Source organism: Artibeus jamaicensis, unplaced genomic scaffold, assembly GCF_021234435.1.
Source record: "Artibeus jamaicensis isolate MK-2021 breed Jamaican fruit bat unplaced genomic scaffold, CSHL_Jam_final contig_332, whole genome shotgun sequence".
Classification (NCBI taxonomy): domain Eukaryota; kingdom Metazoa; phylum Chordata; class Mammalia; order Chiroptera; family Phyllostomidae; genus Artibeus; species Artibeus jamaicensis.
Window position 1 is genome coordinate 20,979,179 of NW_026521788.1, and position 72,089 is coordinate 21,051,267.

General features: G+C 41.0%; 1 protein-coding gene, 1 non-coding gene and 1 pseudogene across 2 annotated transcripts; 2 read left to right on the plus strand and 1 right to left on the minus strand.

The window, feature by feature from the left end:
- The first annotated feature begins 3,272 nt into the window (after positions 1-3,272).
- KIFBP (kinesin family binding protein) lies at positions 3,273-38,169 on the plus strand. The gene is made up of 7 exons (XM_037130688.2): positions 3,273-3,745; positions 12,571-12,669; positions 15,832-15,911; positions 16,221-16,404; positions 19,223-19,307; positions 32,634-32,749; positions 36,738-38,169. Exons 1-7 carry the CDS (start codon positions 3,320-3,322, stop codon positions 37,611-37,613), a joined length of 1,866 nt encoding a protein of 621 aa, XP_036986583.2. The 5' UTR covers positions 3,273-3,319; the 3' UTR covers positions 37,614-38,169.
- A 1,070-nt stretch (positions 38,170-39,239) lies between these two features.
- Positions 39,240-39,369, minus strand: LOC119065233 (small nucleolar RNA SNORA33). The gene has a single exon (XR_005085563.1). It is a non-coding gene; the product is annotated as a small nucleolar RNA SNORA33 (small nucleolar RNA).
- A 20,988-nt stretch (positions 39,370-60,357) lies between these two features.
- Positions 60,358-63,706, plus strand: LOC119038167 (60S ribosomal protein L10a-like; annotated as a pseudogene).
- Positions 63,707-72,089: the final 8,383 nt, after the last annotated feature.

Genomic DNA, 72,089 nt, shown 5'->3' on the forward strand with positions numbered 1-72,089 from the left:
GGTTTTACTTTGCTTTCTCAGGAAGGCAATCATACCATCTGTAAATAATAATACTTTTCCCATCTTCCCAATAATTATACCACTTACTTTGTTCAAAAGAATTTTCAATTGCATTTTCTGGAACTTTCAGATCAATACTATATACTACAGATGAGAGTCACCCTGCTCTTATTAATGAATTTTCTATTAAGCTGGCTGTGTAAAAGACAAAGAAATTAGTGCTTTTGTTACTGTGTTATTTTTACTGGAATGAACGTAAGTGATAGACATTAGCTGTGTTCTGACCAAACAAGTTAACTCTCTTTTATTACAATATGCCTTACACAGGGTTGTCAAAAAACTCCATTTACTTTTTTTTTGTAAAATAAAACACATTTTTCAATTTCACCAATAACTTTATTGATTTGGATAGTCTGAGTATGTCAGCTATCTCCCACTATTGGCTTTTAGCAGATTGAGGCCAGGGGAGCTGCTAAACATTTTTCCATGCATAAGATAACCCCACAGCAAAGAATGATTTGGTCACAACATCAACAGTAACCAAGAAACTTCGCAAACCACTTTTGACACGTTCTCTCAGTTACAGCACCTTCTCCATATACTACACAGATCTTTTTTTGCATTTCAGTTGCATTTTTAACCTTTATTTTTTAAATTTATTTTTAGAGAGGGGAAGGAAGGGAGAAATAGAGGGAAACAAACATCAATGCGTGGTTGCCTCTCATGTGCCCCTCACTGGGGACCTGGTCTGCAACCCGGGAATGTGACCTAGACTGGGTATTGAACAGGCAATCCTTCAGTTTACAAGCTGGTGCTCAATCCATTGAGACACATCAGCTAGGGCCCTTTCTTGAAATAATACAGTATAATATGCCAAAAATGTGCATATTCTTCCACTTTCAATATTAAAATGGCTGCACAAAAATTGAGCGATTTTTAAAAAATGCACACTGATATGACAGCTGTCACAATACAATCTCACAAAATTGTTTCAAATGAAGGTGAAGCTAAAGACAACTAAGCATTACTAGAGCCATCGTACAGAAAAAAAACAAAAGAACTTTTTGGCTAACTCAATACATTTGTCTCTTCTAATTGTTACCTTCCATGAGCTAGGTCTCAGGTCACTGTACTCTATACCACTCATTGGACAGGCTCCACACAAGTTTCCTTACATCTCACAGGGAATGCTCAGCCCTCAAAATACTGGTATAAAAAGAAGGCCAAGAGAAGAAATATGTTCCCCAGACGTCAGCTAGAACTCTTTCATATCAAGTTTCCTAGTCTGATGTCTGTTTATTATGTGTGTCTGGGTAAGGATTTTTCAAAAATGTTTTAGTTTTCATCTGGTTGTTCTTCCAGCTGGATCTTTAGAGGTCAGCACCATGTGTCACGGTGGTTTATTTATTGACCTCCTACTATGAAAAAATAAAGCGTGATGATTAAAAAGTGTGTGCTCTGGAGCAAAACTGACTACTTATCATATGTGACTTTTGATAAATTATTTATCTCTCTGGAATTATTTACCACAATTCCTAGTCTACAGAAAGAGAATAATAATAGTATCTCACAAAGTTGTTCTAAGGATTAGATTATTTTAATATACAGAATGTAATATAGCTCATAGTAATTAGCTGCCATAATTAATTGTCAATCACTTTTCTATTCATGAACAGGTATATACTGAGCATCTATTATGTTTATTACAGTAGTTCCCTTTGCCAGTCTCCTTGTTTCTTCCCTTGTCCCCCTTCAGTTTTCTGAATAATCCTGTAAGTCAGATCTTATCATTTCTTCCTTAGGAACCATCTATGGCCTGGAGACCAAGTTTTGGAAGTGATCAACACATGTAACGGAATCCTAGAAATGCATAAGGTCTCTGGGACAAAAATTAGGATGGAATCCTGAAGAACCTTAACATTTTTAAGAGAAAGACATTTAATTTCTTTTTTTTAAGATTTTTATTTATTTATCTTTGGAGGGGAAGGGAAGGAGAGAGGGAGAGAAACATCAATGTATGGTTGCCTTTCATGCATCCCCCACTGGGAACCCCAGGCATGTGCCCTGACCAGGAATCCAACCGTGATCCTTTGGTTCACAGGCCCACACTCAATCCACTGAGCTACACCAGCCAGGATCATTTAATTTCTTTTATGCCCTAGAATAATTCTGTAGAGGTAAGTAATACATGATCACTTATGTTTTACTATGAGTCACCCGAAGCTTAGAAAAGTTAACTTGTTGATAAAGCAGATTTGAGTTTCCAAAATCATTGCTCTCTTGTGTATCTCAAAGCATTTTACATAGCTAGTGATTAATAGTTAAAACCTTCTCCGACCCCCTCCATCGCGCCCCGAACTTGACTTGCTTATTTATGAAGGTATGTAATGGAAAAAGTCAAACCCATGTGGCTTGTCACAGCTCTGGGATTTATTCAACTCTTGCGTGTCTTTGGGAAGTTGTGTACAACTCTATAACCCGTATTTCAGAGTTGAAGTGAAAATATTTGCTTATCACGGAATGCTTTTTACATTCGTACCTTTCATTCAACGGGCTGAAGAGAACAATTCGGCTCTCGACCAAGTTGCTCACAGGAAAAGGTCTAGGTGGCAAACAAAATTTCTTCTCCACCCAACAAACATTTCTGGCTGATACCTACATAAACAGTCACCGTTTCTCAGGTGACAGACTAAGGAGATTGTTTTCTAACAATTCGCTCTGGACAGCCTTTCTAAACGAATTAAGTTTGAGAAACATAGTTTCACTGCGTATTAATACTATAAGATCTATAAGATCCTTTTACATTTTTTCATGATGGGCTTACTTATACACTAATATCAAAAGAATTATGCCTCTCAGCTTATAAAAGAGCTGTATAATAACAGGAACTATAGCTCTTTTTGCTCACTTGTATCAAAAACAGGAACTATAGCTCTTTTTGCTCAGCTTATATCAAAAACAAGGTTAGATATGTTTGCAAGCAATATTTCCATATGTTATATTAAGCCAGCCAATAGTTTTGTATAGACAGAACTTCGCCGGTTCTAGAGGGAGGAATTAGCCAAAGCAGAGGGCGGGGCTGCAGGTGTGGCCACCTCCGACAACCTCGTTTCTATGACAGCGGTTGCTAAGGTAATCATGCGTCTTTCCATTGGTCACTTACGAGCATATTGCGGTTCCCTTGAGGACTTCATTGGTTACCGTTCTGCAGTGCCCGGGCCCATCGGGGCCGTAAGTGAAAGTGAAGTGTCGCAAAGCAGAAGGAAGGCGGGAGTCCCAATTGGAAACATTAAAGGAAACCTGAAGTGCGGAGTCCGCTATGGCGAGTGGTGTGTGGGCTGAGATTCGTGAGAAATTCCAGGCCGCGCTGGCCCTGTCGCGGGTAGAATTGCATAAAAACCCCGAGAAGGAACCTTACAAGTCCAAATACGGCGCCCGAGTTTTGCTGGAAGAGGTCAAAGCGCTGCTGGGCCCCGCGCCGGAGGACGAGGATGAGCTGCCTCAGGCCGAGGAGGGCTTGGGCGCGGAGGCCCACGCCCTGGGGCTGCCGGCGGAGGCGGTGGAGGTCGAGGGCCCGGTCGCCCAGCAGGCAGTGAGGCTGGCGGTCATTGAGTTCCATCTCGGGGCGAACCTCATCGACACGGAGGAGCTGTCGGCGGGTGAGGAGCATCTGGCGAAATGCCTGAGGCTGCTGCGCAAGTACCGGTTGTCGCAAGACTGCGTTTCTCTGTACATCCAGGCGCAGGTGAGAGTGAGCCCGGCCCGCTGCCGCCCTCGGCCAGAGGCGAGGGGCTGGAGAGGGGCCCCGACTCTTGCCTGGGCCAAAGGCAAGTGTTATGGGGTGCAATGTGTCCCACGTTTTGGACGCTTTGGGATTAGCGTCTTCCAGCTCCCTCTCCACCCTCACTTGCAGCCTCGCGTAGCCGTGTTCAAAGCCATTATTTTCCCGAGACTCCTACGATCTCATAAGCCTTTTCCAACTTCTTCTCCGCCAGTCCTAATCCTGTTCATTCTAAGGAAAAGTCAGTGTAATTTTAATCTTAATTTAAGGTCTCAAGGGAATTACAAAGAATGGCCGCAGTGCATTCTTAATTTAAAACAAAATATCTGAAATCTTAAGTTTCTATTCTTGCCGTATTCATTCGTTCGTTCCCCAGCGAAGTCCTGCCCATTCTTTAAAACTCATCTCAAGACTCACCTCATACTTTTAGTAACTTGATTTTGATCGTTTTATTCCTAATTGATGCCTCCCTCCCTTCGGAACCTTATTTCTTATATCACTTTGTTCCCCATTTATATGGTACCTGGTTTACTAAAAAATCTGACATTCTCGTCAGATTTGAACATAACACTTCAAAATACAACTCTTTGTGTATACCAGGTACTTAACATTTACCAAAACTGATGTTATGGTAAGTAGGCCTCAAAAAACTCAAAATTGAATAGGAAATTGTATAGGTCATATTTTGTGATCACGGCTCAATAAAGTTAAAAGCTGTGTAATAACAGGAACTATAGCTCTTTTTTGTTCACTGTTTGTAACCTTAGTATTTGGCTCCTTGTAGGCCATTCTAAAAATTTGTTGAATGGATGAATGATCTAATGAAATCAATAAGATACTGAATTCAAACAAAACCTCAATTATTTGAAATTTTCTTAAGCCACGTGGCTGCTTAAGATCTTAGAATATTTAAAAAATTACTTGAATATTTTGTCCTGGCTTGTGTGGCTCAGTGGATAGAGTGCCGGCCTGCGAACCGAAGGGTCGCTGGTTTGATTTCCAGTCAGGACACATTCCTGGGTTGCTGGCCAGGTCTGTGCCCTGGAAGCTACGGATGGATTTATCTCTCACACATAGATGTTTCTCTCCCCCCTTCTCCTTCCCTTCCCATCTCTCTAAAGGTGGAGAAATAAAGTGTTTAAAAGAAAATTAAAAATTACTTCAATATCTCAAAAATAGAAGCTTTCCTTAATGTGGTATAGAATCTCCACTGCTTATTGTATTTTATTAATTTTCATATTTTAATATCTGAAATCATTGTGACTTTATAGCTGATTGATTTTATGTTATTTACTTGGAAGTGTTTTCTTTTTGATACATAAAATAATTGTGTGTCTTACAATTTTTGACATTTTACCTTCAATGAAATACATATTTCAAACAGCCAACCTTTTCTGATTAGAGGTATCCTTAACTAAATCAGAAACACAAACCTTAATTAGATGTTCTGTCTACTATAATAATACAGAAATCAAATGAGTGTTATTTTGGAAAAATAAAATAATTTATAAAAATAAAAATCATTTGCATGTGTGATCCTTCCTAAAAAAGCTGAAGTCATCAATTTAGAAATAACTAGGATTATCATTTTGATGAAGCAGGAGGATATAAGATAAATATATCAATAGTATTCCTTTATATAAGCAATAACTTGTTGAAAATATTATTTTTAGAAATTGCTTTCATAATAGTATTAGGGGTGATAGAATTGATAATCTTTTTTAAAAATTTATTTTTAGAGAGAGGGGAAGGGAGTGAGAAAGAGGAGAGAGAAACATCGATGTGAGGCTGCCTGTCCTGTGACCTCTGCAGGGGACCTGACCTGAAACCCAGGCATGTGCCCTGACTGGGAATTGAACTGGCAACTCTTGGGTTTGCAGGCTGGCACTCAGTCCACTAAGTCACACCAGCTGATCTTAAAAGGAGAGATGAGCCCTGGCTGTTGTAGCTCAGTGGATTGAGCACAGGCCTGCAAACAAGAGGATCACAGTTCGATTCCCAGTCAGGGCATATGTCTGGGTTGCAGGCCGGTTCCCTGCAGGCCAGTTCCCAGGGGACACAAGAAAGGCAACCATACATTGATGTTTCTCTCCCTCTTTCCTTCCCCTCTAAAAGATAAATAAAATCTTAAAAAAAAAAAAAAAAAAGGAGAGATGTACTATGTTCCAGGGTGGTAAAATTAAACATAATAGCATCGCCATCCTGGCATTTATTTGTAGGTCTGGTGCAGTTCCTGCTGAAATCACAATAGGTTTTTTCTTGGAACTTGACAAAATAATTGTTTATCTGAAAGAATAAAGAAAAGTGAATATAAAAATATGAAAAGTAACGCACTAAAACTAGCCTACCAGGTACTAAAACAATATAGCAGTAGTAATTTAGTTCGATTCTGTTTGTGCTAGTCTGTTTCTTAACTCTGCTGTTTAACTGATGTGTTTATTCCAGTGGCATTAACACACCAGAACATTTTATTACATTTAATATTTGCTATGCATGATGAGAGATTTGACCTCACTAATAATAAAGCAAACTAAAAGAGTGAGATAGAAAAATTATATCAGATTGGGAAAGATTATGAAAGGTATTGATTATATTCATAGTTGGAGAGACTGAAAAAGTGAATACTAGCCATTTACATTACTGCTAGGGGAAATATAAATTTATCCAACTTCTCTGAAGATCAGAGGTATCAGAACTCTTAGTTTTATTTATTTATTTTTTGTAATTTTCTCCATTATTGTTTAGTCCCCTTATACCCTACTCCACTCCCCCTCGGGTATTAGAACTCTTGAGTTAAAACTTTGACTGAAAAATTCCACATCAGTATTATAAAATAATTTAGGATTTATATGCAAAGGTATGTTAACATGGATGTTCATCATGGCATTGTTAATTTAAAAACTGTTAGTAGAAATATGGTTAAGTAAATGCTGATACATTCATATAGAACACTGATTTCAGTTGGTGTGCTGCAAGAATTTTCAAAACATGCAGTACCTGACTAGTCAAGGCACTGACCTCTTTTCTTTTAGATTGTCAAATAAAAAAATGACAACAGCCAACAGAGTAGCCATCCAGTATGAATAAAAATTTATTTATTTTTGTTAGATCAGGAAAAAATTGAATATATATTTTTAGTGTGCTGCAGAATTTTAATAATTAGTTTATATATGCCATGAGATGAAAAAGGTTGAGAATCATTGATATGGAAGAACAGTATGCAGTCATTAAAAATAATGATTTATATTTGTTAACCAAAAATATCAACCTTGAGAGGGAGAGGGATGACAGGCATTTTTGGAATTATGTAGAATGATTCTGTTTTGGTAAAAGACTATGTATGTATGTAAGAAAAAGTTTGAAAGTATCACTTTGTGTGAATTTATGATATTTTGACTGCTGTGGCACAATCTGGTATCTTCTTCCTGGCAAATTATAGGTGTATGGAATCTGGACCCACATTAGATTATCAAGAGAGACTGTCCCCTCCTATCTTTACCAGGTTCTTGGAGCCTTAGGAATGATTTTTCTTCTAATTTTTGCTGACAGCAGTATACACTTGCATTATCATCTTGAGTAGAAACTCATAGCTATGCACATCACTTTAGTAAAATTCCCTAACACATTAGCATATTGGTCGATTATCTCTCTACCCTAGGATACACACATATGTCTAGGGAGTACCTTTTGTGTGCGTTTATGGTTTTATTGAGGTACAATTTAACATGATAAAACTGCACATATCTAAAGTATACAGTTTGATGAGTTTTGACATACACATGAAACAATCACTACAGTCAAGGTAGTGAAAATATCCATCACTGCTAAAAGTTTTCTTGTGTTCCTTTATAACCCCTCCCTCCCTCCTTTACTCTTCTCTCTCCCTTCTTGCCCTCCTCCCCCACATTTTCTAGAATTTAACAATGAAATCATATAGTGCATACTCTTCATTGGGCTCACTTCTTTGATTCAGCATCATTTTTTTTGTTGTGTCTGAGATGATCATGTTTTTTTATTTTTTAGTCTTAATACAGTGAATTTCATTGACTTTCCGATGTTAAACCAACCTTTTCTTCCTGAGATAAACACCTGGAGTATTTAACCAAGTAAAACTTGGGTAAATTGTTACCACTGCTACTGTTGAACTCAATTTGCTAAAATTTGATAACATTTTTTTGTATCTATGTTCCTGAAGGATATCAGTCTGTAGTTTACTTATGTCTTTGATTTAGAATGAGATGGGAACTGTTCTTTCCTCTTTACTTTTCTAGAACAATTTGTGTGGAGTTAGTATTATTATTTCTTCCTTACATATTTAGTAGAATTCACCAGTAGTAGTACTTTGTTAGCTGTCTTTATTTTATATTTAACCTTTTCCAAACCTGGTGTGGTATCTTGAGGGCAAGAACACGATGATGTTCTGTGAATGGTACAATATTTTCTGGTGTATTATTGTAGGATTTATATTATATTTACTTATATATTTTCAAAGATTATATTTATTTTTAGACAGAGGGGAAGGGAGGGAGAAAGAGAGGAAGAGAAACATCGATGTGTGGTTGTCTCTTACACACCCCTCATTGGGGACCTGGCCCGTAACCCAGGCATGTGTCCTGACCAGGAATCAAGCCAGTGACTCTTTAGCTCACAGGTCAGCACTCAATCCACTGAGCCACACCAGCTAGGGCAGTTTATATTATATTTAAAAAACAACTCATGTAGAATGTCAGTAGCACTTATCTCTGTGGCATAAACACTTCAAACACAAAAACTGTAATTTTGAAAAATCAATTCTAGATCCCTTGCATGGTAGTTACCTTCAGGACTTCAATGGGTTATGATTCAAAAGAAAAACTTCAGTTATTTGTAGGTTTCTACTTGGTTTAAGATTTATCACACACCAGAGTTGTTGCTTTCTGTGGCACAGCCTACCCTGGATCTAGCAGATTAAGTGCATCACCAGCCCGTCAAAATAGTGCAGTTATGGCTAACTGGTTCCTGGTACTGGATAAATCTCTAGACTGCTTAGGCTAGGTACAGTATGCTGGGGGTGGGCTTACTGGTGTCATGGCCAAATGGAATATCTCAAGGGAAAATAAATTGAGCTAGGGACTGAGAAAAGGTAATTGTGGATCCATGACTAAGATCAGGAAATGATTGTTAAGGGAGATTATGTTTGAGGCTGGGTGAGCAGAATAATTTGTAAGTTAGTAGTGCGCCCTCAGTCTTCCCCAGTGTCCTGCAAAGGACCTCATAAGGAATATAGAGGAGAAAACTGCCCAGTCTCTCAGTACATTATCACTATGGTCTGTAGTCCTTGGCACAAGGATCTATCGGGCCACTTAAAATAATTACAGAACAGATATCTTACATGAAGCCAGACCAGCGGTCTTTGTTATGGGGAATGTTTATCTTTAAACTGTACGTTTGCTAAACATTTTGTGTGCCACATACCCCTTTTGCAATCTAGTGGAGCATATATTTCATAAAGCAGTAATTATTTTAAATATATAAAATAAAGTATAAAAGATTATAAAGGGAATCAGTAATATAGAACTTATAAGAATATTTTTAAAAGATTTTATTTATTTACTTTTAGAGAGGGGAGAGGGAGGGAGAGAAACATCAATGTGTGGCTGCCTCTTGCACACCCGCATTGGGGAACCTAGCCCGCAACCCAGGCACGTGCCCTGACTGGGAATTGAACCGTCTTCCCTTTAGTTCACGGACTGGCACTCAATCCACTGAACCACACCAGCTAGGGCAGAAGTTAGAAAAATATTTTTAAAACAAATGTATGATACAGTAATAGGTGAGCTTTATTAACACTGAACAACAATATCTAATGATGTATCTAATGTCTATAATATTTTTAAGATTATTAAAATGTATTTATTTTTAGAGAGGGGGAAGGAGAGAGAAAAAGAGGGAAACATTGCTGTGAGAGAGAAACATCAATCGGCTGCCTCTCACATTCACTCAGCCGGGGACCTGGTCTGCAACCCAGGCCTGCTCCCTCACTGAAAATGGAACTGGGGACCTCCCAGTTTGCAGGCTGGCACTCAACCCACTGAACCATACTAGCCAGGGCAAATGTCTCTAATTTCAAAGTAATGATGAATGTAAATATTTCGTGATATCAGCTGATTGTGATATGGAGATTTTTTTCACTTTGATGGGTCACAAAATCTCAGGAACTAAATACTGTTGCATTTTGTTTCCTGCATTTATAATGAAAAGATGCTAAATTTTAGTAGAACTTAATGAAAATAAATTATAATGCTTTTCCCATCCATATTCATAGACTCTGAATTTTATTCCTGGGTACCTTATGCATCTAGACCCCAGAGTAAGAATCTGCATTAAAGCCCTGGCTGGTGTAGCTCAGTGGATTGAGTGCAGGCTTAGAGGATCGTGGTTCGATTGCCAGTCAGGGCACCTGCCTGGGTTGCAGGCCAGTTCCTAGCAGGGGACGTATGAGAGGCAACCATACATTGGTATTTCTCTCCTTTCTCCTTCTCTTCCTTTCTAAAGATAAATAAATAAAATCTAAACAACAAAAAAAGAATTTGCATTAAAAACTCTTCCTATCCTGTTCCCTTCCCTAAGGAAGTAAAAAAAAAAAAAAAAGATGGTAGAAATCCAGCCTGTGAAGTTTCCTCGAGCCTAAAGGACTCCCCTAAGGAGTGGGAGACAGTCTAACTTTGTTTTCTAAAGTGGGCGGGGCGTGCAGTCTTGAGTTCTGACCCTCTTAACAGGCCTGAGTTACTCTGTACAGGGCCTGATAAAGGGTCATACGGCAGGGGACAGACGGGCTTGTTTTTAAAAGGTTATTTAGCACTGAATCTTAGAGCTTTGTGGCAGCAGAAGGAAGTTGGTGCTGTGGAAATCAAAGGAAGTGATCAATACAAGAAAAGACAATACAAATGAAGAATTTTTTAGTTGACTGGATATAATTACAAAACTATAATTTTAAGAACTCCAGAAAATAATTGTATGTTTCATTGTTTGAAATGGTAAACATTAGGAATCTGACTTCACTGATGAGTAAAGGTATATAGCATCTTCAGAGTTTTCATAACATAACTTGAATAATTGAAATTTGAGATTTCATGTCCATTTATTCAGGCTATGAACCAAACAATAACTGTTGAGTATGTTTCCTTTTTAAGAGGTCTCTGGAAATTGTAGATATTTGAAAACATGTTTCTGGCTCATCGTTATCTCTATATTATCTATTGCTATTAAAATGTTACCCCAAATTTAGCATCTTGAAAAAACAAACTTTTATTAGGAATCTAGGCATGGCTTAGCTGGTGGCCTCTGGCTTAAAGTGTGTCATCAGGCTGTTGTCCTGTTGGGGCTGCACTTGAAGGCTCAAATCAGGGAGGATCTCGCAAGCTCTCCACGGGATTGCTGGCAGGATTCAATTCCTCACAGGCCGTTGGTTTGAGGGCCTCAGTTGACCTCCCTCAGTCCCTGCCACATGAGTCAGTGTACCGGGTGACTCACAGCATGGCAGATGGCTTCCCTCAGACAGAACGGGACAAGGAGCACCCAGAATGGAACCACAGTGTTCTGTAAACTAGTTTTGGAAGAGACACTCTATCATTTCTGCCATACTTTATTTGTTAAAAGTAAGCCATACCCTGATCCGGGTGGCTCAGTTGGTTGGGTGTCGTTCCGCAAAGTGAAAGGACACTGGATGCATTCCTGGCCAGGGCACGTGTGTGGGTTGCAGGTTCAGTCCCCAGTTGCAGCCGATCAGTGTTTCTCTCTCACAGCGATGTTTCTCTCCCTCTCTTTCTCTCTCCCTTCTCCTCCCTCTAAACAATAAATAAAATCTTTTTTAAAAGATTTTAAAAATAAACATTCAAAAAATAAAAATGAACTTAAAAATAATCTTTTAAAAAGATTTTATTTATTTAATAAAGATTTTGTTTATTTATTTTAGAGAGAAGGGAGGGGAGAAAGAGAGGGAGAGAAACATTGGCTTGTACAAACAGGCATGTGCCCTGACTGGAAACTGAACCTGAGACCCTTTGGTTTGCAGGCTGATGCTCAAGCCACTGAGCAACACCAGCCAGGGTGATTTTATTTGTTTGTTTGTTTGTTTGTTTGTTTGTTTATTATAGAGAGAGGAGAAGGGAGGGAGAAACAGAGGGAGAGAAACATCAGTGTGTGGTTGTCTCTCACATGGCCCCCACTGGGGACCTGGCCTGCAACCCAGGCATGTGCCCTGACTGGGAATCAAACCGGCAACCCTTTGGTTCACAGCCTGCACTCAGTCCACTGAGCTACACCAGCTAGGGCAGATTTTATTTATTTTTTAGAGGGAGGAGAAAGTAGGAGGAAAGGAGGGAGAGAAACATTTATCCGTTGCCTCTTACCATGCTCCCAACCTGGGATCTGGACCACAACCCAGGCATGTGCCCTGACCAGGAATTGAACCAGCAAACCAGTGACCTTTCAGTTTGTAAGTCAGCCCAACCTGATCCACAGCAGTTAGGGAAATAAAGTCTTTAAAAAGAAAAACAAAAAGCAAATCACTAAATCCAGTCCATACCTAAGGGGAAGAGATTATGCAAGGTCAAGAATACCAGGGGGCATCAATCATTAGGTATCCGTCTGTAGCCGCTTACCACTACATAAGGACAATATCGTTATGTGAATAACTCACTGTTAGTCAGAGTAGTACTAGTTGATAGGTAAATGTTGACTTTGAAACTATGAAAGTTACTATAATTAGAAGTTTATATTGTCATTGTTTCTTTTTTTTTATTTTGCAGAATAATCTGGGAATCTTGTGGTCTGAAAGAGAAGAAATTGAAACAGCACAAGCTTACCTAGAATCATCAGAAGCACTATATAATCAGTATATGAAAGAGGTATGTTGCATGTCAGATAAATTTTAAGATTTGATTGAAACTAGTCAAGAATCAATATTAAGAATTCCTCACTCACAATATTATATATAACTCCTCATTGTACATAGGGACCTCTCTATAGAGCTGTTTAGGTGGCCACCTAAAAGCTGTACGTACTTGCAGGTACTGATATAAGTGATTTACAAATTTTAACTCATTTAATCCTCATGACAGTTTATGAGGTGGGTACTTTTATTGTCCTTATGTTAGAGATGAGGAAGCAGAGCACAAGAGATTAAGTGACTTGCCTCCACACACTAGTGAATGATGAAGCTGTTGATTCCAGCCCACAGGATCTGACTCCAGAACTCATACTTTTAACCATTACAAGTGCAAGGTGCTCCTTTAAGAACACTGTAGTGTCAATTGATGATAGCAGATAGAAGGAATGTACAGTAAACAGAATGCACAGACTGAGCATTCCTATTTGCTTTGTCAGTTTAATTCATTAGACTTATTGTTTTTGCTATGTGCCAGGTACTATGCAAATATGCTGCAGAATCAGATATGAATAAAGTATGGTCTCTTTATTCCAGCTGCCCCTGGAGGATAAAAGTTGAAGGAAATCAACATGTTAATTATAACCACTAGAAATTTTCTTTTCTTTATTTTTTAAGATTATTTATTTTTAGATAGAGGGGGAGGGAGGGAGAAAGAGAAGGAGAGAAACATCAATGTGTGGTTGCCTCTCACACACCCCATACTGGGGACCTGGCCTGCAACCCAGATATGTGCCCTGACTGGGAATTGAACTGGCAACCCTTTAGTTCACAGGCTGGTGCTCAATCCACTGAGCCACACCAGCCAGGGCACCACAAGAAATTTTAGAATGTACATTTAGAATATGTGTTAATGGGCCCTTAACACTTTTTTCTGAGGAATGTATCCCCAAGTTGGAGAAGTTTAAGTCACGGCTTTTCTACCTTGGTGTTACTACTTTTCTCCTAAAGTACTAAGGAGAGCAGAGCACCACAAAGCCAAATTGACATGTTGGTCTTCTTTTGTGATTCTAAGCTCTCATTCTTAATACATGAACTTACTAAATAAAAATCTGTAGATACCAAATAACTATAATATTTCATTAAAGAATAGTATTAATAAGGAAACATGAAACTCTGTACTTGTATACCTCTGTTTTAGTTAAGAGACTGATTTAACTGTTAATGTCACACACAGAATATGGTAGTCATAACAGTGAAGTGTGCACATAAAATAAAACATAGATTAATTCCCCTCATCAAGACAGGGGTAAGCATACTAAATAAATAAGTCTCAAAATTGTAGAGGCAGTCTCTGAAGAACTGCTTATCTATGGTGTTTGCCTTGGGCCTTGTTTCCTGTCTTTGTCATTTTTACTTTCTGGGAATTCTAGGAGCCCAAGTCATGATGCTTTTAGTGTTTGTATCCAGGATATAAGACCACTTTTTTTTTTTTTATGGGAAGCATTGTTGCTATTTGGTAGTTGGTGAATTCAGTTTAAAGCAGGGTTAGGTTTGTAGATGGGACTTCTCTCAAAGAAGTAGAATGAGGCACAGATTAAGTACTGTTCTTTTGGAAGATTTGAGATACACATATTAACTCATTGAATCCTCAAAGTATCCCTATGAGATAGATACTCTTATTATTCTTATTTTATAGAGTAGGAAACAGAAGCATGAGGCAATAAACAATGGATTCACTAGTTTTAATGTCCCTCTATTGAAAGAGGGTAATATATATGCTTGTTCCTTGAAAAAAAATTAGAAAATTTATTTAAAACTGATTTTTCATTAGTGGTCAGGTTAGAACAATGTTACTCTAAGGATGTGTACATTTTTCCTGTTTGTCATGCTTATATAGGTTTTTGAAATTATTTTATATTATTTTTATTTTTTAATATATTTTATGGATTTATGCCATTATAGTCATCCCATTTCCCCCCTTCATTCCCCTCCACCCTGCACACCACCCCTACATTCCCCCCTTTAGTTCATGTCCTGGTGTCACAAGTTCTTTAGCTTCTACATTTCCCACACTACTATTGCCCTCCCCCTATTTTCTACCTACTGTATATGCTACTTATTCTCTTTACCTTCTCCTCCCTTCTCTTCCTCCCACTCCCCTGTTGCTAACCCTCCATGTGATTTCCATTTCTATGGCCCCACTCCTGATCTAGCTGTCCACGTAGTTTGCTTTTGTTTTAGGTGTGGTTATTAATAACTGAGTTTGCTAAGTGAGTTTGCTGTCCTTTCGCTGTTCATATTTTTTATCTTCTTTTTCTTAGATAAGTCCCTTTAACATTTCATATAATAAGGGTTTGATGATGATGAACTCCTTGAACTTGAACTTATCTGAGGAGCACTTTATCTGCCCCTCCATTCTAAATGAAAGCTTTGCTAGATAGAGCAATCTTGGATGTAGGTCTTTGGATTTCATGACTTGGAATACTTCTTTCCAGCCCCTTCTTGCCTGTAAGGTCTCTTTTGAGAAATCAGCTGACAGTCTGATGGGAACTCCTTTGTAGGTGACTGTCCCCTTATCTCTTGCTGCTTTTAGGATCCTCTCCTTCATTTTAATCTTGGCTAATGTAATTATGATGTGCCTTGGTGTGTTCCTTCTTGGGTCCACCTTCTTTGGGACTCTCTGAGCTTCCTGGATTTCCTGGAAGTCTATCTCCTTTGCCAGATTGGGGAAGTTTTCCTTTATTATTTGTTCAAATAAGTTTTCCACTTGTTGCTGTTCCTCTTCCCTTTCTGGTACCCCTATAATTCGGATGTTGGAATGTTGAAAGATGTCTTGAAGGTTCCTAAGCCTCCAAGTTTTTAAAAGAACTTTTTTTTTTTACCGTACAGACTCAAGACTTCAAATACTTAAAAAGGCAAAGTTTTCTCTTGTTTTTAGTGTGTTTTAAATTCACTTGAAATAGCAATTAAAATCTTGTCACATGTGAGTTTGTAGGAAATCTCCTTTTATTGCTTTGACTCTTTCATATATTATGGTTAGGAAAATTACTTCTAAGGTAACGTGAAATGAAGTGGTAGAAAGTATATTGGACCATTACAAATTTTGATTTCTCTCATTTCTCCAGAAGAGGGCGCTTGGTGTTTAGAGTAAAATTTTAGAGTTTTGTTTTTCTAATTGTAGATTGGGATTCCTCCACTTGATCCTACTGAGCATTTTCTCCCTGAAGAAGAGAAACTTACTGAACAAGAGAGATCAAAAAGGTGAGTAGGTATAGGAGTCAGCTGTCACAGGTATTTCTACATAGTATAGATGATTGTTCAAAAAATGTTTTCTCTCTCACTGTACTCTCAAAGGTTCTAGAATGTAGATTCTGATACAGATTAAAACCTCCATTTGCCATTTACTAATATGTGACCCACTTCAAATCTAAGGCTCAGTTTCCTTATCTGTGAAATAGATAGAGTAACCATACCCAATTCAAAAGTTAGTGAGAGCATCAAGGTAAATATATATGAATATTCTGTATAAATTGTAAACCATTAAGCAAATAAGGGTTTTTTCCTTCATAGATTTGAGAAGGTTTATACTCATAACCTGTATTACCTGGCTCAAGTCTACCAGCATATGGAAATGTTTGAGAAGGCTGCACATTACTGCCACAGCACTCTAAAACGCCAGCTGGAGCACAGTGCCTACCACCCAATAGAGTGGGCTATCAATGCCGCTACCTTGTCGCAATTTTACATAAATAAGGTAAGCTTCTTGAAATTGTTATCTAACCAAGTTACTGATAGAATATGTGAAATAATAGGCCAAATAGTGCCTTGAAAAATACCATCTTTTAAAAATAGGTAGCTTATATTTTATGATGTGAACTAGACAGAAAAGTGCATCCCAATTTGCCAGTGCACTAAAATTCTGTAGCTTTTGTTGCATTAATCTATTGAATCTTAAAATACTGAGTTTTATCATTGTCTTACATGTTTCTGGTCTCTAAAATTACATGTTACCTAAGGCCAATTCTTTTTTGATGTAAGCATGCTATCTTAATTCATTTTAGTGTGATGGTACCTTAAAGTGAAGATTTATCTTATAGATACAACTTTATCTTTAGGCAGTGGTAATCTGGTACTTACAAGAATTTGCCGGAGGAAGTGGACTGTTAAATGTGGGCTTTGATAAAAGCATGTGATGCATTTCAGTTATTCTTTAGAATTAATTCCTTTATAATAATATTCTTTATGTTGGAAATATCTGCTTAGTTTCAGAGTTCTAGGTTTTTATTATTGATATATACTTTTCTGGAGTATTACATAGGGACAAATTTGAGCTTTTTAGTTGTTTATCAGAATTATTCAGAATCATGTTGTGTACTTCTAATTGATCTGTTTCTCTAGTCCTAAGAATTGTTTTTTAAAAAAGCATTTATTTTCAGATAGGGGAATGGAGGGAGAAAGGGGGAGTGAAATATTAATGTGTGGTTGCCTCTTACACACCCCCTACTGGGAAGCTGGTTGGCAACCCAGACATGTGCCCTGACTAAGAATTGAACCTGTGACCATTTGGTTCTTAGGCTGGCACTCAATCCACTGAGCCAGGGCCTAGTCCTAAGAGTTTTTAATGCTGAAACACTTTTAAGCCACCTTTCCCAGCTAGATTTTCTTAATCATGTATCTCAGCAATAAAAATTACTTTTATTTGTATTTCTGATTCACAAGTCTAATTCACAAGTTTTAGTAATTTTTTGCTTATCAGAGTTCCTTCTTAGATATCTCTGCCTACCTGCTACTGTAGCCTTAGTGGGCCTTTAACCTTTCTAAAATTTTTGTTAGTGCTGGTTCTGTAAATGCGCCCTATGTTTAAGTATTGTCCCACAGAATTTCATTCAGAAAAGCTATTAGCAGGAGAGAAAGGGCTGTGGTGACTGCAGCATCGCTTCTAGGACTTTGGTCTAAGATCAGCATGTAAGTAGTGCTACTGCATATATCAGAGCATTCAGTTAAGTCGATTCATGCACCCATTTCATCGTGGCTGTCATCAAAAAGTGTTATCTTGTGCCTCTGCTTGTGGCAGCATTTTTATAGTTTCTGGAGGCCTCTTATTTGTTTTGTTTAGCAACTTTAAAATTATGTGTTCACTGTGATTTTAGTTAATACTTAAAATAACATTGATGTTACTAATACTGAGGTATCTTGATATTAATTTAAAGTATAATTTAACATTTAAAGTTGTTAAGCATTCTTTATGTGGAGCATGCATTAATTTTTATCAGTACCTCCCCTACTCTGTGCTTTTTTTTTTAATCAAAATATTTTGTAAGTTTTTGTTACAACTAGCTAAGTTGTATTGCAAAAAGAGAGATTTGAACCATGTTTTTAAAAAAGCAGTTGTCATTTATATCACCCTCATCTTCATCTGGTTCCAGTGATGAGGTTTCGCTGCTCACCGAGTTTCTCCCTGGCAAGTGCTGAAGTCCCACATTTACCAGCCACCTAGAGGGCACAAGGGCGCTGTTCTAGTAGTGGTTGCTCACAGGGAGCCAGTCTGGAAAAAGTGGAAGTGGTAATGATGGGCAACGAATTGTGGAGGGACAATTAAAGCCGTTTATGTAAACTGTAACGTCTAGTTTTTTGAGGTTTAACGCCAACACTTTGATCTGTAGATGTTGCTGGGCTAATACTACGTGTGGTTGGTCCCCAGCTATTCTCAAGATGGCTTCTAAATTTGCCATAATGAAGAGCTACATTTAATGCTGAGATTTTGAAGTCCTAGTTAAGCATCAAAAAATTTCTTAGCAAAATCTGGTATGAAGTAGACATTGTATTTAATGAGGGTGGCTTCCAACTAAAAGTTGGACTTTAACTTTGTACTTCCGCTGGGTGGTCCTGTGACTTACATGGTAAATGCAAAGTGTTTATATTAACAAGGAGATCTTCTCCAAGTGTTTGAGAAATTTACTGTGCCCAGATTTGAATTATGAAGTCCTCCAAGCGCATTGGTAAAGCAGTTTTGTAAAGTTTATCTGTGGAAATTCTTTGACTTCAGAACTTAGTGGGAAGCCTCATTATAAATTCCAAAGATTTTAGAAGACAGGAATCTCTTCCTTTCAAAATTGATTCTTTTTGCCTTTGAATGGTAGGGTATAAAAGGGACTTCTAAACCTAAAAAATTTAAATATTTAAGTCCTTTGACACAATGTAAATGGTCAAATTTATCATGCATGGGACTTTGGCTGTTGGGACTGAACCGAAAGACTATCTGAGGCACTTTGAGTCTGTGATGATATGATGATGATAGTCTTTCGGTTCAGTAGAGCCACTTGAATCAGCAGCTGTCTTCTAGCCAGTTTGGATTATTAAGAGTTTGGGGGCATTGTACTTTTTGATGTAACTTTTTAACCCGGTAATACTGTAATATGTCATATACCTTCTTAATGTTCAGCAACTTCCAGTCTCCTTAGTGGTTTTTATCTGATTTTAATAGCTTTTCTCATATCAAAAGACAATATGCAATATCAATTGCAAGAAAGGCTGCGGGCACTTGCATTTACTCTTGTTCATTTCCTTACCAGCTGTGTTTCATGGAGGCCAGGCATTGTTTATCAGCTGCTAATGTCATTTTTGGTCAAACTGGAAAGAACCCAGCCACAGAAGACAGTAAGTTTATGTGTATATGTTTATTATGTATAACTTTAAAAAAATTTTTTTATTTATCTTTAGAAGGGAAGGGATGAGGGAGAGAAATATCAATGTATGGTTGCTTCTCAGGTGTGCCCTGCTGGGAACTAGTCCCTGCTGGGAACCGGCCTGCAACCCAGGCATGTGCCCTCACTGGGAATCGAACCATGATCCTCTGGTTTGCAGGCCCGTGCTCAATCCACTGAGCTACACCAGCCAGGGCTACTATGTTCTTTATTTATTAAAAACTTGTGTATTCTTTTTTTAAATTATATTTTATTGATTATGCTATTACAGCTGTCCTGATTTTCTCTCTTACTTCTCCTCCACCCAGCACACCCCACTTCCTCAGGCAATGCCCCTACCATTGTTCATGTCCATGGGTCTTGAATATAAGTTCTTTGGCTTCTCTACTTCCTATGCTACTCTTTATATCCCTGTGGCTATTCTCTCACTACCTATTTGTGCTTCTTAATCCCCTCACCTCTTCTGCCATCCTCTCCCTCCACCTCCCATCTGGCAACCAACTTCTTTCCTTTGCTGCTTTTAAGTGTCTCTGCCTCCAACCTTTGGCCTTTTAATGATGACGTGTCTTGGAGTGGGCCTCTTTGCATCTATCATCATTGGGACTCTCTGTACTTCCTGACTTGCATGTCTATTTCCTTCACCAAATTAGGGAGGTTTTTGTTCACTGTTTTTTCAGATAGATTTCTAGTTTCTTGTTCTTTCTCTTCTCCTTCTGGCACCGCTCTGGTGCAAATGTTGGATCTCTTGAATGTCCCAGAGGCTGCTTCCACTGTCCTCATTTTTTTGGATTCTTTTTTCTTCTTCGTGTTCTAATTGGTGGTTTTTCTCTTCCTTATGTTCCAGATCATTGATTTGATTCTTGACTTCATCCACTCCACTCTTGTTTCCCTGTAAATTGTCCTTTATTTCAATTAGTGTATCCTTGGTTTCTGACTGGGTCTTTTTTATGTTGTTGAGGTCCTCAGTAAGTTCCTTGAGCATCCTTATAAACAGTATTTTAAACTCTCCATCTGATAGATTGCTTACCTCCATTTCATGGAGCTCTTTTTCTGGAGACTTGATTGATCTGTTCTTTCATTTGGGCCATGTTTCTTTGTCTCCTCATTTTGGCAGCCTCCCTGTGTTTGTTTCTATATATTAGAGGCAGACCTGCTATGACTCCTTGTCTTGGTAGTGTGGCCTAATGTAGCAGGTGTCTTACAGGGTCCAGTGGCACAGCCTCCCCCATCACCCAAGCTGGGTATGTGAGGTGTGCACTTCATGTGGGCTGAGTATACCCTCCTCTTGTAGCTGAGCTTTGGTTGCTGTTGGCACATCAAAGGGAGAGATTTACCAAGGCTAGTTAGTTAGTTGCATGGACTGCCTGTGACCACTGACCACCAACTTCCACTGTCCATGGAATATCAGCTGTGCAGGGTCAGGGTGGTGGTGCTCCAGCTTGGTCTGTAGCTGTCTACAGGGTGTACTGGCCCTGGGGTTTTCTGGGTGGTGCTGGCCAAGGTCAGCCTCCACTTGTGTTTTGCCCAGGACCACCCTGCCTGAGCTGTAAAGCAATCTGAGATGGCTGCTACTTGTACTGGGCTTGGAGATTCCCAGGTGAAGTCCACCTGTGAATCTAGGCTGGCTGCTGCCACTAGTGCCAGGCCTGGGGCTCAATGAGGCCAGCTGTTGCCTGTTTGATGGGATTTAGGAAGCTGTTCAGTATAAGTCCAAGACCAGCCATTCATATGGAAAACCAGCTTGGGGTGGGCCATAAGTTGGGTTGGGCAGAGCCTACAGGGATCTCCAAGGCAGGTCAAACAGTGTTAGCCAAGATTTTGGAGCCAGATATGGCACTAGCTTACTGTCTCTGTGAGGGGAGAGTTTGGAAAAGGGACAATGGCTTCTGCTTACCTTGATCCCAGATACTTCAGTTCTTCCCTTTATGCCACTGGTGCTTTTCAAGCTGCTATCCTGGTGTTGGAGTTCAGATGTAGTAAGTCTGAGTATATGAGTCCGTATGTGGGTTCTTTAAGAGGAACTGCTTGGGATTCCAGTATTTTCTTCCACTGACTCAGTTCCTACTGGTTTTTGCAGGCAAAAGTTGTGGGGAGTTATGTTTCTGGTACTGGAACCCTGGCCTAGGGAGACTGGTGTGCAGTTGGGACTCCTCCTTCCCAAAATATATCTCCCAAACTTTTATCTACCACATATTGGTGAGGGGCTGGCCTGTTTCGCTCCTGCAAGCCTCCTACCAGTCTGGATTGATGTGGTTTCTTTTTCCCTTTTTAATATATCTTATTGATTATGCTGTTACAGTTGTCCCATTTCACCCCATTTATTATCCTCTGCCCTGCACCCCTCTCCCACCGGCATTCCCCCTCTTAGTTCATGTCCATGGGTCGTACGTAGAAGTTCTTTGGCTTCTACATTTCTTATACTATTCTTAACCTCCCTCTCTATTTTATACCTATCATAAGTAGAAAGCTACTTATTCCCTGTACCTTTTCCCCCATTGCCCTCCCTAGCTCCTCCCCATTGATAACCTCCATGTGATCTCTTTTTCTGTGATTCTGTTCCTGTTCTACTTGTTTACTTAGTTTGTTTCTTTGGGTTTTTTTTTAGGTTCAGTTGTTGATAGTTGTGAGTTTGTTGTCATTTTACTGTTCACATTTTTAAACTTCTTCTTCTTAGATAAATCCCTGTAACATTTCATATAATAAGGGCTTGATGATGATGAACTCCTTCAGCTTCACCTTATCTGGGAAGCAATTTATCTGCCCTTCCATTCTATATGAAAGCTTTGCTGGATAGAGTAATTTGGGATAGAGGTCCTTGCCTTTCATGACTTCTTTCCAGCCCCTTCTTGCCTGTAAGGTTTCTGTGGAGAAATCAGCTGATAAGTCTTACAGGAACTTCTTCATGGGTAACTGTCTCCTTTTCTCTTGCTGCTTTTAAGACTCTCTCCTTATCTTTAATCCTGGTACATGTAATTATGATGTACCTTTGTGTGCTTCCTTGGGTCCAGCTTCTTTAGGAGTCTCTGAGCTTCCTGGACTTCCTGGAAGTCTATTTCCTTTGACAGATTGGGGAAGTTCTCTTTTGTGTTTTCAAATAAGTTCTCATTTCTTGCTCTTCCTCTTATTCTATGATTTGGATGTTGGAATGTTTCAAGTTGTCCTGGAAGTTCGCTAGCCTCTCCTCATTTTTTGAAATGACTTCCTTCTAATATATATAATATTCCATTGTATATATACAATTTCATCATCCATTTATCCATTGACTGCTACTTAGGTTACTCCATATCTCAGCTGTTGTTAAGTAATGCTGCAATGAACATGGGGGTACAGGTATCTTTTTAGGTTAGTGTTTTCCTTTTCTTTGGATATATACCCAGAAGTGGAACCGCTGGGTCATAAAGTAGCTCTATTTTCATTTTTTGAGAAACCTCCATACTGTTTTCCACAGTGGCTGCACCGATTTATAATTCCCACCAAAAATACACAAGGGTTCCCTTTTCTTCACATCCCCACCAATACTTACTTCTTGACTTTTTCATACTAGCTGATCTAAATACTGTGAGGTGATATCTCATTGTGGTTTTTGATTTGCTCAAATATAAATGTTAACTGATTTTTAAGACTAAATAAAACACGCTAACTAAAAAACTGGACATTTGAATACATCACTTCTGCAGTATTCCAACCAAAATTGTATACAGTAGTGCCCCCTTTTCTGTGGTTTTGCTTTCCATGGTTTCAGTTCCCCTAGGTCAATTATAGTATGGAAATGTTAAATGGAAAATTCCAGACATGATTCATAAATTTTAAATTGCATGCTATTCTGAGTAGTGTGATGATATCTCATGCTATCCTGCTCCCTTTGTCCACACCGTGTATATGCTACCTGCTGTTAGTCACTTAGTAGTCATCTGGAGCAACTGCTGTGGTAATCACAGTGCGTGCGTTCATGTGACACTTATTTTACTTAATAATGGTCCCAAAGCACAAGAGTAGTTTAAACTTTGTAATAGGTATGTATATATGAAAGGGAACCAAAAAAACTGGAGTTATCTTCTAGGGGGTTGGCCCCTTTTAAAACAGTTTTCTCCCTCTAGGTGGATGTTCTAGGAACCCATCTGTATCAGTGTACCAGCTGGCATTGTTGTGAGAAGCTATATTCGACTTAAGTGAATTTTTTTGAAGATTCTTTCAGCCTGTTCGCCCATTTCATGATGGGTCATTTGCAAGTGTACCTGCCCACACTACACTGAGTATTCAGCAGTTTTGACCAAAACCCAACATGACCCCCCATGCCATACCCTCCCTATTCACCTGATCTCACCCAGAGCAAATATATTTTTGTTTCCCCAGATGAAAAAAGTCCTCAAAGAGAAACATTTTGCTGATCTAGAAGTGGTGAAAGAGAAAATGTCAAAAGCACTAAAAGGTGTAAAAATCAATGAGTTCAAAAACTCTTTTGAGCAGTGCAAAAAACATCTCAATAAGTATACTGCACCAATAGAGAGTACTTTGAAGGTGACTAAAGTTTCAACTTGTAAGAATACATACACAGGACTTCCAGTCAAGATGGTAGCACAGGCACACATGGCTCACCTCTATACAACCACGTTAAAATTACAACTAAAATATAGAACAACTGTCACTCAGAACCATCAAAAATTGAGCTGAATAGACATCTGACAACTATAGAATTAAAGAAACCACATCCATCCCAACTGGTAGGAGGGGTAGAAACGTGGAATGGGCTGGTCTCTAACCACATGTGGTGAAGAAAAATTCAGGAGGGGTATCTTGGGACTGAGGAGTCCCAGACCCACACCCAGGTCCCCCAGTCCATTATTCCAGTGTCAGGATGATACCTTCCCACAACTTTTGCCTGCAAAAGCCACTGGAAATTGAGTTGGGACAAGAAACTTCTAGAGCCCCAAGCAGTTCCACACATGGACTCATCGACTCAGACTCACTCACTCCCTGAGCTCCAACACCAGGTGTTCAACAGCTTGAAAGGCACTAGTGGTACATAGGAAGAAACTGAAATGTGTGGCATCAAGGTGAGCAGAAGCCATTGTCCCTTTTCCAAACTCTCCCCTCACAGAGACAGTAAGCTAGTGCCATATCTGGCTCCAAAATCTTGGCTAACACTGTTTGACCTGCCTTGGAGATCCCTGTAGGCTCTGCCCAACCCAACTTATGGCCCACCCCAAGCTGGTTTTCCATATGAATGGCTGGTCTTGGACTTATACTGAACAGCTTCCTAAATCCCATCAAACAGGCAACAGCTGGCCTCATTGAGCCCCAGGCCTGGCACTAGTGGCAGCAGCCAGCCTAGATTCACAGCTGGACTTCACCTGGGAATCTCCAAGCCCAGTACAAGTAGCAGCCATCTCAAATTGCTTTACAGCTCAGGCAGGGTGGTCCTGGGCAAAACACAAGTGGGGGCTGACCTTGGCCAGCACCACCCAGAAAACCCCAGGGCCAGTACACCCTGTAGACAGCTACAGACCAAGCTGGAGCACCACCACCCTGACCCTGCACAGCTGATATTCCATGGACAGTGGAAGTTGGTGGTCAGTGGTCACAGGCAGTCCATGCAACTAACTAGCCTTGGTAAATCTCTCCCTTTGATGTGCCAACAGCAACCAAAGCTCAGCTACAAGAGGAGGGTATACTCAGCCCACATGAAGTGCACACCTCACATACCCAGCTTGGGTGATGGGGGAGGCTGTGCCACTGGACCCTGTAAGACACCTGCTACATTAGGCCACACTACCAAGACAAGGAGTCATAGCAGGTCTGCCTCTAATATATAGAAACAAACACAGGGAGGCTGCCAAAATGAGGAGACAAAGAAACATGGCCCAAATGAAAGAACAGATCAATCAAGTCTCCAGAAAAAGAGCTCCATGAAATGGAGGTAAGCAATCTATCAGATGGAGAGTTTAAAATACTGTTTATAAGGATGCTCAAGGAACTTACTGAGGACCTCAACAACATAAAAAAGACCCAGTCAGAAACCAAGGATACACTAATTGAAATAAAGGACAATTTACAGGGAAACAAGAGTGGAGTGGATGAAGTCAAGAATCAAATCAATGATCTGGAACATAAGGAAGAGAAAAACCACCAATTAGAACACGAAGAAGAAAAAAGAATCCAAAAAAAATGAGGACAGTGGAAGCAGCCTCTGGGACATTCAAGAGATCCAACATTTGCACCAGAGCGGTGCCAGAAGGAGAAGAGAAAGAACAAGAAACTAGAAATCTATCTGAAAAAACAGTGAACAAAAACCTCCCTAATTTGGTGAAGGAAATAGACATGCAAGTCAGGAAGTACAGAGAGTCCCAATGATGATAGATGCAAAGAGGCCCACTCCAAGACACGTCATCATTAAAAGGCCAAAGGTTGGAGGCAGAGACACTTAAAAGCAGCAAGTGGAAAGAAGTTATTTACCTACAGAGGGGGTCCCATAAGACTTTCAGCTGATTTTTCAAAAGAAACTGCAGGATAGAAGGGATTGGCAAGAAATGTTCAACATCATGAAAAGCAGGAACCTATAGCCAAGATTTTTCTACCCAGCAAAGCTGTCATTAGAATTGAAGGGCGGATAAAGAGCTTCCCAGACAATAAAAAAACTAAAGTACTTCATCACTACTAAACCATTATTGTGCGAAATGTTAAAAGAACTTAATTTAAGAAAAAGAATAATACCAGAACTATGAACAGTAAAATGACAAAAAATACGTAAGAATCAGCAATTCAATCTAAAAAACAAATTAAGCAAACGAGAAGAACAGAGACAGATTCATGGATACAGAGCATTTTGATGGTTGCCAGATGATTGTGGGGGAATAGGTGAAAGGATTAAGAAGTAAAAATAGGTAGTTACGGAATAGTTTTGGGAATGTAAAGTACAGTGCAGGAAATGGAGTAACTGAATAACTTATATGCATGACCCATGGACATGAACAATGATGGAGGGATTGCTGAGTCAAGGTGGGCAAAAGGGTAAAAATCAGGACAACTGTAATAGCATAATCAATAAAATATAATTTAAAAAATACTTTATCCTGTAAAATATGTAACATTCTTATATAGGTTCCCTGAGCATGTTTTAGTAAGGTATCAATCCAGTGATTTTTGCTTTTAAACCTGAAGAAAATTGAAGAACCTAGATCATCAGATCATTCCTGAAAAGGAAAGATCAGGGGCATGTTCCAAAGAACAGTCAGTCGTCGTTATTTGTGGATTCCATATTTAGGAATTCACCTACTTGCTAACTCCAGAGTCAATACTTGATGTACTTCTCTGCTCATTTGCAGGCATGCGCCGAATAGCAAAAAATTTGAGTCGTCCAAGGAGTACATTCCCAACTGAGGTTGAACAAGGCAATGCTTTGTCTTCTTGTTCCATCTCTCACACTGTAAAACAAGTGTGGTTTGTTGTTTATTTAGGGCCACATTTTTTATAATTTTGTCCTTTTTGTTGTTTAAAATGGCCCCCGATTGCAGTGCTGATGTGATGTCTAGTGTTCCTAAGCATATGAAGGGTGAGATGTGCCTTACGGAGAGAATACAATGTGGAATAAGCTTCATTCAGGTGCACATTTTAGTGCTGTTGGCCATGAACTTAATGATCAGTGTTAATTATATTAAATAAGTTGTCCTTAAATGAACACATGTATAATATTATATTTTGATTAGTTGACAAACATGTTATGACCAGAGCCCATTGGAACTGAACTGTGTATTTCCCCTAGGAGCAGTGTTTCAGCATTTGCTAATTCAGTGTCCACAGTGACTTTATAAAATGTGACTACCATGAAGAACAAGAGTCAACTGTATGTTGTTTCCTTGTAAGAGAATTCAGGTAGAAAGTTTTAATGTTTGGGATAAAAACCACTTTTTCTACTGAAACGAATGTTCATCTGAGGGAGATGATCCAACCCACTGGAAACTTCATCAGTGGGTTCCCACCCACTGGGAGCTTCTGTGTTCCTTGGGAGGAGAGTTGATTCTCTCTGTGGAGATTGGGCAGTGCTTCTGTTTACTTGGCGTTGGTGGTGTTGGGCGCACACCCCTGTTGATGGAAAAAAGAAGACAACAGAGGAAAGTATGCAAATTAATAGGTATACTTTAGTTAATCTAACATGGTGACTGAAAATGTTATTTCATGCTTATAAAGGATTTTTTAAAAACCCTCCCTCGAGGACATGTTCATTGATTTTAGTGAGACAGGAAGGTGGGGGGTGAAGAGAGAGACATTGATGTGAGAGAGACACATTGATTGGTTGCCTCCTGTATGCACCCCTACTGGGAATTGAACCCACAACCTACGTATGTGCCCTGACCAGGAATCGAACCCACAGCTTTTTCGTGTTCAGGACAACGCTCCAATCAACAGAGCCAGGGCTGTAATAAATTTTTTTTTAATAGTAGTGAAAAAAGACTACTGAAAACCAAAATGATTTAAGCCATGAAAATACTTTAAATAAATTTTTCCTTGCAAAAGGGAAATCCTTACACAAATGTAACAATAATTGGGTAAAATTGGACATGGGACTCATAATACAAAATGAAAGAATTGGTCCTTCATTAAATCACCTTCATCCTTCTGAACATTATTTTGGGGGACACTTTCCACTCACAACTACTTTTAATTCACAAGAAACCCATTTTAGTTTGGATTCCACTAAATTGGAAGTTTTGACAAATTGGTTAGGAGTGATGCTAACTTTCACTTGGTCGATGCTCTTTCTTTTTTACCAGAGACCACAGCATAGGGACAGTGATAAAAGCAAATGCTTAAACAATTAGAGGGACTTGCTTTCACTGCTTCATAAAGATCCATTTATAGGCATGAAATACAGAATTCGTATTTTAATTAAAGTAGGTATTCCGAAAACCAGTGTGAGTGATTCTTGTATTAGTGCTGTTTGAGTAATAATGGTGTTGAGCACCAACATGTACCAGCTCTGTCCTAAGTTCTTTGTGCTCATCAGCTCATTAAATCCTCATAGCAACACTGTGGGACAGTCAACTGCTGCACTCGATATTGGATAGATAGGAAAACTGAAGCACAGAGAACTCCAGCAGCCTCTAGTGTCACACAGATGGTGAGGGGCAAAGCTGGCATTTAAACGCAAGCAGGATCATTGCAAGCTCGTATCTACACTGCTTGAGCCAAAAGACCACAAACCTGAATGTTCCCTACCAACCTCCTCCACTGGCTAGAGATGAAAAGGCTGCTCCCTGGAGGTGGGTGGGGGACTATGCAACCTTGGAAAGGCTTGGAAATAGGCTCAGATAAAAATTAAACTCAAACCATTAAGTTTGGGAACAAGTCCGTGATCATGGTAATACGAGGTCTGACCAGAAGGTATCCAGCCATTTAATTTGAGAAATAGAGGCCTTTATTGAAGAAGATAGAAAATATAAGAAACATTGTACACAGGACAATGACACCTCAGTCCCCTTCAAAGTAGGCACTTTTGGGCCCCACACAGTTCTCACAATTGCCATCAACTGCCCTGCTGTATTTTCCTGAATCTCATTGACAGTCTGAAATCTCTTTAAAGGTGATTTTAGTGAAAGACAAATACCATATGATCTCACCTATAAGAGATATCTAATGAACAAAGTAAATAACGAACAAAATAGAGCTACAAGCATAGAGACATGAAGTAGACTGAGAATGACCAGTGGGGAGGGGGGCGGTATGGTGGAAACAAGGGGAAGGGACTAATCAAAGAACAGGTGTGAATAACCCATGGACATGAACAACAGTGAGGGAATTGACTGTCGGGAGGGGAGCTGCTGGGCTGAAGAGGGCAAAGGGGGGAAATTGGGACAACTGTAATAGAATAACAATAAAAAAAATTTTAAAAAGGTGATTTTAGTTTTGGAAAAAGCCAGAAGTTTCAAGGCACCAAATCTGGGCCGTAGGGATGCTGAGTCACCTGGGTGATTTGATGTTTCACCAAGAAACTGCAGGAGACAAGATGCATGAGCAGGTGTATTGTTGTGATGGAGCTGCCAGTCACCAGTTGCCCATGGCTGTGGCCTTCTGAATCATCTGAATAGTTTCCACAGAGGAATGTTCAAGCTTAACACAAAATTTGATGTAGATTTGTTGCTCTGCTTACTCAGCCATTTTGAATGCAATGCCCATACAGTACACATGCTCATTCAACATGGCATCTACCTCCCCCACTGACTAGTACAGTGAAGTCATTATTGTTCACACATGTGCACATTCCAGTCCACTCTCCTTGGCTGCCAGGTTACATCAATGTTGTAACCTGGCACTCATCTCCATCAAGTCGCCTTCTGGTGTGTCTTTTAGCTCTTGAATTTCTCCAAGATTCTTAAAACCTTCATCACCCCCCTACTGTTTTTGTAACATCCACAATCTCATGATTTCCTTGATTGGCTCTGTCATTAATCCTGTGAAGTCATACACATCATTTGAACACAGTTTTCCCCAGCAAGGACTTACTGTTGGGGGCTTGATGGCTTTCGTGGCTTTTTCTCCAACAACGATGGCTCTTCAGTGCTGTGATCTTTCTAGACTTTCATGTTGTTTTATCAGGGTTCACTGCCATAGCATTGACAGTAGTTGCGTAGAGCACTGTGTATAATGAGCCATAAAGGTGTTTATAACTCCCTGAGCCAGAGGCTAAAATAGAGGCCAAGTGTTTGGGGGCAAATAGATCACTTACCTGCCTCGGGCGTTGAACCCATGGGATCTGGGTGGCCAGGGGCATTGTAATATCAAAAACTTTAAAAGGCAGTTCTTTACTTGCAAGGTACTTCCTGACCTTAGGGACAAAGCATCAATGGAACCAGTCCAGGCTTTCTTGTACAACCGGAAGACTGGCAGCTGGTATTTATCTTTTCCCTTCAGGGCTCCGGTTAGTGGCTTTGTAGATAAGGCCACTGCTGATCATAAACCCGACTGCATTTGCACAGAACAGTAGAGGTAGGCTATCCCTTCCTGCCCAAAGTCATGGTGCTTGCTTCTCTTCCTTAATAGAAGTCCTTTGTGGCATTTCCCATGCTCTCCCCTACCCAATAGAGCATTTCATGTCTACATTACAAACCTGGCCCTGCCCTGGCTGGTCTGGCTCAGTGGGTTGGGCATTGTCCTGCAAACTGAAAGATCACAAGTTCGATTTCCAGTCAGGGCACGTGCGTGCGTTGGGGCCAGGTTGTGGGCCAGGTCCCTGGTTGGGGGCATGAGAGAGGCAACTGCACATTGATGTTTCTGTTGCATGTCAATATTTCTTTCCCTCTTTTTCTCCCTCCTTTCCCTTCTCTCTAAAAAGTAATAAATCTTTAAAAACAAAACCCTATTCAGGCAGATAACCCTTTTTCTGCGGTGATTTTCTTACTGGCATCTGGGAACTTGTTTGCTGCCTCTTGGTCTACAGAAGCTGCCACTTCTGTCACCTTGATATTTTAAAGCCAAACTTCTTTCTAAAAGTAGCCATCCATTGCTAGCATTAAATTTGCCAGCTTTTGGTCCTTTTGCCTTAAATTGTCATGTAATGACTTTACTTTTTCTCAAGTTATATTATGTATGCCTCAAATCTGTAGGTATGCCTTTCTTTAGCAATCCTGCACTCAAAAATATGCATTTTCAATAAGAGATAAAAAGGTTATTTCTCAAAAAGTTCAGTTTTCATGCCTAATGGTGTAGCTGCAACAATGGCTTCACAAATTTCGTTTTCTTTTTTTACAATGATCCTTATGCTGGATTCATTTATCTTGAAGTGACAAACCATTGCAGCTGCAGAACTCAATCTCTGGTACATATCAAGCAATTCAACTTACTCATATAATAGCATGACTTTTCTCTGCTTCCTGGGAGCATTTCCAGCATCACTAGAGGGACTTCGTATGGGTCCCATGGTGTTATTCAAGGCTTACAGTATTGCACTAAACTCTATGAAAAACACACAAGCACCACGAGAGATCGCTTTGTACTGCAATGTGCAATTTAGAGAATATGCAATACAGAGATAAACTGTTCAGGGTTAGCATTTACACAGCATTTTGAGCAGATTGACACTTGAGCTCACAGCAGTAGCAACAAGAGGTGGCTATGAAATTTTACAGTAGTACAGTATGTATTACAGTTAAAATCATAAATTACAATTGTGATTTAATACTGGATCTTTACATTTGTTTATTTTTCTGTCAGCTGCAAATGATGCCATGTATGGTTTGTGTTTGTGCATAAGTTTTGATAAATTTTAACTTTGTATAATAGATTTGTGTGTATTTTATTGTAGTACATGATAAAATAGACTAGTATGTACATATATTTTATGCATTCATGACACCTTTTTCTTAGTTTTTTGGATATTTCCAGGCTATGGTTTGTCAGGGAGTTTTTTGAATTGTCACAAATTCAAACATTTTTCCAATATATTTACTGAAAGAAATCCACATATAAGTCAACTCATGCTGCTCAGACCCATGTTGTTCAAGGGTTTCCCGTAGTTGTTTTTCCCCCCTTAATTTATCACGTTGAATTCATTGTAGATTGGTTGAAATCTGAGAGGTACTTTTCCCCCCAAAAAATCAATAAAAACTAAACTACCAGTAAGATGTCATTATGTTTTTACTCTTCAAAATAGTAAGGTTAAAAATATGACAATGTCCAACATTTTTTAAATGCTTTCATTGAGTAGCCTGAAATGTTGGTTAGAGTATTTGTTGAAAACAGTTTGGCAGTAGGTATCAAGAGCATTCAAAATGATGTAAACTCTGACCCAGTGAACTCCACTTGTAGGAATCTATTCTACACCCGAAATCCATACAGATTTATGCACAGAAATCTTCACCTTTAGAGTGATTTGTAATGGAAGGAATTGGAAACAATATATGCCCAGTATTAGAAAAATGATTAAGGAATGACATATTTATTTAATTGTATATCATGTTATACTTGCAAATGATGTTAAAGGGTTGATAATGATATGGGTAAAGTCTTAGAGGTATAATATGGGAAGAAAAAGCTACATTTAAAACTAAATATATATCATGACCTCACTTACAGATAAGACATAAGAAAAAATTAGAAGGAAATATGCAAAAATAATATAAGTGAATGCCTGTGGGTAGTAGGGATTTGGAGTGGAGTTGCAATGCTTCAATGATGATCTGTACTTTTATAACAGGAAAAAGTGATATAAAAAAAGAATTCAGTACAGTGCACAATGAAAATTACAGTTGTGACCATTAACTTAGACAAACCATGTTTGTAATTTTAGCTACTGAAACTGAAGGAGATGTGCCAGAGCTTTATCATCAAAGAAAAGGGGAAATAGCAAGATGCTGGATCAAATACTGTTTGACTCTCATGCAGAATGCTCAACTTTCAATGCAGGTAATATAGTCAAAGGCCGTCTTTTCTTAAATGAGCAAGACATAATAGTGAAAGCTTAAAATTGGAATTATGTTTATTGAGCTCACTGTATGTTTATTTTGCAAGACATGCAGAATGCTGTCATAAATATATATTTTTAAAGATTTTATTTATTTTTAGAGACAGGGTGGAGTGGGAGGGAGAGAAATATTGATATGTGAGAGATACATTGATCGGTTGCCTTTCCACATGCCTGGCCTACACCCCAGGCATGTGCCCTGACTGGGAATTGAACAAGCAACCTTTTGGTTCATGGGCTGGCACTCAATCCATTGAGTCATACAAGCCAGGGTCTGAAGACTTTTGAGAAATTATAGTTCAATCCAAAAAAAAGCCTGTGAAACAAAGGGTTGCTGGTTTGATTCCCAGCCTGAATTGCAAGCCAGGTCCTCGGTTGGGGGAGTATGAGGCAATAACACATTGATGTTTCTCTCCCTCTCTTTTTCCCTCCCTTCCCTTCTCTGAAAATAAATGAATAAAATCTTTTGGAAATAAAAGAATATAATTTCCTATTGAGAAGTGGGGGTCTGTGTCATATATATTATGTTATCTCCAGGTATAACAGGTTCTCAATAAATATTAAATTCATAGTTCTTCACCCTCTATAGATACTTCCTTCCTTTAAACTTCATAGAAATTTTCTTACTCCTTCCTAAGTCATTTAAATTCTGCCTTGTATTATCCCAATTCATGTTCCTTTACCTCGTTTTAGACTATAAGCAACTTGAGAGCAGGAAAAAACTCTACTAATCTTTGTATACCTTATGCAGTATGTACAAGGTGGAGTGAAAGTAAGTTTACAGTGTATATGGGAAATAATACAATAAGTAATAAATAATAAGAATAAATTCTGTTTTTCATACTCACAGCTATAAACCTTTTGCCCCACCCTGTAAATACATATTTTTAGAGAGATAAATATAAATATATCCAGAAACAACCTTGCCAGTTTGTAGCTGTGTGTTCTTGGCAATTTACTCAATCTCTTTGTGCCTCAATTCCCTCACTGGTAATAATAGTATGTACTTAATAGTGTTGTTATGAGAGTTAAATTTGTATGTGTGTCTCAGAAAAGTGCCTGAGACATACCAAGTTCTCAATAAATGTTAACCATCATCATCAGTATTATTACAGATCCATACTGAATCCTAGTTTCTAACCACTAAAGAGGAAAGAAGAGAAATCATTTGGATACACTATGCTAAGTATAGAAAATAGACTTTTCTGAAGAAGCTATTATGCTTCATTTTTAGTATTTGTATTCATTAAAATAAAATAACTTTTGTCAGTAAATAACACAGAAACTTATAAAACTACCACACAAAATAAAACTACAAAACCCAAGGAGCAAAGGTCTTATGAAAATGAGAGCATTTTACAGGTGGAGGGTAGGGAAAGTAGGGAAAAGAACTAGGGAGTTTTATATTTAGAGAAGTTGGAGCCAGGAAGAGCTGTCAGCTTTCTTCTGTTCAAAAAGCAGCACAGAAAGCATGCAAATAAATAAGCAGCCAGGAAGCAAGTAAGTAAACAAGATTTGGAGACTTATGGCCTCCATTGGAAGTTGTTACTGTGTCAAGCAAAATACGTGTGGTTTAACTCTTACCCTTCAGTTAGCTGACGTTTTCCAGACTGGGCACTAGTCTGGAAAAGACTAGTTTAATGCCACCTGACGGCATTAAACCCAAATAGTTGTCATGCTACAAAACTTACTCAGATTTTCTTCAACCTGACCTTTTTTAATTACTTTAACTTCATCATTTGATCATGTTTATTTCAAAAGGCTTCTTCAGTTAAACTTAAACGTACACAGGTGTATTTAAGTAAATATTTATGCCAACTCTGTGCTACTCATTGTACTCTGATGAACAAAAAACCTTGGTTTTTGATTTTGTGTAAAAGTGTAGCTTTGACAAGTCCCACAAAGATGCATGATATGAAAAGATGTAATAGTAAGGAACGTTTGAAGGAAGCTCTGGGACTGAGTAGCAATTACCTAGACTGGAGAAAGGAGGGAACATCATTCCAAGGAGCTGAAGCATCATGTTTAAAGTTCTAGGGCATAAGGAGCGTGGTATTAGAAGGAATGAACAGAGCCCTGTGAGGCTGGAAGAGAGTGAAGGAGCATGTGATACAAGATTAGAAAGGGGCTAGAACATGCAGGGCCTTTAAGGAATGGAAGCCTTCAAGGGTTTTTGGAACAGTCACTTAGGTAGCAGAGTGCAGAGTGAATTGAGGGGAAGCAAGAGTGAATGAGGGGGAGTAGTTAGAAGACCACTGTAGCAGTCCAGGTGAAATGTGAAGAAGAAAAAAGATTGGATTCAAGAGGTATTTAGAAAGCACAACATTAAGGACTTGGTGATAGATTGGAAGTATGGGGTAAAGAGAGAGGAGAGGGACTTCTCAAGGATGATTCCTAGATTGCTGGCCGTCCACATAGATGAAATGTTCTTCCCTAAAATAACACTAGAATAGGAACCTGTTTGCTGAAGAAGAATAGGGGTGTACATGTTGCAGATGAGATGCCTCTGAATCTTCTGAGAGGAGATGTCATCAAGGGAGCTGCAGTTCTTCTGGGTCTGGAGCTTGAAAAAAGGTCTGGGCTGTAGCTGTAGACTAGTGAGTCCTCCTCCCATGAGTGGAACTGAAGCCGTGGGTGTGGGTGGAGTCACCTGTTTAGAGCAGTGCTGTCCAGTAGAAATAGAATACCAGCTACATGTGTAGTTTTAAAGTTTCTAGTGGCCACATTAGAGAAGGAAAAAACAGAAGCAGGTGAAATTAATTTTAATTATTTTTTTAACCCAGAACATCAAAAAATATTGTCATCTCTATGTCATCAATATTTAAAAATTAAGAGGTTTCAATTAGAACTTTTTTCATACAAAAATTTCTGGGAACTGTGGCCAGTGTGGCTCAGTTGGTTGGTCTTGTGGACCAAAGGGTCATGAGTTCAATTCCCAGTCAGGAAACATGCCTGGGTAGCAGGTTTGGTCCCTGTTTGTGATGTATACTGGAGGCAGCTAATCAGTGTTCTCTCTCATACCGATGTTTTTCTTTCACATTGACGTTTCTCTTCCTCTCTCTCCTGTCTCTAAAATCAGTAAGTATTTCCTCAGGTGAAGATAAAAACATTTGTTTTCTCGGAAATTGGATAAGTGTTATTTTACACTGCCCACATCTCATTTTGCACTCGCCACATTTCAGGTGGTAGTCATTCCCAGCGTGGGAATGGCTCCTTTGCACAGTGTAGTCTAGAGAGACCAAATCAGGGGGGTAAAGAACAGGCCTTGAGGCTGAGCGTTGAGGGATCCGATGACTAATTTTGTTGTCCAGGAAGGGGAGAATGAGCTTACTCTGTTTCTTCATCATCTTAGCTTTCTATGTACATATATATGTCTTTATATACAACTATAGATGTAGATGTATGTGTGTGTGTTTGTCCCAGAACGCTGGAGAGATAACTAACTACAAAGGTGGATTTAACTTTCTTCACTTTAGTGTCTTTAAAAGACCTAGAGCATTTCTTTGAAATATATTTCACTAAATAAGTTATAGAATAAACATCATATCATTAATCTTAATGGCATGTTTGAAATATTTTTAGGACTTACATTGCAGTTTTACTTTAATGCTAACAATAACGTATTACATGTATATAATGTTTCACATTTTTTAATGTTCTTTCATATGTATTTAATTTGAATTCCCTAAAGAGGAATAAAGTATGTAAGTGGTTTATTTACTTCTTCCTAACTTCTTGTGTTTTTAATGTAATTGAAATAAAATATAATTAGAGGAAAGAAGTTTTAAAAGATGTTTAAGATTTATAATACCTCCATAAATCAGGCTAGTACGTTAGAGGGTTTTGTCTTTTTTACTCATCGGTTGCTTTAATGTTATTTGACATCAGGAGGTCAGTGTCCTACTTAACCATGACTATTTTTTCTTTCAGGACAATATAGGAGAACTTGATCTTGATAAACAATCTGAACTTAGAGCTTTAAGGAAAAAAGAACTAGACGAAGAAGAAAGTGTTAGGAAAAAAGCTGTGCAGTTTGGAACTGGTGAACTCTGCGATGCCATCTCTGCAGTAGAAGAGAAAGTGAGCTATTTGAGACCTTTAGATTTTGAAGAAGCCAGAGAACTTTTCTTATTGGGTCAGCACTATGTCTCTGAGGCAAAAGAGTTCTTTCAGATCGATGGTTATGTCACTGACCATATTGAAGTTGTCCAGGACCACAGTGCTCTGTTCAAGGTGCTTGCCTTCTTTGAAACTGACATGGAGAGACGGTGCAAGATGCATAAACGTAGAATAGCCATGCTAGAGCCCCTCATTGTGGACCTGAATCCACAGTATTACCTGTTGGTCAACAGACAGATTCAGTTTGAAATTGCGCATGCTTACTATGATATGATGGATTTGAAGGTTGCCATTGCCGACAAGCTAAGGGATCCTGATTCACACATCATAAAAAAAATAAATAATCTTAATAAATCAGCGTTGAAGTACTACCAGCTCTTCCTAGACTCCCTGAGAGATCCAAATAAAGTATTTCCTGAGCATATAGGGGAAGATGTTCTCCGCCCTGCCATGTTAGCTAAGTTTCGAGTTGCCCGTCTTTATGGTAGAATCATCACTTCAGATCCCAAGAAAGAGCTAGAAAATTTGGCAACATCTTTGGAACATTATAAATTTATTGTTGATTACTGTGAAAAGCACCCTGAGGCTGCCCAGGAAATAGAAGTTGAGCTAGAACTTAGTAAAGAGATGGTGAGTCTTCTTCCAACAAAAATGGAGAGATTCAGAACCAAGATGGCCCTGACTTAACAATCCTTATTTTTTTATGAAAGAATATGTGCAATATTGAAGAGCATTTTTCCCCTCAGTCAAACGGGCTTAATTCCATTGTGGTACTTAAATTTATAGCCAGATGAGTACAGTTTGAACTTGAGATACAGTCAGACCAATTGAGGCTTTACTAGGACCTTAATCAACATAAAGATAGTAAGTTAATACCTAATTATGTAAATTGCCTTGTTAAAGTGACATGTGATTGGTAGATTGCTTGTTTCCTATTTAAATAAACCTTTCCTGACTCATTTTCTAAAGATAGGTTCTTTGTTGTCCAGTAATTGATGGATTCTTTAAGAGGAAAATTACTGAGTAGCATACCTGGTAGACAAGCCTGTTGTTATATTAAAACTGAAAAAGTAACCTCCTGTAGTTAATCTTTCTCAAATACTTACTTTCCTAATTTCCCAAAGAAATCTTTTTGAAAATATTAAAAACTAAGTTATATTGTAAAGTATTATAAAGTAGTTTGTCTCATTTATAGGAGGAAAAGGCCTTGTTGAAAATATAATAAATTGTTTCACTAATAAAAGCTTTCATTTACTCTTGTTTTCTTCTAAGAATTGATTTTTAATTATTATTACTATTTTTTTAGAGAGAGAGGGTAAGGGAGGAGAAAGAGAGGGAGAGAAACATCAATTGGTTGCTTCTCACACAGCCCCAACTGAGGACCTGGCCTGCAACCCAGGCATGTGCCCTGACTGGGAATCAAACTGGCAGCCTTTCAGTTTGCAGACTGGTGCTCAATCAACTGAGCCACACCAGCCAGGGCAGGAATGGATTTTAGAGAAGAATTTCTTCAGTAACATTGGACAGATAGAAAACATTAAAATCTCATTTATCGAATGAATATTGGAGATACTACTATGTGCCAGAAAAATCTTAATTGGCTGCTGTTTCTCATCAGAGAATCCTGGTGTATTATACAAATCTTTAAAAACTGTTGGAAAAGTATATGTACTTCATAATGACATTGTTAATATGTTAGTCATTTTAAGAAATGCAGAATTGAAATGGAGTTCCTTTCCAATGCAAAAACCAAGATCAGTTGTAAAATGTTATACAGAGAATAGGTCTGTATGTTGACTTGCCTATTGATTTGCTTCAGAAAGCTTAGGACTAGGTCACCCCTAAGATTCTGTAACCTTTATATATGTGTGATAAAGACCTTGCTTTTTCTTTGAGGTCATCTGCCAGGAAAAAAAATCTTTGTAACGGCAATGGGTAATGCACTCAATATTTAGTATTTATTAAACACCTACCATGGGACAGGCACTGTTGTCACTATTCTGAGTAGAGAGTGATGAACAAGATAAAGTCCTGCTCCCATGGAGAAAAACAGTGCAGAAGATGATTTTAGGTTGTGAGTGTAATTCGGAAAGGAACCAGAGGGATGCGGAAAACATTCGATGGGAAGGAGGCTTCTTTAGCTCCAGTGATTTGAAAAGGCCTCTGGAAAGCTTGGATTTGACACTGGGCTGGGAACTAGTTGGGAAAAAAGTAAAGATTCCTTGGTAGAGTATTCCGGAGAGTGCTAGGCTCTCAGGCTGGAACAAACTTTGGAAGGTGTGGGACATTTTATTTATTTTTACTTTTATTTTTTCTTATAGCTATTTTCAGTGACCTTAATGACTTCAAGGTCTTTAACGCTCGTAACATGGTTTTACTATTGCCAACTTTCTCTAAAGTTCTGCAGAAACAGTTGGCAGGTAAGAGACTCAGTGGCTGGCTTGGCACTGGGCCTTTTAGGAGATGGGAAAGGCCAGTGTGGCTGGTGCAGGACAGGTGGGAATGGGAGGGAGTGGGGCAGGGGTGGGGGTGAGGAGTCCAGATGAAGAGGTTTTGTAGGTAAGGGAGAGGAGTCCTGACTTTATTCTAGGTACAGTGGAACGCTTCATCGAATTGTTAAAAGAAGATTGGTATGATCTGATTGGCATTTTTAGGAAATCACTCTGGTGCCTAGGGGAAGAATAGTTTATAGGGGGACGGGGTGGCGTCAGAGGGGAAGCAGGAAGACAAGCTAGGTTCAATTAATCTAAACGATTTGGACTAGGGTGATAGGATAGGGATGGAGAGAAGTGGATAAATACAGTTTGTGCTTTAGAAGTAGAATCATAGGACATGCTAAAAAGTGACGTAACGCATGAGGGGAAAGAATCAAGAACCATGTTAAGTTGAAATATGTAGGAGAAGCATGTTTTTGTGAGGAAGATGGGTTAAAAATTAGAGTTCTGGTTAGGTCATAGAGAGAGTGAATTTTTTAAAACCCTCACCCAAGGAGACTTCCACCAAGATGGAGGTGTAGGTGGAAACATGATGCCTTGTCTCACAACCAAGTTTAAAAACAACAAAGTTTTAGCAACAAAAATGCAGCCAAACCACAGAAAATTGAACTATACGGAAGTCTGACAACAACGAACCCTTTAGCCAAACTGGTAAGATGGGCAGAGCCAGCAGCAGAGCGGGGTCGGGCACACAGGCAGTGGGCGGATCCCAGGTGTGGAGTAGCGGCAGGCAGACCCACTGAGGGCGCAAGGCAGTGGACCCACTGAAGGCTGACCCAGGTCACACATTCGCGCGCAGATAACCCATGAGGGAGTGAGCAGTGAGACAGACTGCGCAGGCCCTAGCAGCAGGAAGCGGTAGAGGGGACCGCTATTGTCCCTCTCTGACCCCACCCCCACATACAGCATCACAAACCAGCGTCCTGGGTGGCCCCTCTTTGACCCGGCCCCCACATACAGTGTCACAAACCAGCGACCTGGGTGGCCCCGCCCTGGTGAACACCTAAGGCTCTGCTACTCATACCTAACAGGCGCCAACAGAGCAAAACATGGCTCAAGATGAACAGTTCAAAGCCCCAGAGCCAATAACTCTAAGCGACAAAGAAATAGCCAAACTTTCAGATGCACAGTTCAAAGCATTAGTGATCAGGATGCTCACAGAACTGGTTGATTTTAGTCACAAATTAGAACATATGAAGGCTAAACTAATTGAAATGAAGGGAAGTGCACAGGAAACCAATAGTGATGGAAAGAAAACTGGGACTCAAATCAAGGGAGTAGACCAGAAGGAAGAAAAAAACGACCAAACGGAAAAATATGAAGAAACAAGTATTCAAAAAAATGAGGAGAAGCTTAGGAACCTTCAGGACATTCTTTAAACATTCCAACATCCAAATTATAGGGGTACCAGAAAGGGAAGAGGAACAGCCACGAGTGGAAAACTTATCTGAACAAATAATAAAGGAGAATTTCCCCAATCTGGCAACAGAAATAGACTTCGAGGAAACCCAGGAAGCTCAGAGAGTCCCAAAGAAGTTGGACCCAAGAAGGAACACACCAAGGCACATCGTCATTATATTAGCCAAGATTAAAATGAAGGAGAGAATCCTAGAAGCAGCAAGAGCTAAGGGGACTGTCACCTACAAAGGAGTCCCCATCAGACTGTCAGCTGATTTCTCAAAAGAGACCTTACAGGCAAGAAGGGGCTGGAAAGAGGTATTCCAAGTCATGAAATCCAAAGACCTACAACCAAGATTGCTCTATCCACCTAAGCTTTCATTTAGAATGGAAGGGCAGATAAAGTGCTTCTCAGATAAGATCAAATTCAAGGAGTTCATCATCACCAAGCCCTTATTATATGAAATGTTAAAGGGACTTATCTAAGAAAAAGAAGATAAAAAAGATGAACAGTGAAAGGACAGCAAACTCACAATTATTAAGAACCACACCTAAAACAAAAGCAAACTAAGAGGACAGCTAGATCAGGAGCAGAACCATAGAAATGAAGATCACATGGAGGGTTAGCAACAGGGGAGTGGGAGAAGGAGAAGGGGGGAGAAGGTACAGAAAATAAGTAGCATAGATGGTAGGTAGAAAATAGGGGGGAGGGCAAGAATAGTATGGGAAATATAGAATCTAAAGAACTCGAGACGTGGTCATAAACTAAAGAGGGGAATGGTGGGGGAGGGGTGTGCAGGGGGAGGGGAATGAAGGGGGAATAGAACAACTGTAATGGCATAATCAATAAAATATATTTTTAAAAAATAAAAATAAAAAATCCTCACCCAAGGACGTGTTTACTAATCTTTTTTAGAGAGGAAGGGTGAGAGAAGCATCCATCAGTTACCTTCTGTGCGTGCCCCAAATGGGGATCGAACCCACAACCTTTTGGTGTATGGGATGATGAACAACCAACTGAGCCACTGGCCAGGGCAGGTCATACTGAGTTTACGTGCTTTAGACGAAATGATTGCTAATAACATTCCTTGATCAGACTTTAAAAGGAAAGTAAAGAGGATCAGGAGGAGGCAAAGGAGAAGGCAATTGCTTGGTCATGATAACAGCTCTACACCCCAGTTACTGGCATTGTAAGCCCTTCCTGATAGAGCGATTTTGCTACCAAGGTTATTCAACTTAATGACTTCACTTACTTAGTCATTCATTTGTTTTTAACAAATAACTCACTGAGCTCTTGTGTGCTAGTCCTTGTGCTAAGCTCTGAGAATATGATCTGTAACTCACAGCCTCTAAAATCTTGATAGCTTTTCTTCTTTCCAACAGTGTGATTCAAGTTGAGTTCAAAAGATAAAATTCAAGTATAACAGGCACTGGTCTTAAAAGCAGTCTTTATCCTAACACCCATCAACATACTCTGCTGTTTGTCATTTACTGTTTGGAGTGACTTTTCACATTTTAAGATTTTGTCTTTAGTTATCAGTAGAACATCTCACTGACTGCTTTGCAGTCTTGCATGGTACTCATGTAGCCTGTTCCATAAACTGCTTTTCCGGAGTATGGTTTCCTAAAGACCTTCTGAGAATTCATTGCTTCCCTAGATGTTAGCAGATGTCAGACATTTTGGTCTTAAAGCTCCTTTGCACTTAAAATCGAGGATGCCACCTTGGTGGGCATAACAGTTGTTCTGATATGCCTAGGTTGTGGGTTCGATCCCTGGTCAATGCACATACAAGAATCAACCAATGAATGCATAAAAAAGTGGAACAACAAATCTGTTTTACTCTTTCTCTCTCCTTCTCTCTCAAATGAATACATTTAAAAATTAAAATGAGAATGCCGAAGAGTTTTTGTCTATTTATATAGGTTATAACTTTTTTATATTTACCCTATTTGAAATTCAAATTAAGAAAATGTTAATTTATGTTAAAATAATAAGTTCCTTGAATTTACACAGAATCATTTATGAAAAACAATTATTTTTCCAAAAAAGAGTGGCATATTCTACATTATTGTAAATATCTTTAATGTATGCCTTTGTAGGAAGGAGGTTGATTTTCATAACTGGTACAACATGTCACGTGGCCTTGGGAAAACTCCACTGCTCTGCATCTGTGAGAGAACAAGGGTGAAAAAGGTAATGTCTTCTGATCAAGAAATAGCTTCATTGGGATCACTGCCCCCTGGAGGTTCCCTGGAACCCTTTGAGAGCTGGTACCCTAGCCTGTTCTGGGTTGGGCTCTGTGCAGACAGGGAGGGCATTGAAGGCTGGTTTAGGGAACTTCAAACGCGGTGGCTGGCCCAGGTCTCCATCCCAAGGAAAACCTGAATCTCTCTGTTATTTCTTCCGCGCTGGTTTTGGTTGAGTATGGAGTCATAGCAGTGCCCTGTCTTTAGTTATTTTATCATGAAGTGTGTCAGATTTCTTGGCAACACTTTTGCCAAGATTTTGTCGGGATTTTGTCAGGATTCTTTTCATATTGTTCTGGGGCACAGGAGATCTTGCTCCCTGGCATACCTCATCAGTTTGGCTTAAATAAACTCTTATAAAAATTTTAAAAACACACATTGTTTTATCTGCTTGACAGACTGTGTCCTTGTGGGGTTTTTTGGTCCCTATTACAATAGAGCCACTAAACAGTAGTAGAGGCTTGCTCTTACAAGTCGGTCATTGTTCTGGGCTAATTTTGTAAAATCTTACATGAAATACACATACCCAGAACCCTTAGAAGTGTTGGCATCATGATAGAATTTGCACTAGAGTAAACCACCTATCACAGTCATAGATTTCAAATAACCTTTTGTTCCTCCTTTCCTTATCCCTAAAACCAATTATTAGGGCAAGACTAAATATTGAGCTAATACAAAATGACTTTTGAAAAGATTTTATTTATATTTTTAGAGAGAGGGAAGGGAGGGAGAAAGAGAAGGAGAGAAACATCACTGTGTGAGATCTCTTGCCTCTTGTGTGCCCCCAACTGGGGGCCAGGCCTGCAGCCCAGGCAGATGCCCTGACTAGGAATCAGACTGGTGACCCCTTGGCTTGCGGGAAAATGCCCAGCCCACTGAACTACACCAATCAGGGCTAAAAAAAAAAAAGATTTTTGACGCAAAATATCTGCAATTTTCCCTTTCGTCTTGCTGTATTTAGACAACTAATGGGCTTAAACACATCATTCATTCACTTCTTTTATTCACTTATTCACTACATATATGTTGAATGCCTGCTTATTAGAAGACTACATAATACCTAAGCAGTTGTTTGAGAAACCACTGAAATTTGTACATATGTGAATTTTAGGGTCTTACGGTGTGGGCTATCTTTTGGGGAAAATCCTAGTGATTAATGAGAGGTTTGTTTAAATGCCAGTCTCATTTCTTTGCTATTATTTTTGGTGAACCACACACTGGATGAAGGAGAAACTTTTCCTCTTCCCTTGCAGTTCCTCCAGGAAAGTTGTTGCAATTGCCTCTAACTCAATGGACTCTTCTAGGTTATCCACACCTTGTTCATCTCTGCTCCTCAGATCACAGTTTGAGTCAAAGCTGTCAGCGTCTCCCTGAATCATATCAGGGATCATGTGAGAGGAAGGGCTTGATAGACACGTATTTTCATTTGTGGTTAGAAAATACACATGTCCACATTTCAGGTAATACTAGTTTTGGCCAATTAAATTTCTTCTGAAACTTGGGGGTTAGCACACTTTCTATAAAGGGCCGGATGGTAAATATTTTAGACTTTTCAGGCCATACAGTCTTGCCTCTATTCAATGCTGCTGTGAAAGCAGCTGTAGGCAATGTGCAAATGAATGAACGGCTGGGTTCTAGAAAAGCTTTAAACACAACACCCGACGAGGTAGCTCAGTTGGTTAAAGTGCCATCCCGATAGCCCGGGTTATGGGTTTGATCCCTGGTCAGGACACACATAAGACGCAACTACTGAATGCGTGAATAAATGGAACCACAAATTAATATTTCTCTCAAATCAATAAGTAAAGTTTTTTTTAAAGAACTTTACTCTTAAATAAATAAATAAATACATTTTTTAAAAATTAAAAAAAAAAGGAATCTTACTCATGAAAATAGGCAGTTTACTCACGAAAACATGTGGTAGACTGGACTTGGCCTGTAGGCAGAGTTTTGCCAACTCTTGCTTTTTCTGGTTTAGAGTTTGTTTGTACTTTAGATATAACATAGTTACAAAAGCTAATGTTACTGAGCGTTATCTAATCTATTCCAGGCCCTCTGCCAAGCATTTTATATGCATTATTTTATATAACTGTCTCAAAAACTTTGACATGCATATTATAGTCTTCCTTTTACAGAATGTGAAACAAGGTTATCAAGAGCTTCAGTGACTTGCCCTAAGTCTCATATGAATGTCTTTCACAAAGTTAAGTTGGTTCTATCAACTTCAGTTAGAATGGATGATAAGAAGGGACAACTACACCTCAAGGGAGAACTCAAGTTAAATTGCCGAGAAGCCATTAGGCCAGGTAGAAGCTATAATAAGGGAAGATTAACCTAATAACACACATTGTCCAAACCATACTTTTAAATATAGCTATGTAGATATACACAGGTTATTTGAAAATTATTTGTAGCAAAGCACCTATTGCAATGTTTCCAAATTTGCTTTTTTTTTTATTTCCAATTTCTTTTCTTAAGACTTTATATTTAGAGAGGGGAAGGGAGGGAGAAAAAGGGAGAGAAACACTGATGTGAGAGAGAAATGCTGGTCGGTTGATTCTTGTACGTGCTCTGACCAGGGACCAAACCCTCAACCCAGACGTGTGCCCTGAACAGGAATCAAACCTGTGACATTCTGGTTTGTGGGATGACACCCAAGTAACAGCCTCACTAGTCAGGGCTTCAAAATTTTTTTTAAAGATTTTATTTATTTATCTTCAGAGGGGAAGGGAAGGAGAGAGGTAGAGAAATATCAGTGTATGGTTGTCTCTTGTGCATTCCCTGCTGGGAATTGGCCTGCAACCCAGGCATGTGCCCTGACTGGGAATCGAACTGTGATCTTTTGGTTCACAGCCTCGCACTCAATCCACTGAGCTACACCAGCCAGGTCCCAAATTTGTTTTTGAGTAGCACAATAAGTTACTAACCATGAAATATGAAGAGAAAAAACTCAAGTATGTATGCTAGGGTAAGGACATTTTTATTACTTAGTTTTCAACATTTTTTAAATGGCTCAGTGTATGTAGCTGCATTTACATTGTAAGAGGCAGTACACAAATGGGCCTTTGAGTCTATTTATACTTCACAAAGATTTAATCTTTTAGGGAAAAAATCAAGTGGGGATCATAATAGCCATTCCAATTACTTTACCATTTATTATTATTGGACAATGGAAAAAAAATTCAAGAAAGCAACCAGGAACCATGCATGAAGGAGAACTCCCAAAGCACAGTTCACATAAAATCTCACCCACGTAACCCATTCAACCCATATAAGCCAACCAGACCTTTGAAGCCAGTAACTTTTTTTCTCATTAAGGTCATGACCCAGTATTAATTCTACATCTACAGGAAGTGATACAAAGGCCATATACATGCTCTATATGAAAGTAGGGTTGAAAAATAGTTAAGAAAAACAAACCAGAGAACCTGCTAAGTGATGAGTTTCTGAACCTGTCATGACTGTGGCAGCCGCACGCCAACGGGATGAGCACAGAGCACTCCTCCCCCCACCCTGACATCCGAATTATCCCACTCACTCCACCACTGGTTGTCTTCATCAGTTTACCTTTTCTGTTACCACCCTAAGTCGGGGTTTGTTATCATCACCCTCCAAAGTGATTTGTAATCTTGTATGGATGATTTTTTTTGCTTTTAATTTTCACCCAATAGCTGTTTCTTAGACACTAAGAATATAGTACAATCGTGTAAGAAATTATAAAAATGAAAGTGAATAAATTATCAATTTGCTCTACTGATCATGCAAAATTATAAAATGGCTTTATTTTATGAACTTATTGTTCTTTTAGGCTCAATAGTTTTGAACTCTGCTTCCGAATATTTAATCCTTCGTTTGTTTATTTTAGAGCCCATAAAATCTAATTACGTTCCACTTAAAAATAAGGAGAAATGATTCCTAACCTCCTCTGGAAGAGTAGCTTAAATTTTACTCACTGGGGATGTGACAGACATTCCAAGTTGTAACTTAATTTGATGGGCCTGCTTTTACCTTCTTAATTTGAAAATAATATATCTCATCACACGAATTTAATAAAGTATGTATACCAAATATAGAGGTATGTTTGAAATGATCTTACTGGACACGTGCTTATGCATTATAAATGAAAGTCACTTTGAGATTCCTCAGGGTGCTTAGAGACCTGGGCAGACACCTTCTAAGGGCAGCTGATAATAAGATATGTGTGTGGGTGACCACTCTTCCAAAGAGAAGGTACTGAGCTGCCAGAAACAGAGAAAACAAATAGGTTTTAAATATGAGCCCCAAATTCAAGTGTTGATTGCTAATTAAGCTGCTTCTCATAGGGGCAACTCTGGGTTGTTCCATGGTTGGCAGCATGGATTTTCTTTTACATAATTATTGAATGACTGTTAATGACTATTGAAGAATTGGGATAATTATACCTAAGGTCATAGTTTCAATAATAGGTTTAGGCAATTGTTTTCTAGAGTCAAGTCCCAGACCCTCTGGCATCAGGATTATGTTGAGGTACTTGTTAAAATGCAGACTCCTAGGATCTGGCCCAGAACTAATCAGAAACTCTGAGGTTGAGGTCCAGGAATCTACATATTAGTAGAACCACACGTGATTTTTATGTACATTGAGTGCAAGAACCTCCGCTCTTACAATTACGAGAAGGTGCCCTGGCTGCTGTGGCTCAGTGGATTGAGTGCTAGCCTGCAAACCAAAGGGTCCCTGGTGTGATTCCGAGTCAGGAAACAGGCCTTCCTGGGTTTAGGGCCAGGTCCCCAGTAGGGGGCGCGTGAGAGGCAACCACACATTGATGTTTCCTCTTTCTCCCTCCCTTCCCCTCTCTAAAAATAAATAAAATCTTTAAGAAAAAAAAAAAAGAATTACGAGAAGGATGCTAAAGCTAGAGTGTATTGGAACACCTTTTATAGAGAATGGCATCCTGAACCAGAAAGTTATTCTGTGCCTTTGGTTTCCAAGGAGAACCCAGCCAGGGGATAGAAGGACAAAAATGAACATTTCCAGGAGCTTTAGGTAGCCAAGGAGCTGCAAGGCTCTCCTCCTAGTTCTTTTTTTAAAATATATTTTATTGATTATGCTATTACAGTTGTACCATTTTCCCCCCTTCACTCCCCTCTACCCTGCACACCCCTTCCCACTCACATTCCTCACTTTTACTTCATGTTCATGTGTCATACTTATAAGTTCTTTGGCTTCTACATTTCCCATACTGTTCTTGCCCTCCCCCTGGCTATTTTCTACCTGCCATCTGTGCTACTTATTCTCTGTACCTTTTCCCTCTCTCTCCTCCTCCCACTTCCCTGTTGCTAACCCTCCATGTGATCTCCATTTCCGTGGTTCTGTTCCTGTTCTAGTTTGCTTAGTTTTTGTTTTTTGTTTTAGGTGTGGTTGTTAATAATTGTGAGTTTGTTGTCATTTTACTATTCATATTTTTTCTTCTTTTTCTTAGATAAGTCACTTTAACATTTCATATAATAGGTGCTTGGTGATGATAAACTCCTTGAACTTGACCTTATGTGGGAAGTGCTTTATCTGCCCTTCCATTCTAAATGATAGCTTTGCTGGATGGAGCAATCTTGGATGTATGTCCTTGCCTTTCAGGACATCAAATACTTCTTTCCAGCCCCTTCTTGCCTGCAAGGTTTCTTTCGAGAAATCAACTGACAGTCTTTTGAGCATTTCTTTGTAGGTAACTGTCTCCTTTTCTTTTGCTGATTCTAGGATTCTCTCCTCATCTTTAATCTTGGGTAATGTAATTATGATGTGCCTTGGTGTGTTCCTCCTTGGGTCCAACTCCTTTGGGACTCTCTGAGCTTCCTGACTTCCTGAAAGTCTCTTTTCTTTGCCAGATTGGGGAAGTTCTCCTTTATTATTTGTTCAAATAAGTTTTCCACTTGTTGCTCTTCTGGTGGAAATAATTCTCCTTCTGGTACCCCTATGATTCAGACGTGGAGATTTTTAAAGATGTCCTGGAGGTTCCTAAGCCTATCCTCATTTTTTAAAATTCTTGTCTCTTCATTATTTTCTGATTTGGTGTTTCTTTCTTCCTTCTGGTCCACACCATTGATTCGAGTCTGCTTCCTTCCCATCATTATTGGTTCCCTGTACATTTTCTTTTATTTCACTTAGCATAGCCTTCATTTTTCATCTAATTTGCAACCAAATTTAACCAATTTTGTGAGCATCCTGATTACCAGTGTTTTGAATTGTGCATCTGATAGGTTGACTACCTCTTCATTGCTTATTGTATTTTTCCTGGAGCTTTGATCTGTTCTTTCGTTTGGGCCACATTTTTTTGTCTTAGCATGCCTGTTATGTGGTGAGGGGCGGAGCCTTAGATATTCACTGGGGCAGGGCAGCCCACATTGCTGGGTTGTGATGCTGTATGTGGGGCAGGGGTCTCAGAGGGAACAATGGCATTTGCTCTACTCTCTTCCGTATTTCAGTCACTTCTTCTGCTTCCCCCAAGCAAACTGGGCCCTTCTGATGCTGATTCCTGTGTGGGTGGGTTTGTGTACATTCTAGGACCCTGTGGGTTTCTCCAACAAACTCTCCTATGAGGCTGGGAGTCTCTCCTGCTGCCTCAACAGGTGTTTTCAGTTAGTGCTTTAAGGCTTTATTTCCTGGTGCTGGGACCCTGGGTTGTGCGGTCTGTTCCGCTACCCAGTTTTGCCTGGTTTATCTGCATGTAAATGTGGGACTCCCAGGTCCACCAGCCGTCTTGCGCACTGCTCCCCATTCCACAATCCTCGGCCTCGCTGGGTCCACCAGCAGCTGCCTTGCAGAGAGTCCTCTCTGTCCCGGCTGCCCAACTCCGCCCCACTACTGGTTTGGATGAATGTGTCCTCTTTAACTCCTTGGTAGTCGGACTTCCATACAGTTTGATTTTCTGTCAGTTCTGGTTGTTTTTTATTTTTAAATTGTTGTTGTCCTACTTTTGGTTGTGGGAGGAGGCACAGTGTGTCTACCTACGCTTCCATTTTGGCCGGAAGTCTCCTCCTAGTTCTTTAAGGGCCTCCTCCTGCAGTAAGAGGAGAAGTCTGCTGGTTGTATGCCAGTGTGGGGCTGAGACCAGTAAGCACAGCACTAAGTCTCTCAGGGCCCAAGGGGAAGCCTTCTAGATGAAAGCCAGGGACTCCCTAATGACCCTTACAGAATATTCTATAATGCCTCAAGGGAGGCAAGAAAAGGGAAAGAGAGGCTGTTTGCTGAGAAACAGACTGAAAAGCAGAAATTCTTGGGGAATTTGAATGGAAATCCCCCTATGGTTGTTTCAGTGGCCTAATGTAAACTACTCTGCATACCAAGTCAGGACTATCTCTCAGGAACCTGACGAATTTGGAGTGGAGCAAATATTCACATTCCCTGACTCTCCCACCCAAGAAAGGCCGTGTTCTGGTGATATCTGATTAAAATGAAAATTGAGTACCTGCTTATGGGGGTGCAATTCTTTCTCCCATAGTAGACAGAGTGTTTCAGGGAAATCCGCAAAGTACAAGACAGAGATATATGTTTATAATTTGGATCTGCATTTAATACCATCTACATGTAGAGGGGAGGAGGGCCACATGGCAGGTGGATAGGAGCTTGGACCTCCGAATGAAAAAAATGCAACCCTTTCCTCCTATTTCTATAACCAGGCAGTCCAAGACACCTATATATGTACCTACAGTGCATAGTCCAATAATCCAATATATATATATATATATATATATATATATATATATATACACAAAATATGCTGGACTTGGGCCATTGACCAGAAGTCCAGGGACCTCCATACCGTTAAATATAATGGAAACTTTTCAGTCATCATTCCTGACCTCCTGATGTTATTACAGGAGAAACCCTGTTCTTCTTGCCAATGCAGTAAAGAATTACAGATTGGCATGTCTATTAGTAGGCAAGCAGGGTTTATTGGTGATATGTTCTCATGGAAGAGAGTGGGCCTTGCTGAAATGGGGGAGAAAGCCAAAAGCAAGGATGGCAAAAGCATGGGGTAGCCAGAGGCTGGGTGGCCTGAGGCCGGGAGGCCACAGAATGGAGTCTTTTGTTATGAGGGCTTATATAGGTGGTGGGATGGGAGCGAAGAAGTTACATATTGACAGGTAAAGGTGGTGCCAGCTTTGGGGGTGGGTGGGAGTACCCAAAGGTGTTGATGGGCTTCTTCCTTTAGGCACCATGGATCCTTTCTATCCTTTCAGGACTTAAAATGAAATCATAATTTCAAAGGCTTTTTTCCCAGGTAGTGGAAACAATACATAGAATTTCAAGGACAGCCCTTCTTTTGAGTTAGCATGGTGTATCTTGTGATGGTATAACACCTGACAAGATTATGGATGAGGCTCAGGTTGCTGAGTTAGTAGCTGAGACATGTCTCCCTACTCCTCCAGGCCTTGGTTTGCTATCCATTCTACCTAACAATAGTGTGGTATCTGACAGACTGATGCTCCCTCTTTGAAACATTTCCTCATTCTTTCACAACAGTGCACTTCCCCTCACTTCTGCCTTGCCAGGCAACTCTTGTGTTTCTTTAATGAGCTTTTAAAATCTGTCACTTAAATATGATGAAATCCTAAGGGTTCTGACCTAGGTTCTTAGTCTCTCTGTGCTTCCAGGAGCAAACTCATTCATTTTAAAAGATATTGGTTATCATCAATATATGATTCTTAATCTTTCTAGTTCACTTATCTCTAAATTAGAATTTGTTGCATGTTACTTATGCTTACACACAAAACTGTATTTTTTCCCTTTTTTAAAAAGTTATTTTAGCCCTGGCTGGTGTAGTTCAGTGGATTGAGCACAGGCCTGTGAAGCAAAGGGTCACAGGTTTGATTCCCAGTCAGGGCACATGCCTGGATTGCAGGCCAGCTCCCAGTACAGGCCACATGAGAGGTAACCACACATTGATGTTTCTCTCCCACTCTTTCTCCTTTCCTTTTCCAATCGCTAAAAATAAGTAAATAAAATATATTTTTAAGTTATTTTAAGATTCTTAAAAGCAGCAAGACAAAAGCAATTAGTTACCTATCAAGGAGCTCCTATAAGACTGTCAACTGATTTTTCAAAAGAAACTTTGCAGGCCAGAAGGGATTGGTAAGACATATTCAAAGTGATTAAAAGCAAGGACCTACAACCAACATTAGTCCACCCAGCAAGGTTATCTATCATTTAGAATTGAAGGACAGATAAAGAACTTCCCGGACAAGAAAAAGCTAAAGGAGTTTTCATCACCATCAAACCAGTATTACTTGATATGTTAAAGCGTCTTCTTTAAGAAGAAAAAGAAGAAAAAAAGAAGATAAAAATATGAACAATAAAATGGCAATATATACATTTCTATCGACAACTGAATCTAAAAACCAAAATGAACAAGCAGAACAGGATACAGAGAACGTTTTGCCGGTTGCCATATGGGAGGTGGGTTGGCAGGGTGGGAGAGAAAGGTGAAGGGATTAAGGAATACAAATTGGTTGTTACAGAACAGTCATCGGGACAAAAAGTACAGCATAGAGAGTATAATCAATAATATTCTAAAAGCTGTATGGTGTCAAAAGCTCTCTTGCAGGTGGGAATCTTAGGGCAGGTCTCAGGAGAGGGTTTCAGCAGAATATTCACCAGTTCTCCAGGTGTGTCCTGTCAGGGCCATGGTCTCCTCTGATTGGTCAGTGATGGAGCAGGGTTCTTTTGTCATTACAGTTGGTCCCAGAGCTGAAATACCTCTGAGGCTTAGATGTTATCTCTAGGGAGGAGAAATTTCCCTGGGGGTGAAGTCTTCGTTTTTCCAGTGTTGCCCCTGCCAGTCCCTGGAGGCCTTCAGCCCTGACGACCATCATCTGGCTGTAAGTGGGGCGGCAATGTGTTCAGTGATCTGTCTCAGTTTCCCTACTCACCTTGCCAAAGAATTTTCCAAGCTTCACTTGGACTTTAATTCTTAGGGGAATAATTTCCTTTTATATGTACCTTTGCTATAAGCTGTGTATTTTTTTAAATTTAAATTTAACATGCAAAAAAAAACCCCACTTCATCATGTAAGGTGAACTCTCTGTGATCCTTTTGTGTACCTCCTGGTGATCCTTTTTGTTCTTTTTAAGAAAGTTCAATTTTTGTCTTATTTTATTGAAAGTTAAAAAAAACTTTATCATTGTTCTATTCAACCCTCCCCACCTCATTGTCCATGTCTTTTATACACGTTCCTTCACTTGACCCTTCCCCTTCTTTCCCCTATTATCCCCCAAACCACTCCCCTCTGGTCACTGTCAGTTTGTTCTTTATTTCCATATCTCTGGTTCCATGTCTCTCACTTATTTGTTTTGCTGATTATGTTCCACTTATAGTTGAGATCATATGGTATTTGTCTTTCACCACCTGGCTTATTTTACTTAGCATAATGCTCTCTAGTTCCATCCATGCTGTCACAAAGGACAGCTCCCTCTTTCTTTCTGTTGTATAGTATTCCATTGTGTAAATGTAAATAGTCTTGGTTGCAGGCCTTTGCTTTTCATTACTTGGAATATTGGTTGCCAATCTCTTCTGGCTCATAGTTTTTCTGTTGAGAAGTCAGCTGCTAGGAATAGCAGAGTTCCCTTGCATGTTACTTCTTGTTTCTCCCTTACTGCCTTTAAGATTCTTTGTCTTGGAATTTTGCCATTTTAATTATGATGTTTCTTGGAGTGGGTCTCTTTGGGTTCATCTTGATTGGGACCTTCTGTGCTTCCTGGATTTGTGTGACTTTTTCTCTGATCAAATTAGGGACATTTTTGGAAGTTTTCTGTGATTACTTTTTCAAACAGATTTTCTGTCCCTTGTTTCTCATCTTCTCCTTCTGTTATCCCTATTATATGGATATTATTGTGTTTCATGTTGTCCTGCAGCTCCCTGGACCCCCTTTTTTTCTTCTTCTTCTTCTTTTTTTTAAGATTTTATTTATTTTTAGAGAGGGGAAGGGAAGGAGAAAGAGAAGGAAACATCATTGTGTGGTTGCCTCCCATGCACCCCCTACTGGGGACATGGCCGACAATCCAGACATTGTACCCTGACTGGGAATTGAACCAGCAACCCTTTGGTTCACAGTCCAGCACTGAAACCACTGAGCCACACCATCTGGGGCCCCTTTTCATTCTTTTTGAGTCTTTTTTCCTTTTATTGCTCTGTCCAGGAATTTTTTTCTACCTTGTCCTCCAGCTCACTGATTTGATCCTCTGCTTCATCTAACTTGCTTTTAATTCTTTCCACTGTGTTCTTCAATTCAGAAATTGTATTCTTCATTTCCTCCTGACTTTTATTGATAGTTTCCATGTCTTTTTTCATGCTGATGTAGTTTGCAGTAAGCTTCTTGTAGCTTCCCTGTAGTTCTTTGTAATTCTCACTGGGCTCATTGAGCTTCCATATAACCATTTTTTAAAACTCAGTGTCTGATGGTTTACTTGCCTCTATTTCATTTAGCACGCTTTCTGTAGATTCATCCTTTCCTTTCAATTGGGGGGTATTTCTTTGTCTCCCCATTTTAAGGGAAACTTTGTTTATGCTTCTTAAAATTATTTGCTTTGACTCCATGTGTTTGTGGTGTGAACTACTATGGTAGGAGACCTGTGGGATGCAGTGGTGCAGTTTCCTTGATCTTCCAAACCTAGTGATTTGGGGATGCACTTTATTCAGTTTATGTTGACTCTCTGGATGTAATTGGGTTTTGATTGTTGGGTCATTCTTTGGTGGGTATTTTTCTCCAGCTGACTGACTGAGGGTCACTTTATCCACCAAATCTTATATGCAGTTGTGCAGGTGCTTCCAGAACAAAACTGCACAGCCCAGAAAACAAAACCACACCTGCAAAAACAACTTTCACCCACAATCCCACTATCAACAGTAAATGAACCAGTATCAGTAAGGATGTAAAGACAGTAAGACTATTATAAGAAAGGAGAAGCAAATATGAGATGATTAAATGAAAGAAAAATTATTTCAATAGTGTAGAGGGAGCAGCAAAAATAAGAGGAAGGAATCAGAGCAATGTGAACAGAGAAAGTAAAATTTACATCATAAATAAAAAAGAGAATGAAGAAGGCTGAATGAAGAAGGGAAGCATATAGTATTAGCTGTAAGCAGAAATTTTTTTAAATAAGAGAAAGAGAAGGAAAAATAGTAATAAAAAAGAACTAAATTGGAGAAAAAGATCCACCACAGCACTGTCAATAACAAATGAGCTAATATTAATATAGGTGGGATGGGAATAAGAGGAAAAAAAGAAAGAAAGAAAAGCTTAAGAGACATCTAGAGAAAAGGGAAGTGATTTTGACAGAGGGAGATAGAATACTAAGAGTGAAGAATGAAAACCAGACTAAGACAGGGAAAAAGTTAAAGTTTGAGACAACAGAATAATGAACAGGATGAAGGCAGAATGAAGTAGGGGTGGGGAACAGTAAAATTTGAGATTTGAAATACAAAAATAGTGAAGATTTAGATATAAAATTGAAAAATGAGATAAAATTGAAAAAATTGAACAACTAATTTATCTACAACCAACAAATATAGATTGATAAAGGTAGAGAGAATGTAGGTATTTTAAGAGCAGGAAAAATAAGAAAATTGGTTTTGAGAGGCTGGATGGGGAAGAAATAGTAAGAGTACAAAATGGGGAAAAGTTGTAGCAAGAGAGAAAACAAAACAAAATGAAAATAAGAGGAAAGAAGAAAGTAAAATGCAGTAAGAGAATGGAGGAGCGAATTATGATAATTGAAATAGACTATAATATAAAATCTAGTGACTTAATATCCACAAACTTGAAGGACAAGAACTGAATGTTAAAAAGCTATGCAGGAAAGAAAATATTGCAAATCATGGAGGAGAACTCAGTGGATTTCATCTTGGTAGAATATTGTATTTACCACTGTTTTTTCTTTATAGATCTGCCTCTGGTGATGTCAGATGGTATTCCAGTCTGGCCATAAGCAGATTACCAGGGATCTACCAGTCTGTTGCCCCCTCCTTCAGTTATTAATCTAGTCACTCTGTAATCAGCAGTAAGGCTTAAGCCCCACAGGGTGGGGCAGAGTATTTCTGCTTCTTCTCAGGCTGATGCCACTTGGAGAGGAGTGCTCTGCCTGAGCAAGATGGCTCCTGCAGTATGGGGAATGACTCAGCACTTATCTTGGCAGCTGCTTTCTCAGTTCTCTCCCCAAAGCCACTGTCTCCAGTCTCTCAAGTGTCTCTAGTCCACACTGTCCTCCACCTTTGCTGGAGCTCAGGTAAGTGGCTGCATATGAATATTTGTGTGTTTGCCCTTTAAACTACTCTTTGCTTCTCCAGCCATCCGTATCTAGCAAAGAAAAATCCTGCTGCTTTTCACAGCTGGATGTTACCTGTGTACTTTTTGGGCTCTGGTGCTGTAGGCTGGGCAGCCCAGCTAGGGCTCCCACACTTCTCAGGGGCATCCCCTGGCTACTGAAATATTCCTCCTGAACTTCAGCTGCCACCAGTGGAAACCCAGACAGCCCTCTTGCATCTTTTTCACACTCTGTACCAGTCATGTTGTGGTGAAGCGGTTTCTTCTCTCTGTCCATGGTTATAAGGCTTCTCTCCTGCTATTGTTCAGTTGTTTATTCCAGATGATTTCTTCACAATTTAGTTGTAATACCAGATTGGTCCTTGGAGGAGGTTAGTGTAGCTTCCACTCACTCCTTTGCCATCTTGGATTTCCTCACCTTTCCTGAATACGTGTATCTGATGGCCTGATCCTTCCTGTAGGGTGCCAAAAGACATAGAGACAGGTCACTGGGCTGGCCCTTGGGATGGAATCTAGTCCCCCTTCAGTTGGTGCATTATTTGCATCACTGCTCTCAGGATAGAGCTCAAAAGACCTTATGGTCAGGTCATCTAGAGAGAGGCAGCTGACAACTGTGGCTTCTGTGTTCCCAGAAAATATGGGTCATGATGATGCATCCCTTCTCCCATGTGGCTCTCAGAGCTGGCAGAATGCATTTCTCTGTTTGGTGAGGTGGTTCAACTGCCGCTGACACTTGTGTGGAAGTCCAGAGGCCTGGCCCCTTCATACACTGCTGCCAGGGGCCCAACTTTGACCTTCCGCCTCTCACCATGTGCCAGACACTGTGCAAAGAAGACTCATGTGTGCATTTTGTTGGGCCCTCCCAACAACTTTATGAAGCAGGTATCATCACTGAGGCCCAAGTCGCAAAACTAGGTAAGTGCCCAAGATGGTTAATTTTATGTGCCAGCTTGGCTAGGCCACCAGTTACTTGGTCAAACAATAGTCTAGATATTGTTGGGAAGATATTTTTTAGATGTCTTAGTCTGTCTAGGCTGCTATAATAAAGTACCATAGAGAGTTAAAAACAATGGAAATTTATTGCTCACCATTCTGAAGGCTGGCAGCCTGAGGTCGGGACATCAGCTAGGTTGGGTTCTGGTGAGAGCCCTCTTCCAGGTTGCAGACAGCTGTCTTCTGACTGTGTGTCTTCACGTGGTGGAAAGAATGAGCTAGCTCTCTGGCCTCTTCGTATAAGCGCACTAGTCCCATTCATGAAGGGTCCACCCTCAGGATCTAATTATCTCCCAAAGGCCCCACCTGCTAATACCATCACACTTTAGGGTTTCATTATATGACTTTTGGGAAGATACAAACAATCAGTCCATTGAAGATGAGATTAACATTCAAATCAGTCAACTTTGAATAAAGCAGATTACCTTCCATAGTGTGGGTGGGCCTCAATCAGTTGAATGCCTTTAAAAGGAAAAAAAAAGATTGTCATCTCCCAGAAGCGAAGACTACTGTTCCTAGACTGTCCTTGAAGTCTAGACTGCAACATCAACTCATGTGGTCATCCAGCCTGCTGCCTTCCCTACAGATTTTGGATTTGTCCCCCAAATCAAGTTAGACAGTTCTATTTTTAATTTGTTATTTCTGTAAATGAAGTAGCCAGCTTACTATTTTTTCCCTTTTTATTGAAATTAGAAAAACTGTAGACCACATCTGTGAGCAATGCTATAATGGAAAAGGCAGGTGCCTCTATAGAAATCTGTGGGGTCTGAATGTACCTGTGTGTGTTATGTGTGTGATCAGGATACAATTCTGTGGGTTTGAGTATAGCTGTCTTCATCTGCACAGTGTCAACAATGAGACACCGTCCTTGCCCTCAGAGGTGTACAGTTCCTGCATCCTCCCTGAAGCCTGGGTTTGAGGGGAAGTTGGGAGCAGTAGCATTACTTTTAGAGAGAGGGAAAGGGAAGGAGAAAAAGTGGGAGAGAAACATCAATGTGTGGTTGCCTCTCATGTGTCCCCCACTGGGACCTGGCCTGCAACCCAGGCATGTGCCCTGACTGGGAATCGAACCAGTGACTCTTTGCTTCACAGGCCCGTGCTCAATCCACTGAGCTACACCAGCCAGGGCACATGCTTTACTTTTTTAGCTATTTGTTAATACCACCAACATACTATGAAGTTAGTAATAATGTTCTTTGTTTGAGTCAAAGACATTTGCATTTTGTAGAGCAGGCTAGCCAGAAATTACTGCTGTTACCTCCACAAACTCTCTGTGAAAACCAGTACAGCACTTTTGCTTTTTGCCCCTAACATCCGATTGTAAATACTGTGCCTCTGAGCCCAAGCTTTGTTATCACCTGCACTTGGGCTTGGGTTCCAGACATACTATTCAGCAACTGTGTGACCTTGTTCTCATGACTCTGTTGGCTTCTCTTTCCCATCTATAAAAGTAATTTTGATAGGGGAACTTGAGAGTTAAAGATTTTAGCTTTAGTCATAGACGATAGGCTTACGTGATTAATGAATGTGAAAAACTGTTGTTCCAGGAACTGGAGTGCAGGACCTCCTGACTCTAAGAAGTCTACGAGTAATTCATTCAGCCTTTGTGTCCCTGGGAGTCTGGAAGCAGTAGAGATGGTTTCTGAGCTATTGTGTTCCAGGGAGGGAAGTGACTCAGATGAAGAGTTGATCAGTAGGTTAAGAAATACTAGGAAAATTGTGACAGGACTGTGAATCTTTACAAACCCCCTTTTCCAAACCCCTTACCTACCCTTTCCTTCTCCTTATAAAAAGTTTGGCTTGAGATGTTAAGATGGTCTTTGAGGTTACAGAACTTGCCATCTTCTCTGATGGCTGGCATCTGAATAAAACGCCCTTGAAGATTCAATTCTTGTCTCTACTTATTGGTTCTTGTAGTAACAGGCAGCACGAACACAAACTTTTCCAGTTTCAATTTGAGGAAAAGAGTTCTGTGCTTACTTACCTGTTGAGACTTTTGGAGAATTTTGTGAGATGGTGTATACCCTACTACTGCCTTGCATAAGTGCTAAATAAATGTTAACTTCCTTTTGTGTTACTTATCTCCTTACTTATCTAGTCTTGATTCCTCAAGGGCAAGGACCACTTTTTTCCTTCTCTTATCCACCTTATTCTAAATAGGACTTAAGACAGATTGTAGCAGGTTGGTAATAAAAATAGAGAAAAAGTGAAGACATCAACATAAAATGGAGCCAGTGAAGAGACTAATACAGTAATAGACATCCTCATTTTGGAGGGTCACAGGATTAACTCTGAGTTTTCTAGCAACCAATGAGAAAAGTTACACAATTCAATAGTATTTCCATGAAATAAAACAAGCTAATGACTCAGGAAAACACACCCTGGGCAGGATTTTTTCCCTTCCCAATATGCTTTCTCCTTGACTTTGGATTCATTTTACTGAAAAGAAGCCCATTTATGAAAAAGTTTTTCTGAAAGTGACAGAGGTCCTAACTCTGAGTAGAGGCTCATCCTCATTGTCACCAGCTGATCTAATAGCAAAGATCTAGTTCCTGGACCAGAAAACTAATCTTGCAATAGGCTTCTGTGTCTGAAACCAAAAGCGTCACTGCAGATAACAAACAAGATATGTGCAACCTGTGGTTAGGCTGTTTTGTTGAAACTCTTGTTTCCTCCCTTGCAGCTTCAAGTTCAATGGGACTTGACCTAAACCAAGTCACGCAGGACTGATACAATTTAGACTAGGCCCTAAGTTAATTTGAATTTCCACTTCAACCCCTTGGAAGGCTTATCAAATCCAGCAACCAGTAAAGCTTTATTGAGCACTTCTTTTGTTCAAGGCCCCTGCACTGGGCCCTGCCAAAGAACCCAGGCTTCCAGTCAGCTCCCACTAAATAGGTCAGGGAGGAAGTGCCAGTAACTAAGACTTTGGGAACTCGGAAGGAGCCTGAAAACTTGGGGACCTGTAGAGACCTGAAAATTTATTGGAGGAGGTAAAACTTAAAGGATGAGGATGAGTGGGGAGGACAAGAAGGCACACGTGGTGATGAGGACTCAGGCTAGTGTGATTCGGTGGTGTTCAGGCACCAGGAGGAGCCTGGCTTACATGGAGTGGAGGTCTGAGGCAGGGCAGCAGAAGACGGTATAGATGTCAGATGTTCTGGGGGGCCAAGGCTGCTAGAGCTGCTCCAGCCCCCTCAGAGGATTCTGCAGAGTAATTCAATAAGGGACTTTCTGAAACCATTTCTTACTTGGGAGTTTGTGGACTTTAAAAAAGTACATCATCTCTAAGTGAGTCAACACTAACATTTCTGTTGAAGAAAATTGCAGGATTCCAGCCACTGACTGTGTGGGAAATCTGTAGTGTTACTTTGGATCATGTCAAGCCCCTGAAATTGGTTTCAGGAATATTCTTTTTCCATCCTCTGGGGGATAGCTATGGTTATCTTGATTTTGGCATCTTGGGAGGAACTCAAGGAAGCGTCTTCACCCTAAATATGCCAGTGTCTGAAACATCTGGTTTTTCTTCAAGCCACTAGACCACATTCTTGAAAGAAACTTCCCAGTTACATGGGGGAGAATGGGGAGTCAGTTGGCGCTGGTGAGGAAGGCAGGGGCGAGGACCAGGAGGCTGGAATCTGCAAGGGAGGAAAGCAAGGCTCTTAACAGCTGCAGGTGATTTAATCTCATGTTATCTCCATCCCACAGGTAAGGAAATGGAGACTCAGAGAGGTTAAAACAAAAATTGCCCAAAGTCTCAGAGCTAGAAAGTGACAGGAAGGCAGCTTCAAAATTCAGGTGACAGCACAGCCCAGCTCCTACTCTGCCATGCCACGTCCTTAGGGCAAAGAAACACATCCAAAGGCAAACACAAATGGAGCCACCTCTCAGTAGAGGAATCCTGGGCCCTTTTCCCAGAGATTCAGGTGTATGGATCTGACTCCCCTGTGCCTCCCTTCCCAGGTGATTCTGATGACCAGCCAGATTTGGGGACTCCCATTATAAAGGAGCCTTCAGTGTAGGTCCACCCTCAGTGAGGGGGTAAAGTGTTTCTACTGGGAGCCTCTCTCTGAGTGGCAAGGGGGTGACTCATAGATGCTAGACTCTTCTTGATGAGGTAGATGGGACAAGAGCAAAAGAGAAAAAAAAAGAGGAAAAGTTCTTTCTGTGGAAACTCATATGAGATAAAAGATAAGTGCAGAAGAATGTGTCACACTTGTAGGTGCACGAAACTGTGGAAACTGCTTCTTGCGGACTTTGGTTCCCCCCACCATACCTTCCCCACTGCTGATATCACAACAAGAATCTCAGTTGTCCTTAAGGACCGGGGACATGAGCAGTGGGGGTGGGTGGGGGACTAATGGAGCCTCGAACCATAGCTTTTAGGCCAAACTGTATCCCAAAGCAATATGGTCCTTTGAACCCATACTCCTAACCAGTATTCTTGAACCTTCCTAGACCTGGATATGGTCCTTTGAATAAGGCACCCCACTTCTATGTCCACAGATTCCTGGATCATAAAAGGAAGGAGCCAGGCTCCGACTTCAGCCTATAAGTCTATAACCAATGTAGGAGTTCTTAACCCTTTGGAAGAGCCCAGATCACTTTGAAATTCAGCAGAACTATCAATCCTCTCCTGAGGGAAAAGCACAGGGACTCAAATGTTAGCCCATAGTCTCAGGGAAATTAAGGGGCTTTCCAAAGCTCGTTGACAAAGCCCTAAAGGTCTGTGGGCCTACATTAAGCCCAGTCAGTGTGCCTGGAAGCCTCTACAACTGTGTTGTCTAGTGCGGTGTCCCCTAGCACATGTGGCCATGGAGCACTTGGAACACAGCAGCCGTTCTGAATTGAGATGTGCTGTGCTCATCTGGATTTTGAAGACTTGGTATGAAATAAGAATAAAACTACTTTAACAGTTTTTTATAGTGATTATAATATATGAAAAGGTAATTTGGATATTTGGGGTTAGTTAAATAAAATATTAAAATTAATTTTACCTGGTTTTTTTTTTTTGCTTTTTGAAAATGTAATAAGGACATTTGTAATGACATACATGACTGGCATTATGTTTGCATCAGTCAGTGCCGCTCTGTGATGACATCCTGTGACCTGGGACTTGAGACCTTTTCCACTGAGTCAGCATGTGCCTTCACAATGTCAGCTTGCTTCACTGCAGGTCCATCACTTCCTCTTTCTGGAAGATGCTGTTTCGAAAATGGGCAGGGAAATCTTTGCAAGCTGTAAACAAGCTGTAAATCATGTGTTCCCCACTAGCTTTTTGAGGGCAGGGACATGTCCACTGTGGCTGGGGTCCTGCGGATGGGCACCCAGCAAGTGCAGTGATCCATCTTTGGCCACTTACGGGACTGGAGCTCCAGATAACACTGGTGCATTAGTTCCTAGGGCTGCCCTAATAAAGCTCCACAAACTGACTGGCTTAAGACAGAATTTTTTTTATGGTTCTGGAGACTAGAAGTCAGACATGAGGTGTCAGTAGTGCCTTTCTCACTTCGAAGGCTGTAGGAAAAGATCCTTTTCTTTTCCTAGCTTCTGGCGGGGGTCTGCCACCCACGGCTTGTAGATGCACCACTCCGACCCCTGCCACCATGGTCACATGGCCTTCTCCTTCTGTCTCACATCTTCTTCCCCCTGTGTCCAAATATTTTCTACTTATAAAGGCAATTGGAGTTCTTCTCCAGTTTTTGCAGCACAAGGAATCACGAGCAGCAAATCTCCCTCGACCCCCACTACGAGGTGGAGCAGGAAGTCCTGCCTGGGAGCCAGTGTGAGCTGGGTGGAGCTGCAGAACGGCCCGAAGAACTGTGACCCTTGGGGAAGGGCAGATGCTCCTCAGGCACCGTCAGGCTTAAGTCCTCGCCCCACCCCAAGTTCTCTGTGTGTGTTCTGGGGGAGCAGCAGTGCTATGATGAGGCCAAGACCATGCACGTCCCCCATGTGGACATCAAGGCACTCAAGAAAATCAACAAAATGAGCAACTGGTCAATCAACTGGCCAAGAAGTATGACACCTTTTTGGCTTCAGAGTCTCTGATCAAGAAGATCCCATGAATCCTGAGTCCAAGCCTGAATAATTCTGGCAAGTTCCCTTCCTTGTTGACCCACAATGAGAACACGGTGGCCAAAGTCAGTGAACTGAAATTCACAATTCAGTCCCAGACGAAGAAAGTGCTGTGTCTGGCAGTGGCTGGTGGCCACGTAAAGATGACAGATGCTGAGCTTGTGTGCAATATCCACTTCACTGTCAAGTTCCTGGTGTCACTGCTCAGAAAGAACTGGCGGAACGGCCAGGCTTTGCACATCAAGAGCACCACAGGCAAGCCCCAGAGCCTATACTAAGGCACAGCTTAATAAACCATGCTGCTACCATTAAAACAAAACAAAACACAATTGGATTAGGGCCATAACAAATGTTAAAACCTGCAAGAATTTTTATGAATTTATTTGAGTCAAACTGATGGCAATTGCTCAGAAGCAAAACCTCAATAGATTGAGGAAATGCTCTGGAAATTGGCAGTTTGGCATTTTATTTCATACATTACAATCAAAAGAGGTGGCATATAAGGGGGTTACATGAACTCCATCAATGATGGATTAGGGAGGCGGGAGAAAGCAAAGCGGGAAGGGGGGGACCTCTGGGATTGGATAAAATCGTAAAATGATAGAAATATACCTCTTTCACACAGGTGAGTACAGGATGGTTAACAGTCAACAATTAACATAACAATAACAATGAGGGGGCTTGTGGTCTCCCCTCTGGTGCCCTGCTTGTGCTTTGAGGGGTCTGAAAAAAGGAAATTATCCTGGCATTCCAAAGGTGTGTTATCATAGATGCAAAAAGGCGATAGACAGGCTCAGTCAAGCTAAAGATGGGCTTTTGTTAGGGAACATTCTAGCCTAGGACATGACATGATCTGCTTTTAGTTAGAAAGTTTTAACTGCAGACCATCTTTTGTGGTAGCTTTAGGTCTCTGAGCTTGTTAGGCTGCCATACAGACCACTGCTGAGCTGATCAGGTTTAATATGTGGCCCCTTTTTGTCCACACAGTGATGAAGATGAGTCTTGGCCCTGTGGAGCTCACTTTCTACAGCCCTAAGACACAGCCAGTGCGTTGATATATAACATGATATTAGGTTGTGGAAATCAGGGTAGGGGGTGGAGAGGAACAGGGTGAGGGTGGTGGTGAGCTATTTTTAAAGTACAAGATGCACAAGGAAGACCACTGAGGCAAAACTTGAGAACAGGATTGAGGTCACAGTGAATGTCAGAGATCTCTACCCTAGATCTCTGCCTCTTGAGGTCTAGGATAGAGACAAGAGCAAATGTAAAGCCCCTGAAATAGAACTGTATTTGATGAGTTCAAGGAACACAGGGAGAGGGCAGGTTGATTGATAGGGGTGGCCCACCAAAGGCGCCAGGGCCAGAATGGAGCAGTGGGAAGGCCTGGACATCGCCCTCTGTCCGGAGCTGCTGTGCTTGGGTGGGGCGGGCCTTCCTAGTCTTCTGGCTCATGAGTTTCACTTCCTCCAGCCCCACTTCCCCCATTGTTTGGCCTGGGGGAGGCTGGCTATCCCTGGCTCTCTGTCCAATGCCATTCTCATGTTGCCTTTGGCAGACATTAAGAGCTGAATTTTTTTGCTACTTGGTATTGAAGTTCAAGTTCCTAAAACCCCTTCTTCCATTTTTTCCTTGTTTCCCCCTGGGGATAGGCCTGAGACTTTTCACTGTGACCCTTCATGGTTTGGGGCTGGCCTCTGTTTTCTTCTGGGAGGAGGCGAGTGGCCTCCAGGCCCCTGCACGGGTGAGCTCTTCATCTGGCTCACTTCTTCACCTCCTTCAAGACCTTACTCAGATGTCTCCTTCTAAGATGAGTGCCCCTGATCGCATTATTTAAAAAGAGTGCATCTCACTTCGACCACCTGACCTCTTCCCTTCATTCATTTCTCCCTACCACACTGTATAACCTCCTTAGGCATGATATGTCAGTGTCTCACCCACGCCCCACCCCCATCCTGCTAAACTGTAAACTTCATGAGGGCAAAGATTTGCACCTTTTCTTCACTGATATAGCTCAGACCCCTAGAACGGCACCTAGCAGATTGTAGATACTCAGATATTTGCAGATTGGAGTGAATAAACAAATGAATGGGTACTGAAGAATGGTAGAGTCCAGAATGATTATTCCCCATACCTTCCTCTACCGGGAGGCTGAGATGTAGAGAACAGAAAGGAATTTGTAGAATACTTGCAGACTGTGCCAGAGTCAGTGCTAGAAGCAGAGAGACAGTGGGGAGTAGAGCTGGACTCTGAGCTGCTCTCGAGGAATTTGCATTCTAATCGGGATTGCCAGTTCCCTCTTTGAACAACTCCAGAGAGAACCATTTTCACAGAACCCAGTGTAAGTGGTGTCCCTGGAGTTCTTCAAGGCAGTCGCCTATGGGTGAGGCAGGCTGTGGATGGGCCATGGTGCGGAGCCTAGAAAAGAGAGTAGGTACAATTGTGCAGGGTATGATAGCTTGGAGGGAGGGCTCTACCCAAGAAAGATCATCACCAGCCCAAGGCCAGAAGGGGCGTGGGTTCAGGACAGCCTCCTTCTGTGGTGTTCTCTGTGTCCAGCAACAGGCCCAACCTGGGATCAACTCCCCATAGGTGAAGGCTTGGCGGGTGGGCAGTGATGCCCAGGCTCCAGGCTCACAAGGAGAGTTCGGGCTTGCTCTTGTGCCCAGCCCTCTAACACAGTGAGGCTCGCTTTCCTTGGTTCTGTCCCTCTAGCTGTTGGCTCTTCACTCTGGCTGCATAGTAGAATCTCAAATCCCTTGGGGGGTTAAAACAACAACAACAACAACAACAGCAGCAGCAGCAACAACAACAAAACCCTGGATGTCGGGCCGCCATCCTCAGGGATTCCACTCAGGTGGGGCCAGTGTCTCCTCACCAGGTGATTCTTGTGTGTGGCCAGTGAGAACCACCGCCCTAGAAGTCCTGCTATTGTCTCACAACTGTGGAAGGGTCCGGGCGGTGGATTCTTAACCCTGCACCTCCATAAAGAGAATTTAAAGGAATCTGTGAACTTGAGTGGGAATAAATTATATGTTAATTTTCACTAACCTCCAACTAAAATTGAGCGTTTTCTTCTACTATGAATGTGGGTGTCAAACCACAGCAGTGCCTATGACTGTCACCCATAGAAATCACAGATATTTTCATATCACTTCACAATCGCTGTGGGGCACCCTGAAATATCATTTTGAGTTCATCTCCACTTCAAAGTCAAGGTAAGTAAAGGTTTGCTCCCAGGTTTTGTTATCTGATGCATTCATAACATTGCATGTATATCGCTATATTATACTGCTAAAAAGATTTTGATTGCCAGTATTAAATATGATCGTTTTCATTGAGTTCTGTGTGTCTTGGGTGTATGTTAAACCAGCGTTCCGAGAAGGGCTCTGCAGGCTTCCCCAGATGGCCGAAGGGGCTCCCGACCCAGGCGAAGATGCGTCTTCAGAGGAGGCTTGCTCTCTCGTCCTGTGTGGCCTTTGGGCAAAGGTTACATCATTCACGGTTAGAGCTCCTTGACCTTCCCCTTGGGACGAGTGCCCTGGCTCACTCACCCCATTTCCCATCTTTGGGAAAAAGTGCCCCCTTCACCCTCCTGCCTGTCGGTGACCAACTGGGGCTTTCCTTTCTGTTACATCAGCCCACTTGGGTGGGGGTGACCCAGAGAATGGAAACAAGAACCTGCATCACAGGAGGGTGACAGTTCCCCAAGCCTCTCTGGACTCGCGGCTCCTTGCTGCCTTCTCACCTTTCTGCCCGTCTCTGTGATTGGTACGTCAGCCAGACGAAGGAAAGGGGTGTCCCATGGATTTCTGCAGGTGCTGGTTTAGAGCCCTCCTTCCGTGTAGCAGAAGCAGGGGCACTGGGCCCTGACCCAGACGCAGTCCCCGCCCTCAGGGAACTCACAGGCTGGTGAGGGTATCTGAGCCAAGAATTCAGAGTAGAAAGAGATCACGCCTGTACAAAGGTGTGGCGCTGAGGGCAGAGCAAGTCAGAAACAAATGGGTAAATGAGAAATGATGCTTCCACACTCTCACACCCATTCCTGGGCTGTCTAGGGGTGCTCAGTGGGCCACAGCTGTTTGGTAGAACAACCAACAAGCAGAGGCTCAGGGAGGAGCTGGAGGAGCCTGGGCCCACTTCCTGGGCTGCTGAGCTCATGCGGAAAAGGCATCATTTCCAGGCAGCCTGGATGCAAAAGCCTTTGGCCTACTTTCCTTGCAGATTTCAGTGAGGGCGAACACTCTGGGTCACCAGGTCACCATGGTTTGGTTCTTGTTAAGATCCTGAACATTTCCTCTGCTTGAGGAGGAAGGTCTTGGATAGAGAAGAGGCTAGAGTGTCAACCACGCAGCTCATAACAGTGTCCTTGGGGTCCATTCTCGCCCTGCCTCCGGGAACATGCACCCTGTGAAAGGCAAGCCCACTGGTGCCCAGTTGGAGAGAGGTGGCAGTGTCACCATGGAGAACTTGACCTTTTGTTCTGCAGCCTAAACAAGACTTGGTTCAATAAAAACAATCACAGTTGTGGGTGGGAGGGGTCCCGGAGGTGGGCGGAGAGCCCTGGTGATGTCTGAGCTGTGAGTGGATGGTCACTGCAGTGAGCACCTGCATAAAACCCCATCTAATGGCAAGCCCAGGGGATGGCCACCATGCCACCCAGAGTCAGAGCACAGGGCCTTCCGTCGTGACCTTTTATCCACATGAGGTCGGGACACTCTTTCAGCCCCTGGCGAAGGCACAGGCACAGGCACTTTTTCCCAGAAGAATGTCCATGTATTATTTGAATACTGCACCCCATTCCAGAAGTTATCACCCAAACTGTGGAAGCCCCAAGTTTAGAGGAGAAAGAAAGAAAGCTAGAGACACGGAACGAATTCCCTGTGATCCACTGCGCAGCTGGTGGCAGGGCCAGGCCCCCAGGTCCCTGCGGGCTTAGTCTGTTGCCCTTTGCCCTCCCGGTCAGCATCTCCCCTGGGAAGGAAGAAGTGGGTTGGAGGGAGGCCGCACTTTGGTTCCACACCATACTGGGGAATCTGATTGATAGAAATAAGCACAGGATACCACATGTACCAAAGGTGGCGGAGGTATCTAGTTCTCCCCAGTTCTCACCCTCCCTCCGAATTCTTGATTCTACTGCAGTTGACCACAAGGTTTGCTCCCTGAGGCATGGCCTGGAAAGTTACAAAGAGTCTCCTAACTTCTTCTGTATCCAAGACTCTCTCCTCAAGCAGACAAGGGTTTGAGGATTTTAGCAAGAACAAACCATGGCAACCACACAGTGTCCACTGGGCTGAAATCTGCAAGGGAGGCTTTTGTGCTGGGGGTGCCTGAACATGGCGTCCTTGCAGCATGAGCTGGGCAGCCCAGGCAGGCTCCTCTCCCCAGACACCCCTGGGCAACGGTGAAGGGGCTGCTAGCGACACAAGGAACATACCGGAAATAAATAGAGGATCACTCACACTCTCCCAACCGCCTCCACCTGAAAACAAACAGCAAAGGGTGGGGAGTGTGCTTCCAGTGCTCTGAATTCCTCCCAAGGGTAGTTCAAGCTGTGGGTGTCTGAGGTTGGGTTTCAAGAGAGTTGGATTGTCTGAGTAAGTGTTCATTTCAGATATGCTATATCCCTTCAGTCGTCTGTTCCGGTTATTGATTCAGAAACTGTCATTACGAAAGGTCTGGAGCAAAGCCCTGGGATGCCTGGTGTGGGCAGGGCTCTAAGGTACATGTAGGAGTGTGTGGATTTGGGTACTGCCCCCAACTTTCACTCTCCAAGTCTGGTTCGTGTCTGTTAAATATCAGCTCAGCCTGGGCCAGTTCATTCGTCTCCTCTGTTTTCTCTCCTTTTCTTCTGAGTTGCCCAGTTTTAGTTACCACCAACCTATTTTTTACTTTTACTTTTCAATTACAGTTTACATTTAATATTATTTTGTATTAGTTTCAAGTGTACAGCATAGTGGTTAGATGATCATAAACGTTAGCAAGTGTCCCCCTGATAATTCCAGTATCCACCTGCCACCTTACACACTTTACCACAATATTATTGACTGTATTCCCTGTGCTGTATGCCTTCAGTCTACGTTTGATTTCACAATCAAATTTAAAACTCATTGATGAAAAGTCTATCTTAGAGAATATTTGAAAAAGGACTCTAGGTAAGAATGGTTTTTAATTAGCATGTCTTTTGACTAAATTGGGGTCCAGGCAGAATTTGTTTTCTTACATCATTAACACACAGTTCACTTGCCCTAATGAGGGTAGATTCCAGCTCCACCTCTGCCAAAATGAGTGAGATTTTTCTGAATTTAGAATTATATTTGGGGGCTCCTTTTGTGCAAAATTCTCCTGGTTTTTAATGCCTTTGAATACAAAGTGGACAGGAAGCAGGAGCTGCCATGGCCTCTTTCCGACACCCCAGTGCACTCAGGTACCAACCACGGTGAGACTCACAGGGGCCAGAACCCTCCCCCAACATGGCTGCTGCCTCTTGGAATTGCAACAGAAAAAAATTGGAAAGTCACTTCATTCATGTGTGCGTGTGTGTGTGGCATTTATTTTTTTATTTTGGGGTTCTCCGTCATTGCAATAGAAAAATTCTGTGACTGCTTTTGATAGAAATAAGCATCTCATCCTTAATGAAATCCACTTGAAGGAAAGGCACCTTTCAAAGACAAAGATGTTATTTATTATTCCTCACAAACCTCTGAAGATTAAATATGGGACATGCACTACCAATGTGAGATCACTTTTGCATCACTGAATGGGAAGAATTTTCTAATATCCTCTGTCATACCTCTTCAGTAAGTGTGGAAGCCAGCCCAGGAAACTCCTTAGGGACAGAGTATAGTTTAGGAGTTAGAGTATTTCTCGCACTGGTGGGCTGATGACGCAGCACGGCAGTTTGGGAATTACACAATCGCTGCGTTTCTTCATAGCTCTCTGGATGTATAGCTAAGAATACTTTCTGTTCCTGTTTTGTTTAATAAAAATAACAAAGGAAGCATCTATGAGGTTAGGAGAGGAAAATAGCCCAAACAGCAAATTCTGTTCCATTCGACCCAATCAATGTGCCCGATAATGATCAAAGGACATCTCCGCGAGCTCATTTTTGACCTTCTGTACTTCCTGTACTTGGCTGCCTCTGCTGGGCGCGCTGCCCAGCCAGGGCACTGAGCTCACTGCAGAGCCTGCCACGGCCCTCAGCGGCAGCTGCCCCTGCCTGCGTTGCACAGATGAGAAAGGAGGCTCCGAGGATCTCGGCAACCGGCCCAGGGCAGGTGGCTGGAGGTGGTAGAGCAGGACTAAGACCTGGTCCTGTCTGGTTCCAGAGCCTGTGACCCTACCACCCACTGTGACTCTGTCTCTGCTTGTTTTTCTTGCCAAATTATTTTTCTTTTTAGAAGTATGAGAGTGAGAAAGTCTGGCTTCAAGTTGCTCACAATCTAGTTAAGAAGAAAAGATAAATGGAGAAAAAGCATTTCCTTCTCTGTACAATGAGGAGCCTTGTTCAGGAGTTCCAACTGGAGCATCAGACCAGATGAGCCGAAGTGCAGATGCTGGGACAGAGCCCCATGGGGTTTCGGGTTAATTCTGTCCAGAGCGGTGTAGGGTCAGTGCGGGGAAATGCAGTGGGAAGCAGTGCAAGTCAGAGGCACCAGGATTCATATCCCTGAATGATGGGTAAGGTGTAGTGTAAGGGCAACCTCAGCAGCTAGCATTTATTTGGGCTTCGTCTGGGCCAGGGTTTAAGAGATGTACCGGTTTTGATGCATCAGATCCACCTTCCATCCCTCAGATTAAGTACTGCTGCTCAGCCTGTTTTCCTTATGAGGAACAGAGACGTAGGGAGGGCGTTAGGGACCTTTCCTGCTGATCCCGAAGCTAGTGCGTGAGGAACAGGGATTTGAACCTGGGCAGGCTGGCTCCAAGCTCAGACTCTTACTACACAAAGGACAGGATAAGTTACACGGTGTTTCACCTTGTAGAGCACCATCACACTCATCAAAATTGTAATCATTGCTTACGGTCTGTTTGTCCCACTAGGCAGTGCCTCCGAGGGGGCAAAGATTATGTCTATCTCAGAGGCCATCCTAGCACCTAGCACACAGAGGTCACTTGGAAGTTTTAAAAATGGACAAACAGCGTTGGAGGGAAGCAGAGGATTTCTTTTCAAGAGTAAGCCCATCAGTGCCCTGTGGTATGCCATTCAGAAGCTGGTGACTATGGCCCTTGCTGGTGTGTCTCACTGGGTTGCGTGCTGGCCTGTGAACCAAAGGGTCACAGGTTCAATTCCCACTCAGGGCACGTGCCTGGGTTGTGTGGTCAGGTCCCCAGTTGGGGTTGAGTGAGAGGCAATCACACATGGATGTTTGTCTTCCTTTCTTTCTCCCTCACCTCCCCTCTCTTAAAAAAAAGCTGGTGAACATGAGCAAATCTTACTTCCTCCTCACCTCAGTTTCCTCCTCACCTAGGTTTCCTCATCAGCAAAGTGAGGCTAATAACAAAGGTGCAACTTTAGAAAACAGTCTGGCAATTTCTCACACATTTCAACATAGAGTTACCATATGACCTGGCAGTTCTACTCCTGAGTATTCACCTAAGAGAACTGGAAATACATATATATTCATGCAAAGATTGTACGTGAATATTCAGAGCAGCATTACT

What these genes read in the sequence shown, in the direction of transcription:
- KIFBP (XM_037130688.2), top strand. Translation starts at nt 3,320, where the DNA reads ATGGCGAGTGGTGTGTGGGCTGAGATTCGTGAGAAATTCCAGGCCGCG. An exon ending in GAACAAGAGAGATCAAAAAG is followed by an intron (nt 15,912 to 16,220) that starts GTGAGTAGGTAT and finishes TTTCCTTCATAG; the next exon opens with ATTTGAGAAGGTTTATACTC. An exon ending in GAACCCAGCCACAGAAGACA is followed by an intron (nt 19,308 to 32,633) that starts GTAAGTTTATGT and finishes TTGTAATTTTAG; the next exon opens with CTACTGAAACTGAAGGAGAT.